The sequence below is a fragment of the Gopherus evgoodei genome, chromosome 22 (genome assembly GCF_007399415.2).
Source record: "Gopherus evgoodei ecotype Sinaloan lineage chromosome 22, rGopEvg1_v1.p, whole genome shotgun sequence".
Classification (NCBI taxonomy): Eukaryota; Metazoa; Chordata; order Testudines; family Testudinidae; genus Gopherus; species Gopherus evgoodei.
The window spans coordinates 3,516,597-3,584,752 of NC_044343.1; the positions used below are offsets into that span (position 1 = coordinate 3,516,597).

The 68,156-nt window shown below is 61.1% G+C and overlaps 3 protein-coding genes across 6 annotated transcripts in view; all 3 read right to left on the minus strand.

Annotated features, from left to right (window-relative positions):
- Window positions 1-763: 763 nt before the first annotated feature.
- B3GNT3 (UDP-GlcNAc:betaGal beta-1,3-N-acetylglucosaminyltransferase 3) lies at window positions 764-16,267 on the minus strand. 4 transcript variants are annotated; one of them, XM_030540697.1, is made up of 2 exons: window positions 16,054-16,267; window positions 764-3,776 (listed from the first exon to the last, which is right to left on the minus strand). In XM_030540697.1, the coding sequence occupies exon 2, from the start codon at window positions 3,768-3,770 to the stop codon at window positions 2,622-2,624; it is 1,149 nt and encodes a 382-aa protein (XP_030396557.1). In that variant the 5' UTR covers window positions 3,771-3,776; window positions 16,054-16,267; the 3' UTR covers window positions 764-2,621. The 4 variants fall into 4 exon arrangements, with proteins under 4 accessions (XP_030396557.1, XP_030396555.1, XP_030396556.1 ...); XM_030540695.1 differs by lacking the exon at window positions 16,054-16,267 and adding an exon at window positions 12,732-13,680; XM_030540696.1 differs by lacking the exon at window positions 16,054-16,267 and adding an exon at window positions 10,598-12,797.
- A 3,373-nt stretch (window positions 16,268-19,640) lies between these two features.
- Window positions 19,641-40,754, minus strand: FCHO1 (FCH and mu domain containing endocytic adaptor 1). The gene is given in 31 exon segments (XM_030540788.1): window positions 19,641-20,145; window positions 20,472-20,636; window positions 21,074-21,138; window positions 21,651-21,850; window positions 22,151-22,283; window positions 22,377-22,532; window positions 23,900-24,011; window positions 24,183-24,288; window positions 25,027-25,139; window positions 26,169-26,753; window positions 27,058-27,151; window positions 27,507-27,553; window positions 27,968-28,028; window positions 29,433-29,644; window positions 30,596-30,653; window positions 30,760-30,763; window positions 31,090-31,111; window positions 31,227-31,301; window positions 31,596-31,640; window positions 31,831-31,908; window positions 31,911-31,926; window positions 32,351-32,449; window positions 32,709-32,813; window positions 33,009-33,161; window positions 33,817-33,958; window positions 34,276-34,288; window positions 34,291-34,349; window positions 34,573-34,667; window positions 38,748-38,832; window positions 40,575-40,641; window positions 40,731-40,754. Coding segments are annotated over 29 exon segments (3,063 nt in total). The 5' UTR covers window positions 38,775-38,832; window positions 40,575-40,641; window positions 40,731-40,754; the 3' UTR covers window positions 19,641-20,122.
- Window positions 40,755-54,798: 14,044 nt separating this feature from the next.
- MAP1S (microtubule associated protein 1S) overlaps window positions 54,799-68,156 on the minus strand; it is a 21,862-nt gene continuing 8,504 nt past the window's right edge. Inside the window, exons 3-7 of the mRNA XM_030540319.1 lie at window positions 63,711-63,793; window positions 63,234-63,374; window positions 58,717-62,098; window positions 57,689-57,906; window positions 54,799-56,652 (exon numbers count right to left, since the gene is read on the minus strand). Of these exons, the coding sequence (XP_030396179.1) occupies window positions 56,497-56,652; window positions 57,689-57,906; window positions 58,717-62,098; window positions 63,234-63,293 (3,816 nt within the window). The 5' untranslated portion in view covers window positions 63,294-63,374; window positions 63,711-63,793 and the 3' untranslated portion in view covers window positions 54,799-56,496. The remainder of the gene's footprint in view (window positions 56,653-57,688; window positions 57,907-58,716; window positions 62,099-63,233; window positions 63,375-63,710; window positions 63,794-68,156) is intronic.

The window sequence follows — 68,156 nt, forward strand, 5'->3', positions numbered from 1 at the left end:
CCTGGGTGCTGGCTGGTGAGTCTTGCCCACATGCTCAGGGTTTAGCTGATCGCCATATTTGAGGTGGGGAAGGAATTTTCCTCCAGGGCAGATTAGCAGAAGCCCTGGAGGTTTTTCACTGTCCTCTGCAAGCCTGGGGCACAGTTCACTCGCTGGAAGATTTTCTGCACCTTGAAGTCTTTAAACCATGATTTGAGGACTTCAATGGCTCAGACACAGGTTTGTTGTGGGAGTGGGTGGGTGAGATTCTGTGGCCTGCATTGTGCAGGAGGTCAGGCATAATGATCATAATGGTCCCTTCTGACCTTAAAGTCTATGATTCTGTGAAACCCCCGCCCCCACCCTCGTCAGGGAGGGTCAGGCCTTTGCACGCCCAGGTTTGTGAGCGGATGGCTTTGCCCCCCACGTCTGGGTTGCAGAGTCCTGAGCAATTCCACAAATGCCAGCTGGGGTGGGGTGGCAAGAACATTCCCCCCCAATCGGGGAGGGGAGATGAGCTCTTGCCAGAACATGTGCTGAAAATAGAACCAGATCTTCAGGTTCCTGCCACTTCTAGTTTTTGTTGGTTTGGGTTTTTTCGAACTGCAGGCTGGGGAGGGGATGGATGTGTTCTCTCAGCAGCAGATCTAACCTGCGCAGTTCCTGACTCCACCTCAGCACTGTGTGTGAAATTGAACGATTGATGTGGCAGGTTCAGGGTGGAGGGGGCGTGCATTTGAATGCAAGGTGGAGCTGGTTTGAAACATAAGACAAAGAGGCCAGGGAGCTTGGAAACTTTGGGCTTGTTATCTCATAAAACAATTAACTGGCAAAGTCTCAGCAGCAGTTTGTCAGATCCAGGGGGATGCAGCAGACAGGTTTAGAGAGGTGCAAGGCTCTGATGCCGCACCCTGATACCTTTCTTGATTGAGCAACAGAAATTGCCAGTGGGTTGAGTTTAACAGCAATTCAGATCTCGGGTTTGCCCTCTTCTTGGGCAGATCCAGGGAGGGTTGTAGTCTGGGCCTCTGCCAAGCCCCCTATGCCCATCTGGCCGTGCCAAGTCCTACATGAACCAAGCCACAGGCCTGAATTCAAAGGCCCCCGTTCAGATCAGCCGTGTCCTGCAAGGGGCTTGGGAACGTGCAGGAGGCCAGATTCTCAGGGACAGGGCAGCACTTTGGAAATCAGCCCTTGGTGCCATACGACTGTGCCCTGGGAGGAGTGGGGGGCGGGTTATTAGTAAAGTCAGGACACAGCTGAGCCGGAGCTGAAGAGAGGCCTCTGTTTGCTCCCTCCCCTGCCAGCAGAGATGCAGTTTTACAGCCCGTCTCTAGCGCTGATTCAGTGCACGATGGTGGGCCCCGAAGCCAGCTGGGTAGGGCCCAGCTCCTGGTGCTTCTCAGTGGGGGTCCTGCTACCGAATGGACGGGTGAGGCAGCGTCCAAGCCCCCAGGCAGATTCCTGTCCTGTCCTTGAGCAAAGTCCACACACGTCACTGGAATATCTGCACAGACAGGCGCTGGGAGAGAAGGGAGGCAGCCGTACACATGCCCTTGAATCCAGTTCCTCTCCCCCTCCATCCCCTGCCAGCTTAGTCCATAGGGCAAACCAACTCCCAAGGAGCAGGGGCGGGTGGGGAGCAGACACTGCTTCTCTCGGCTGTTTTGAGCAGCTGGAAGCACCAGCCCTGCCAGTCAATATATCCACCAACCAGACCGTTAGCAGCAAGGGACAGGGCTGGAGCTGCAGGGGCCAGAGAGCCCCTGCGGGCCCAGCTGAGAACACCCGACTTGTCCCCTTCGTACTGTCTGCTTCTGCATCGTAGCCCCAGAGCCAAATTCACCCAGCGCTCGCTAGGCACGACTCCATTGATTTTACAGGGCCACAGCTGGCTACGCTGGGGAAGATCTGGCCCCCGAGCCCTGGAGCAGGGACGTGCATGACGCCCATCTCCTGCCCTTAGGGCTGGTGGTGAAACAGGGGCTGGGCCTAGAACCCCGAGCCAAGCTCCTCACGCCAGACACCCTACCCACTTCCTGCTGTGTTTGGACCTTCGGCCCCAGAGACGCAGCATCCAGGCCAAGATCTGGACATTGGCCAAGCCAGTGACATCCTGCCCAGGATTTGGGCACCCAGGTGGCAATGTGCCCATTAGTCAAGGAGGCAGAAATTCCCCCCTCCACTCCGGTCTGGTGGCTTTCTGGTAGTTGCCTTCTTGGAAGTAGCCACCCCCAGGGGATCACTGCAAAGGGATCCCTACCCAACTCAAAATGCTTATCACAGCCACGGGGAAGGGAGGAGCTGCGGGAAAAGCTTCTGACATCCCAAGAATGGCAAATGAGCCAAACCAGTTGGAACAGGACCAGAAGCCAGTGAGCCGTTCAGTCTCTCTGTGCACTCCATGCATGTTAGCCAATAGAACCGTAAGTCCTGCTGAGGCTCGTTCCTGGAAGTCCCGCCCCTTGGAGCCGGGACTTCCTGGAATAGGCATCAAGAGCAAGAAAGAGGTGACTGGTCTGGAGCATTCGGGGCACATCAGCGAAGACCTAGATAGGTGGCATCACCCGCCGATGCCCTAGCACCTACAACCTGGCATTACATCCCTCCCCAGTGCCCCCCCCTCGGATTCCAGGGTCCCCTCAAATGCTCTGATAGACCTGCAGTTTCTTCCCGCAACGCAGGTCCGGCTCGTGAATGGCCTGCCACATCACTAGCATCTCGTAGGGCACGAAGCGGTGCACCAGCAGCAGCTCCTTGTAGTAGCAGGGATCAAAGGACTCCAGCTTGGAGGAAGGCACCCTGACACCCACGGTCCGGATGCCCATGTGGGAGGCTGGGGCCAGCCCGGCTTTCTGCAGGCACATACCCAGATAGACATCGTCTATGGGGAAGAGCTCGATGCCCAACGACTCCTTGTAGATGGTGCGGGCGGTGAAGCCGGACATGAGCACCCCGCCACCCGCGCAGTAGGGTGGGTAGGAGCTGGTGGCAGTGACCTGCTCGGGCACATAGTACTTGCTCCACTTCTCTCGGATGGGACCCACGTTGGCGATGAGCTGCCCCACGTAGAGGTGCCCGTCGCCATCATTGGCCCCCCGCAAGCCCAGCAGGTAGTTCACTATGTTGTCCGTGTTGACGAAGACATCGTCGTCCCCGTTGAGGAGGAAGCGGGCACCAGGGCAGTGGGCCTCCAGCCAGCTGTAGAACAGCACCTGCTTGAGGGTCAGGTTGAAGAAGCTGTCCAGGAACGCCCACTGCAGCACGTCCCCATGCTCCGCCGCCTCCAGCCGCAGCAGCTGGTTCAGCTTCCAAACCTCCCGTGCATCCCTCACCTCCCCGACGAGGAACAGCCTGCGGATACGGACCCCTTGGTACGTCCTCTCCTCCCCCCAAGTCTTGCGGATGATCTCCCGCCGCTCATAATTCCCGGGCGACGACTTGATGGCCAGGAGGAGGAAGACCCCCGGGGAGCCCTCAGCCGCCCTGCACTTGTCGGGGGCGTCCAGCAGCTGGGGGAACTCCTTGCAATGCTTGTAGCGCAAGAAGTCCTGGATGTGGCCAGGCAGGTCAGCGAAGCCGGAGATATTAGTGACCGAGGAGCTCTCCTTGCACTCAGGGCCGTGCCACGGGGCTGTGGGGACGCTGGGCGGGGGGCCAGTACTGCTGACTCCCGTGGCAGCCTTCATCACGTGCTCGCCCTTGTTGGTCATGAGCAGGAAGAGGAGGCCGCCGATCCCGACCATGGTCAGGATGAGGACTTCAGGCTTGCAGCCCCGGCGGGACAGCATCTTCCTCTGCAAGAGAGACAGAGATGGGAGCTGAGAACCAACACACAGCTGCACCTCCAACCATTCGCCCCATCCCTGCCCTGCTGGGGGGCGCAAGGGCCTCCTCCTCCGCAGCTCCGGCTGCCTGAGCCGGCTGCCCTGCATCCCCTGGGCTCTTCTCTCCACTCCTCTCCCTTTGGTTAGAACTCTGGCCCCAAAGCTCGACTCCAAAAGCCATTTTTAGGCATCTGAGTTGAAGCAGCCAGATTTTCAGGGGTGCCAAGCAACCACCGTCACTGATGGAAAGGCTGGCTGCTAAAGCCAGCCTGGCATCCCCACCTGCTTCCCAGCAACAGCCACTGACTGGTACTTCTCTGCAGCTTATTCGAGGGGTGGATGGGCAGGTTGAGAAAAGCCAACTGCACGAACACCAGTTCGGGGCTTTTCCCCATTCCCACCGCCCCCGTCAATCAGCTTAGGAGAGTCTCTCACAGTAAGTGCCAGGAATTAGACGTTGCTCCATTGCTGCAAGGATTTGGAAATCAGAATCCCAACACACTTGGGGAAAAATGTACTGCACACCCTGGATGTCATGACTGATACTGTGCTGCCCACCAGGGCACCATGCAGAATGTCTCAGCAACGCCGGGGGCAGAAGGCAGCTCCTCCTCCTACCTAATCTAAGGGAGAAGCTCCATGAAGCAGTATAGGCCCTATGACACACAGTCTAGGCATTCCGGTTCACCCAATAGCAGGCAACAGTGCACACGCACACACCTCAGACTCCACCTTCCATTCATACTGTAAGCACAGACACACACCCGTCAGGCACTGGACATCACAGGGGATGCAAGGTGTCCCCATCAGCCCGGTTACTGCTAGGCATTGGCATGGGAACCTGGCATTCTAGCGCCCTAGGATCCTTTGCTCCCTAGACCGCATGGGGCTCTGGCAGCAGCTTGCCCCTCAGCACCCAACAGACACTTAGGGTCAGCCAGGAAGGCCAATGAGCTCAACGGAGAGACCTGCTTGCATCGGATCAGCCTCCTTGTGTCTCCCCCACTGCAGTCGGGGGGAACCCTGCAGAAGCAAGGTGCCCCACAAGGACCACAGCATGGTCAACGAGCTACCTGGTGGGTTGAGGCAGGCTCAGCTCCACTTAGCTCGGGTCCAGAGGATGCCTGTCTGGGACTCCAGTCACTTTGGGACACTAGCCCCAAAGCCAGGAATTCATTCCCTCTCTCATCCCTGCGGCTGAGAAAACCGGTGACGCTGCTGCTTCTCCCACAGGGACGCCACCCATCACAGTCACCACCAGCATAGGAGGATTTGTGAGCCTACCCAGAGCAAAACTGGCTTTACCTGCCTGTTTCTGACTGAAAATGGGGAGGAGGAAGCAGGATCAAAGAGTTTCATTTCTCCTGCACACAACAGAGGCCTGGTACTGCTTCGAGGGATGACCAGACATTCAGGGGAGAGCCCTCCAGGGATTTAAAAACAAAACACAACTGATCAGTGGCAGCAGACACAGTCCAGGCTCTTCTCAGTTTTGCCAACCGCAGCAAGGCTTTTGGGGAGGGTGCTTTGGTCAAAGCAGCTCCTGGTGTGTCCCTCATCAGCCTGGGCCAGAGACCAGCTTGCGTTGCATTGAAAGATTTTAAATTGGCACTGTCGGCCGCCTTTCATGTGTGTGGCTGTGCGCTTTGTGCATTCTTCCCCAAACACTCCCTGTCACGGAGTCCCCGGGCGATGCTCTGGAACAGCTCCCCACAAAGCCAGGCAGGACTCTGGGGAGCTTCCTCTACCTTGGAGCAGACTTGTTCAGGGCAAGCAGCTCACACGGCTTCACCTCCTGGGTCTCTCCTTGGAGCATTCAGCATCCTCTGCCCCTCCATACGCTTCCCACAGCAAGTCCACCCAGGCAGGGTCCTGGGTAAGCCACAGGGTCCTGCACCCCCACTTCGCAGTCAGACGTGACTCTCAGCCAGCCAGTAAAACAGAGGTTTATTCGATGACAGGAACAGGGTCTAAAACAGAGCCTGTGGGTACAGCAAACCGGACCCCTCGGCCAGATCTATTCTGGGGAGCAGTGAACCAGATCCTCACGTCTGCACTTCACTCCTCGTCCCCACCAGCTCCAGACTAACAACCCCCTCCAGCCCCTCCTCTCTCCTCAGCCCCTTTCCCGGGCCAGGAGGTCACCTGATCCCTTTGTCTCCAACACCTTCAGCTGGCACCTTTGCAGAGGAGGGGCCCAGGCCATCAGTTGCCAGGAGACAAAGTGCCAGGCATTTAGGTGCACTGGCCCTTTGCTCCGCAGCAATTACACACCCTTATTCCACCACCTGGATACTTAAGAACTGCACAGGGGACACTGAGGCACCAACACAGTATTCAGAGCAAACCAAGAACGTTCCCAGTTTATCATACTCCCTGCCCCTCCCCACAGTTGTACATGTAGACCTTTTCCTTTCTGAATCAGCTTCCTCCTTCTCCCACCATCAGACACCCGATCACAGCCACCATGCTCACCACACCCTAATGGTCTCACATGGGAGAAGGGGGGGGAGGGGCAGCTGCAGGTGTCTCACCCCCCCCCCCACCGCCAGCAGCCTCATCCTCCATGGCCCAGTAACCCCTGCACCTACCCCCCTCCTGGGGTCTCACTCCTCGAGAGAGCCCCTCTGCTGTCCCTCCCTCACCTTACCCCTTGGGTGACAGGTCTGCCCACTTCCCAGCCGGCACTGGAACGGAGAGGAGCTGCCCTGGCTTTGGCAGGCGAGGACCCAGCCCGCTGTGCTGGCAGAGCAGGATCTTGGTGCTGGCCCTGCCCGCGATGTGTGCGGCTCCTACTCGCCCGATCTCTGTGCTTGCAGCTGCACGGGCACCCGCCAAAAAACCCTGCCCGCAAATGACATCTCTAGGCTGCCAAGAGAGTACAAACACCAGGCAGGCCAGTCTAAAACCAGCCCCGCCAGTCCAAAACCGGCCGGGTGGCTACCCTATCTCACGGACATGCTAAACACTGGTCAGGCCACAGGCAAAGTGCCCCCGCCCCCCGCTCCATGGCCTATGCGCGCACACAGACACTAGCACGCTAGCCTCAGGCCACCTTCTGTGCACCCAAAGCCTCCTGACAAAGAAGGTGGCCTTTACTAAGAGGCTGAATGAGGTGCCGAGGGGTTCGGCCAGTGGGTAGGTCGCTGTAGCGCTCCAGGGCTTTGCCGTCACTACAGAAAGGTGCATTTTTTAAACCAAGGGATAAATTGACTCACTCGATCACATCGCTGCAAAGCCACAATGGAAACAGAGCATTTGGCGTCAGTGCAAGGGGTGCGAGGGCGCAGGGAGCTGGCCTCATGCTCCCAAGCTGCACGCACCATACGAACCCTGTCTCCAGCAGCATTTCACAGGGACAGAGCTACCCCTGCTTGCTCTCTCCAGAGAACTTTGGGGTCAGCAAAGACAAAGCCTGCGCTTTAGTTCCCCCCCGGGTAAAACCGGGTAATCATCCTTCCTTGGTCTGCCTGGTCTCCTTGGACGGCAGGCTCTGCCTCGAGTCCCCGCACCATGGTGGCAGCATGCACCTATTTATAGAGCAGTCCCTAGCAGAGCCCCAGATAGAGCTCTGGAATGCACACGCCACCTCATAGAAACACCAGAGACAGCACTGCCTAGTGGGGGAAGCAGCAGGCTGGGAGCCTGGCGTTCTAATCCCATTTCACTGCGCAGCCTCAGCAAAAAAAAAAAAACCTACACAAAACCCCACTCGCTCTGGGCCTCAGCCTGCTTGGTAACCCACCTCGGCTGCCCGGGAGTTCGCAAGGTTTAGTCCATGTTTGTAGAGCTTGCCAACACCCAGCAACGTGGCCCTGAATAGCAGATTGTGGACATTGGCAGAGTGTCTAAAGAAAACCAGCAATCAGATCTGCAGCAAACTCCATTGCTGCTGTATCTGCCATCTGTGGATCTCACCGCAGGTTACAGACTTAGCAAATTAACCCTCTCAATGCCACCCCCCGGGAAGGAGCCACTTTTAGCCCCAGGCTACAGCCATGGGAAAAGATTTGCCCACAGGTCCCAGTTAGTAGCGGGAACAGAACCCAGGAGTCCTGGCCGCTGGCCTCCCACCGGACTTCACACTTCCTCCCAGAAGCAGAACCAAGTGAACTGATCTGTCAGTTGGGGGGAAGGGACAAACTGAAAAAGAACGAACTGGTTCAGTTTGAACCCAAACTGAATTTGGCTGTTTTTTCCCCCTCATCAAATATTTGTTTGTTTTAAGTCAAATGAAACATTTTGCTTGCTACAAAATAATTGGGGGGGGAGGGGTGTTTTTTCCCCTTTTTTTTTTGGTTTCGGTTTCAGTTTGCAACTGTTCTAAATGACACACCGTCGCCAAAGAAAAACTTGAAAGATTTCGTTTCAAAATGGATGAAACAGTTTTGACGTCTTTAGGAATTTTTTTAGCTGAAACTATTCGCTGAAGTCAACGCAAATTTGCAAATAGTTCTAGTGCTCGGGCGGAGTGGGGGGCGGAAAAATGTATTTTTGGTGAATTTAATTGTTTGTTGAAAAAAAAAGTTTCTCCCAGCTTGCCCCAGAAGTTCCAGATCGTCTAGGGAAATGGTAAAACTGTTTGGGGGTTTCCTCCCCATATCCCTCAACGTTTTCTCATTCCTCTTCTCTTCCCCCCACCCCCAAAATCTAGAAATTAAAAAAAAATCAGTTTTCAAAAAACACGATTTTGTATATTCTTGGGTTATTTTTTAACACTAAAAGAAAATCCCCAAATTAAAACAGTTTTAGCGACAATTTTCATCTTTTCAAAGCACAAAAGTGAAAGGGAAAATCTCCTCCCCTCAAGGGGGTTTTCTTTCTCATTTTCATGGCCACACCATGGGGGTGTCCCGGCCCAGCTGTTCCCCAGCACACAGACTGCTGCTCGGTCCCAGCTCCCGGGCCTCTGCCTGCCTGTGGGAGCCACTTCTCGCTAACCTCCCAGCATGGCCAGGGGGCTACCCTGGGCCAGGCACTATGCAGACACAGGCGCCACCTGCCCAGGTCGCCCTCAGGGGGAAGCCGAGCTGATCCTGGCATCCTCGGGTGGCTCTCCCAAGTGTTGGCAGCCCCCGCGGCTTCCTGGCAGTGCTCGGTCTTGTCCTCTCTCCCCTCGAGCTCTGGCTAGCGGCAGGGCTGCAGGCCCAGGGGCAGCCCCCAGGAGGCAGCATGGTCAGGTCCCTGGGTGCAGCGCACGTACACACGGCGCCCAAGGACAATGGCTGCTCCTGTTCCAAGGCCTTGCATGCCCCAGCGCTTATCTCTGGGACGCCAATAAGGTGCCTGCGTTGCCAGTCCCCACCGGGCCGAGGAGGCAGGTTCCTTGAGGCGGTTCCCACACAGATGTCACTTTCCCCCCAGTCTGCTCCTAGTGGGACGAAGGGTTTCATTGGGATCTACAGTCTGCTTCGCCCACACTGCAGCTGGGAGCAGGCTGCCCAGCCCAGGGAGACAGGGGAGGCACCTGACCAGGTCCCCTTGGGGCAGGTTTGTGGGCAGCCTGGTCCTCTGCCCACACTACTCTGCCATTGTCAGCAGCCTCTCCAGACATTCCCTGGCTGTACCCATGGGGCACAAGGGTCCCACGTCTCAACGTGCCACGTTTAATAGCAGGTGGGTTAGAGCCACTCCCTGGGCTCTCTGTGGTTTGCAACGGCATCACCTTACCCTAGTGTTCCACACTAGCTCACTTTCCCATCACGCTGCCACGTGCGTCACCCCCATTCGGCCCAGCCCCCCCTTCTGCCTGTAAGAGGATTTCGGGGGCAGTTCTGATCGGGAAAAAGGGGATTCTCTGGCGTCATCCTGAAAGGAGCAGAACGACTCAGGAACATGGACGCCATCTCGTTTGGGGGTCTGCATTCATCCCTGCGGCTGCCACGGGCTGCTTCCTGGGAGCCTAGGTCTGGGTCCCTCAAACCTCCCATTCCTGCCCCCCCCCTCCGCCCCCGCTGGACAACAGCCCCTGGGATAGGGTGTGGCGGCGTTTGGTTTTTCACATGCTGACTGAGAAGAGCGGTGTTCATTTTTAAACTTTTTTTTTAAATCATCAATTGAAGTTTTCACATTTGTGAGAATCTCCCGGCGGCTCGGACAATTATCTAATGTTGAGAATCAATAAGTTCCAGCTTCGTAGCCATTCACACACAAATTGTCGCCGTTACATGTCAAGATAGCCAAAGGGAGCCACCCTAATGCCCCCCTACCTTCTCCAGCAGCACTGCTCTGAAGCAGAACTTCAAGTCATCATCTGTGGAAATGTTTCACTGGATTGTGTGAAATCGACATGGCCTGATCCCCATGGAAGGACTGGCCTCAGGAAGGCACCCTTGTGTTTCTAAAACACAAAACGGTTCTAGCCCGCATGGTTCCCATAGAAGCTCCAAACACAAACACAACCGGTGGAGCAAGGCCTGCAGAGAGTCTGAGACAATCGCTCAGAGCTGGAGCCACCCTGAGAGTAACTGACATGGTGACAGCTGCCTGAATCTGCCGAGAGCCGGAGACAATTGCTCGGGGGGGGGGAACTGCCCCATACATCTCAAAGAGCCATTAACTCCAAAACCAACTGCTCTGAGAGTATTCTCCCCCCCACCCACAGCTAATCCTGGGAGAAGGGTATTGACACGCGCACACACACACCCCTTCGATCACTGTCACTCAAAATGGGGAGCAGGGCTGTGGCACAGGGAGAGGCCGATAGTACAGGAGCAGAGCTGCGGGGGAGCCCTCGGGCTGCAGCATCTCTAGGGGCTTGTCTTTGCCTTTCCACGCACTGCCCCACTTACCATAATAAGCCGCGTTCCTCACCAGGGGGTAGAGACGCATGCCAGCTCAGAGGGTGCCAACTCTGACGGGCTGTCACCCAGCCGCTGAAAGCAGCATCTCAACACGGGAGAGACAGCGCCAGCTGCTTCAGTCAAAAAGCCGCACTTTGGGGGCGTGCTGAGCAGTGGAAAGGGGCCACCTCCTCCCGGTAGCTATGGCGATGCCAGCCTGGCAAATCCCCCTGCGTCGCTCGAGTCTCCGTGACTCGCTGGCAGCAACTGGCGCCCTGCTAGGTGTAGTTATTCTCCAGAGGCACGCTGCACACCTGTTCAATTAGCCGAGCCCACGGCCAGAGCTGCAAGCAAGAATCTCCTAGGATGTTTGCTTAACACCAGTTAAACTTTCCGTCAGCAAGCTGGCCCCGTGACAGGCAGAGCCGGGCTGTTACTTCAAATGGGACCTTCCTGAGGCCAAGGAGTGCCAAGTGCCTCTTGCAAGGCGTCACATGCTCCCTGCCAGCTGCCACATGCCCCCACAGGAGCCTACGTCCCTGGCAGAATCTCAGCCCTTGTGCAGGATTGCACCAACCTAGCTGGTCCCAGCTCACGGCTAACAACTCCCTACACACACCCCCAGCACGAACCACAAAACCCCTCACGCCTGTCCCCTGTCCTGGTCGGAGATGGCTCAGCCTCAGGGATGCCCTGGGCAGATGGAAGCCAGCAGCGAGGCCTGGCGTGAGGGGTCAGGCAGCAGAAGTGGTAAGATCGAGGGAGACTCTGAAGTGGGTGGAAGCAAGGAAAATGCCCTTCGACAAAATCCCCCTTCGCAACCCAGCGCCTTGGCACGCCTGCGTTCCCCCCTCTCAGCAGCCACCGCCGCCCACTGGAGCAGCAAGATGAAGAGCAGAAAACGTGCTCATTTGATGACTAGAGCCACACCGGGCAGAGGTCTCGCCCGGCACGCAATGCAGCCACCTCTTGGGTAGGTCACAGCGAAACAGAGCCCTGCATCCAACCCAGACCGCTGGGGTGTGGAACGGAAGAGCCGAGCGGGCCTCAGCCAGAGGACAGCCCTGCTCTTTGCAGCAAGGAGCTGTGGGGGAGTTAATCCCCGGGTTTTAAACATCAGCCAACAGCCTGCTTACACCTGGACACCACAGAAGGGAGACGGCACCTTCCTGCGAGGGCTCCTGTCCCCACACTTATCCCACCCTCCGCTGCTTAGCGTCGGGGAGCGGCTGGCTCAGCAGATAATCCTTTGCTGACTCCAGAGCCTCATGGGGCATGGGAATTCCCTCTCCTTCCAATCCAAGGCCTGGTTGGCCCGAAAGCCACTGCCCCCCTGCAAGGCAGCACTGGACTGAGAGAGCCCCCATCCCGAACCCAACTCTTTGGCTTAGCCCTTAGCTCCCTGGAACACAGAGAATCTGCCCTGCACCCCCTGGCAGCGCAAAGGACAGGAATTGCCCCACGATGCCCCCACCCCTCCTCCAGCCCAGGCCCCAGGCCGGCACTCCGGGCAGCCAGCTCTGCAGCAGCACCAAGCCGAGCTGGCCTGGCCTGGCAGCCATCAGATCACCGTCCCAGCAGGCGGTGTTGCAGTCACAGAATAGGGGCCGGTGTCCCGCCAGCCTGTTGACACCGGGCCCAGCCCCCAGGATGTGGGCCAGGCATCGGGGACAGCTGGGAGTCTGCCAGCCTCTTGCTTATCCCCATCACTGGTGTGGCTAATTCCTGGGTTCCCACCTGTCTGGGTGAGCTGGGGGTCCAACAGGCCTAGGTCTGCCTAGGAGTCGCTCCTGCTTCCCTGGCTGAGCCCCTAGAACCAAGTCAGGATCTACCCCAGAGGCTGCCCCTGCCTGGGAGGCTGGTTCAGGGCAGCTGGGTTCTGCCCCACTGGATCCCTTAAAGCCCTTAGCTCTTTAACCCTTTAATACCCAGCCTTGGGGTCAATGGGATGTCCCCATCTCCTGTCTCCCAGGCTGTCCAAGGCTCTAGCCCCACTCCTGGGGCCTGTCTACACGACACCTTTACCAGGCTCTGGAGCAGGCCTGAGCGACTTGTCCAAAGCCCATGTTGGCTGCTAGCTCCTGGCCTGGGGCTCAGAGCACACCTCAGCCTCCCGATAGGCCGAGGAAGGGGCCTCTCTCACTGTACAGCCTGGCGGCTCCTGCGCTGGGGGAATCGTGCGACCTCGGCGATGGGAAAGACAAAATAAAAAAAGATAGAGGAGGAACAGCTGTGGGGGGGGGGGGAGGCAGGAGGTATCACCCAGAGACATGTGAGCGGCATGGGATGGGCACCCGCCTGGTCAGTGCACATTGCACTTCACTCCAGGCGCATGAGGGAGCAGAGACAAAACCGAAACTGCTGCTGGCGCTATCTCAGAAACAGCCGGGAGTTCAGGAAGCCCCCGAGGTAGGGCCAGGCCGAGGGCTGTAGCAACCAGCTAATGCCAATTAGCAAAAACTGCAGGAAATATGCACCGGGACTGGGAGGAGAGATTCCAGGGTTGGGGAATTTGGACTCCAGGGAACCAAGGGGATGGATCCCCAGCCGGCCACACTCAGCCGAGCTCCACCAAGTCTGACCCGGCCCCATGGAACAGGTAGATATGGGGTGTGGGCTGTGATGGCTCTGCATTGAAAACAGCGATCGTGGGGCCATTTGTCACAGGGCGAAAATCTGCAGCCCAGAGGAGACTTTCTGAAGCTTCAGCTGGTTTTATTCCAGCCTCCCAGCCAATCATGGTATGCGTTCCTCTCAGCAAGGAGGGAAGGCAGGGAACCAGCCCTGAATAGACTGAAGGCAGGGGGAGTATACTCCCTGCCTCCGAGGTACCTGCTTGCCTCGCCATCTGTGATGTCTTTCTCCTCCCAACGCCCGTCACAGAGGGGGAACCACAGCACAGGGCAGCCTGGAGCAGATTAGATCCCCAGTGCACTGCAGTAACCACTGCACCATCCTGCTTCCCTTGCAGCCTGCACTCAGCTCCCTCGGACTGGGAACAGCTATTTGGGGAAGATGCCTGTGTGACATTATTGATAGAAACTGAGACCATATAGAACATGGGTTGCAACCAAGGTCCTGTAGTGGCACCAAATCTTATGTAAAGGGGTCATATAAGGTGTCTAAGACCAGGTTCTGGGTTGCTGGTTACGATTATGCTGTCTGTATCATTTTGTAGTTGAAGTTATGAGTATTGGCTGTATACTGTCTGTATTTCAAATTGGTGCTGTAGTTCTGGGAAAAAGACGGGTGGGTGTTGGCTCTGCCTAGCCTGCTGGATGGCCCATTAAGGACCATCAGCTACACAATTGACCCATTGAGAGGAGGCAGATACGCCTTGTAACTCAGCTAGGTGTGCAGGGACTTGCCCATGTGACTCCAGACTCCATTTTGCTGTAATTTTCCACAGTAAGAATAAAGAAGTGTTCTTACACCTGGAAAAGCCTATATGAGGCTGATGCCTCATCTCTATCTGGTCTCCAATCCTGCTTCCTACCTCTGGAGGGACTTTGCTACAAGCAGAAGCTCTACACAAGGGACTGGGGATGTTCTCCAGAGACTTGATTTGAACCTGCAGTTTACTCCATCACTGCTACAAGCCTGAACTAAGAACTTTGCCATCACTGTATGGAATTGATTCCATTTAACCAATTCTAGCTCTCATCTCTACCTTTTCCCCCTTTATGAATAAACCTTTAGATTTTAGATTCTAAAGGATTGGCAACAACGTGATTTGTGGGGAAGATCTGATGTGTGTATTGACCTGGGTCTGGGGCTTGGTCCTTTGGGATCGAGAGAATGGTTTTCTTTCATTGGGGTGTTGGTTTTCATAACCATTCTTCCCCAGGACCTGTGGGACTGGTGGGGATACTGGGAGACTGGAGTGTCTAAGGAAATTGCTTGTGTGACTTGTGGTTAGCCAGTGGGGTGAAACCAGGGTCCTCTTTGTCTGGCTGATTTGGTTTACCTTAGAGGTGGAAAAACCCCAGCCTTGGGCTGTGACTGCCCTGTTTGAGCAATTGGTCCTGACCCGGCATTCTCGGTTGGGTCCCGCCAGAACTGCTTTGTCACAGCCTGTGCTGGGGGGCGGGGAGGGGCCTGGCTCCTGTCCCCTAACCCAGCAAATGGGGCCAGATTTCCAAAACACTGCAGCCCCCACTATCCAGCCGGGATTTTCAAAGCTCCCATTCTGGTCCCTTAGCAGCCAGACTCTGGGAATCCCCCATGGTGGGCGCATTGCTCGGCATGATCTCTGGTGCCACCTCAGGCCAGGTCTCTCCAGCCACCAACACAAGTTTCTTCCCAGTACGAAAGAGAGGGTCTCCTCCATCTCCACCACACCAAGGGCATAGTTCACCTGGAGGGGACACTGCTACGTCGCGGGCCTCTTTGGGGCCGGCACAGCCTGGGTCCCTTCTGCCCCAAGACGCTCCCCCAGTCCTGGCTCCGTTCATCAGAAACAGGAGCTGAGTCATTTGTTCCACATAAGGAAGGAGCTTCCCCCGGCTCAGGCAGGAAAACCCAGTGGCCTGTTACTGCCTGGAGCTTGAAGCCAGGAAAGAGGCGTTTATCTGGAAACGGAAGAGGGCAGCTGTCTGGAACAATAGCAAGGAAACCCTCCTAGCCCCTCCAGTGCTCCCCCTGCCCCCCATCTTCCTGTGTAGCCCTCTCTGCTTCTGCAAGGCCCCCCCATCTCCCCCTACAGCAGCTGAGCCCAGGGTAGCTACTCACTGCAGAGTGATGATTTCAGCACTGCCACCTGGCTCAGGATCTGCCTGCTGTGGGCACGGAGCAGCCCCTCTCACCTGCAGGCTGCCTTCAACAGGTGACTGGGACCTGGCCGCTGCAGGTTAATGAGGCAATCAAGGTGCTTGCCCCCTCCCACTCAGGAGGTGTTCAGCTGGCAGCTGTGCAGCAGCTGCTCCAGCCAGCTCCTCAGGAAGGGGCTGGGGCAGAAGCTGCTGGCAAAGTGCCACCAAGGTGTGCCTCACCCATGCGTGCCACCAGGCAGATTCCCGGTCGGAGCTAACCCTAGGGCCTCAGAGCAAAGCGTGGTCAAAAGGGAGCTTCAGCCCTGTGAGGTAGCATGGGCCAGTGGGCAGGGCATGGCACTGGGGTGGTGCTCCGAGCAGGGCTTTCTTCCCACTTCTGCTCCATGACCACTTCTCCTTGCAGTGCCTCAGTTTCCCCTCCCACCCTTTGGCTGACTGGTCTCCTTAGATTGTAAGCTTTTGGGGACAGGGACTCAGCATGTATTTCTGCAGCGCCTGGCACCACCCTGCTTCCTTCTGAGGCCTCTAGGTGCTGAGGAAATTCCTCTACATTAGAAGAATCTGGCTTTTCGCAAACAAACACCTAAGCGAACGCTATAGCTCTAGAGCAAGCTGATGCTGCCAAGGGCGGGAGCGGCCCAGGTGACAGGGGCAAAGAGGTTGCAAAACAGGCTTGATCCTGCTGGCACGTACCTTGCAGAGGGCAGACAACCATACCCAGCTGACACGCAAACCACAGCACTGGGGCAAGAAGCAGGGAACGCTACCGCAGGACCAAGAGGAGCCTCTCCATTAGCTGGCAGCAGTAGTATGACTTTTATCCTTGAGGCTGACACAGAAACACCCCCCTTAGGCTAAGCAGTGGGGCTCGCTTACTATTTTGCTGCTAACACAACCAATAGAAGACACTATGTGACTGTCGCTCCCCCGCACAAATTAACCCCCAGAGGAGCCATTCAGTAGGAGGGCTGGGGCTGCCCCGCCCCCTTGCCCCTCCCCAGTGCTTCCCTGGTTCTTCTGCACCTGCTTCCAATGACAGAGACCTCCCCCTGCCTGGGGAGCTTGTTTGCATGCCCTTGTGCTGTTCCTGCTCCCGGTGATTGGTAATGGCTGAGGGAGGATAACACGCCTCCGCCTCCCTGGAGCAGAAACGCTTGGAGATCCTCCCTGCTTAGTACCATACCCTAGTGCCAGGAGCAGGTGGCGTGTGGGTGAGGAGCAGGCTGGGAAGTCTGTGCCTGGAGGGCCCAGCTCCAGCTGGACCCAGCCCAGGTGGGGCGGGACTGACTGGTGTTGGGCATAAGAGAAGCCCTTTGCCCTGCAATGAAATGGGGCCGGCCTTGGGCCGCATGGGACAAGGCCACCCCACAAGCCCTGGGCTGTGCCAGGGGACACAACCCGAGCCTACTTCCATGGGGGCCAGCTCTGTTGTCCGAGCCCTAGGGCGGGCGGCACCTGCCTTCCTGCTTACTCAGCCTGGGGCAGCCTGGCCCACCCAGGGCAGCTGAGTCAGGGTGGGGCAGTGTGACCTGGGGGGTTGTTTATTGTGAGCCAGGCTGGTTCCCCTTCACTCCACCTGGGGCCCGGCTCAGCCAGCTGGGTGCAAACCCAGCTACTGACCCAGCATCCCCTGCAGGATCCACTTCCCACTGGGAACATCCCCGCTGGGCTGGGGCGGCTCCAGAGCATAACACCAGCCCCGAGCTGGTTCGCACTCGGATCCCAGCACCAGGGCCCCTCGCCACCCTTGGGCGCTTCCCACAGTGACTCCCCGCCCCACCGGCCAGGGATGGGTACCATCATGGAAGGGTCCAGTTGCTCCGCAGCGTTGGTTCCTCTCCCCATGCAGCAGCTGGCAAAGCCAGGGCACTGGGCCACCCCTCTCAGCCCCCCAGGACTCGTCCCACAGCTCCCACCTGCTGCCCTAGCTGCTCAAAGAAAGCCCTAGGAGTTTCTTTTTACAACAACTGAACGTCACTGCTTTGATTCTTGGGCGGGGCAGCCGAGGCTGGAAACCCCCCTTGAGCTACCGAACGCCAGACCCCTCACTGCCCCAATCCCCTCTACCTCCCCCCGCCCCATAGAATTTTCTGTAAATGCCAAGGCAGGACAGGCACATGGGGCATGGGGAGGCTGAGGGATCAGGCCCTGCCCCAGGTCTCCTATGGGAGGAGATGAACACACACACGTTCCCCTTCCCCTGGCTTGGCACGCCTACCTGCACCTCCACTCAGCAGCAGCAGGAAAGGCACTTTCACCAACTCAGGAAATGATGACTAGAGCCCTTGGCCACATCCCCACTGGGGGGGCTGGAGAGGAAGGGGCGGGTGAATCGGTTACATGAGCTTGGGGTGGGGGTAGCAGCTTTCTCTGCAGCTGGAGGAGTAACCCGGCTCTGCCCTTCGACCTGCTCCCCAGCGGAGTTAAGAGGTAGGGCCCTCACCCGTCCATGTAACCCGGGTCAATGCCCACCCAGGGCCGGCAGCTCATTCTGGGGGGCGGAGAAGGTGCCAGTGAGGCTATTGTGGGGATTGACACTGAACGGGCAATGGCCTTTGCCCAGAATAGAGGTGGCCCCAAAGCCACCTGCTAGCGGCACCAACACACTCCACCAGCTGGCCCAAGCAGGACGTGTCCCGATCGCCTTCGACTGCACCCATGTTGCTTAGCCCAAGCCAAGCCCTTGCGGTGTCCTCCAGCCAGCTTGCTCTAACCCCCGGGCAGCCATGGGGTGCCCTGCTCCTGGGTCCACTCCCGTGCCGAACGTGTAACCTGACCCAATGGCAGCCAACGCCCTGGGCCGTTCCGGGCTTGTGCCCCAGCCTTGGAATGGCCTTAGACAGTGGTGCAAGGAGCAGCCCTGGCTGGCCCAGGCCCAGCTCAGGTCCCATGGCCCCTTTGAGCCTGGCACTCAGGGCTGAGCCTGCCAGGTCGTGCCAGCCCCACAACTGGGCAGAGCTCCCCACCCCCCAAACCTCCTCATTTACCCAGGCTCCCAGCCAGCCCGAGGCACAGCAAGGCTGGAGGCTGAGCAGCCCCAAGACGAAAGGTCCCAGGCCCCATCCCCCCCAGCGGGCAGCCTGTGCCTCCGGGATGGCAAAGGCCATGTCCCCTTCCCCACCCCTCCTATTGCCCCCGGGGCCTCAGCCCTTGTCTACCCCTGGCGTTAATCAGGACCAGCTCTTGTGCTTTGAACTCCCCCCACCCCTGACTCCACGTTAAAGGCCAGGTGCAGCCAATGTCCCTGGTATGCAGCTGGCCTGAGGCCGGCAGAGCCATGTGCGGCTCCTCGCTCTCATCCTGCCGGGGGGGGGAGCACCCCCCAAAGCAGACGGGCTCCCCAGAGCAGCAGCAGGGCCCAGCTTCTGCGACTGGCCCGCCCTGGGCTGTAGCCTGCAGGGGCCCTTGCAAGCCTGTTTACAAACTGTGAAACTGGAGCAGCAGCTCAGCCAGCCCCCTCCCTCCTGCAGCAGATCCAGGGGCTTGGGATCTGGGCTGGGGGGTCAGGGCCATTGGTGAGACCCACCTGCCCAGTGCCAGAAAACAGACCAGGGGGCACCTCCCAGCAGGGGGAGGGAGGCTGGGTGCCAGGTGGGGTCCCTCCAGCCAGGGCATGGCCCAGAGCACAGCTGCGGGCAGAGCTGCCTGAAGGTCAGAGGCAAACATGAGCCCTGAGCCGGCAAGGGGAGAGGCCGGGCAGCACCAGGGCTGGGGCGTTGAGGCAAGAGGCAAGAGGGAGGCCTGCCCCCCTGCAGTTCAGAGCCCCTTGGAGAAGCGCTGCCCGAGCACTGCGGGACCTCGGCTAGGGTTGGGCAGGGAGTCATGTAACAGCTGTGTAGCCAAGGCTCCAGGCCACTTCCACCATAACCCATCACTTAGCATGGCCTCAAGTCACTCCCACAGCTCGGGCTTCAGCCATGGGGCAAGCTGCTGCGGGCTGAGAGAGGGGACCGGGTCCCCAGGAGGGAGTCTCTTTGGGTGTATCCTAGAACCAGCCCGGAGGCTCCCTTGCGTTTCCCTGGCATGGGGGGGAAGCAGGTCCCCTTACTTCCCCCAGGCACCGGCTGCACTCATTGTCACTCAAAAGCTGCTCAGGTGAGGTGAATACCCTGCTCGGCCTGGGCTGGGCCAGACTGGCCTCTGCTGCCACTCGCTGCCAGCTAACCGGCAGGCGCTTAATTAGCAGCGACGCCGGCAGCCTCTTGCTACAGGAAGGCCGGCAGCAGGTTCATCCTTGATCAGGGCAGGATGTCAGGGAAATGGAGAAAAGGGGCAGCGGAAGCAGACAGGGCATTTTATTAGAAAATAAAGTGTTTATTAAAAGGGTGACAACCCCCCCTCAAGTCCCCCTCCTCCCCCGCCCAGCAGCTGGGAGAGTGGAATGCCCTGTCCCATCCCATCACCAAGGGATGACCCAGGTACAGCCCAGAGACCCCAGCTTGGCTGGTGGGGGGCAGGGGAGGAGTTAGGCAAATAGGGGGCAGGGTTGTTCTCTGTCCAGTGCAACTCTGAGCCGCTTGTCCCATCCAGGAGCCAGACCCCCAGCCCAGCATGATCCCAGCAGCATCGCTCCTCCCACCCGTGGTGGCCAGGCTCATGGGCCAGGGGCCGGAGCCCTACTCCCCTCCCCCCAGATCTGACTTTGTTCCAGTGTTTAAAAATCCAACAGCAGAGAAACCCACAGGGGCAGCAAGCGGCTGAGCGAGTGAATGGCCACTGGGGCTTTAACAGCAGGAATGAACAGGGGGACGAGCGCAGCCAGTCAGGAGCCAGCCAGATAAATGCCTAGGAGGAAACAACAGTGACAGGTGGAGACAGACACCAGGGACTCCTGGGACAGGCCCCCCCTCCCAGACTCCTCCACTCCCCTGTGCTCAGATCATATCCCCCACGCTGGAATCCATTTGTTATTACAGCTTGTTACCGATCCCACCCCAGACCAGGCCACATCATGCCAGGCACTGTAGAGAGACAGGCCCTGGCTCCAAAAAGCTTCCAATCTAAACAAAGGATGAGAGGGGAAACTGAGGCACGGTGATGGACAGGAGGGGGAGGAGTTCTCCACGTGGAAGTGTTGTTTCCCCAGGGACATGCCCAGCTGCTGCAGTTACCTGTGGCGAATCTCTTCTTCACCAGCGACATCCTGTACCCACTGCCCACCAGCTCCACCTCCACGCCCGACAGGGTGCTGCCCTCACTGGTGAACTGGGCCGCCACGGGGCTGGGCTTGCTGGGGCCATAGAGGGGCTCCCAGCTGGCGGAGAGGTGGCCGCAGCCTGGGGATCGAGGCAGAGACAGACGGGGCTCAGGATCTCACCGAGGGTTCAGACCCTGCCCACCCAAGGGAGAACAGACTCCAGAGCACTGAGCTGGGGGGGACGGGCTGACACACCCTGGGGTGGGGGGGTGGCAAGGAGGACAGCTGCTAAGAGCCACCGGCCACCCTTGCCCTTAGCTTGCCCAGCAAACCCTGTTCAGAACCAGGAGCTGGCGACTGCCCAGCAGGAGGTGCCGTACCCCATTACCAGCCCCCTGCAAGCCCCCCAGGAGCCACTACGGCCTGGGGGCATCAGGGCCAAAGGCCTTGGGTTTGCAGCTCTCACGCAGCCCCTGGCAGCTCCAGCGCTGGAGGGAAGGCGGCTCAGACCGCCCCTCCCGCCCCCCCGACACAGCTGCCCCCCTCAACCCGGCGGGGGACGTCGAGAGCTCTCACCGCCACGATCTGGGGCCCCGGGAACGTCCAGCAGCCTCCACAACAGCCGCTTCTCCTCCAGGTTCCTGTGGGGCGAGAGAGACGAGGGGACGTCACCCCGCCGGGCGAGGGCTGGGGCCACACGCAGCGCTAACCGTTACCTGATCTCCCCTGCCCCCCCCAGGGCTCCAGGCCACCTCCTGCTTCCCCATCCCTCCCCTCCCCATGGGCCCCAGCTGCCTCCTGTCTCCCCTTCCCCATCCCTCCCCCCCATGGGCCCCAGCTGCCTCCTGTCCCCCCTTCCCCATCCCTCTCCCCCAGGGCTCCCAGTCGCCTCCTGCCCCGCATCCCTCCCCCCACCATGGGCCCCAGTCGCCTCCTGTCCCCTCTTCCCCACCCCCTGGGGCTCCCAGCCTCCTGCCTCCCCCTCATCCCTCCTCCACCCCAGGGTCCCCAGGCTCCTCCTACCCTCACCCCGTCCTTCCTCCCCCTGAGGACTCCCAGCTGCCTCCTGCCCAGCCCCTCCCCACCAACATGCCCCCTGAGTTTCCCCCAGGCCTGAGCCCCTGCAGCCTCCTCCCCCACCCCCGGCTCTCACCAGCTGGCAGCAGGCTGCAGCCGCACATTGGCGACCGGCTCCTCCACGGGCAGCAGCACCTGGACGTTTGTGAGGGGCCTCGGCACAGCCATGGCACTGGCGTTGTACCCGTACTCCACGCTGACCTGGGTGGCAGCCGCGGTGCAGTCCCAGCGCACGGCCAGCTGCAGGGGGGCCGCGCTTGGGCCCAGCTTGGAGAACTGCCAGGGGAGCAGAGAGAGGCTAGAGGGGCCAGCAATGGGGGGCTGGGAACAGTTTCTGCTCCCCTCAGAGCCCGGGGGGGAGCACAGGAGTCTGGGCTCGTAGCCCCCCCAGACTCCCCCTCCCCAAGCCACAGAGACAACCCAGAAGTCCTGGCTCCGAGTCTCCCCCATCCCCCATTCTAACCCACTAGACCCCACTCCCCTCCCAGAGCTGGGGAGAGAACCCAGGAGTCCTGACCGCGCTGCTTGGTGATAGGGGGATCCCGAGCGGGTGGGACGTCCCCGCTGGCGCCTCACCTGGTACTTGAGAAGGGCCACGTTGTAGTAGGAGGCGGCTGGGGCCTGCTCCGCTTGCTTCTGCAGGTGTCCGGTCAGCGCCGGCATGTTCAGCCAGAAGTCCTTGGTGCTGGGGTCGCTCTGGGAGGGGTCACTGCAGGTGGGGAAGGGGCGGGTCAGACAGGCTGGGACGCAGCCTCAGAGCCCCAGCAAAGCCCCCGTGGCCGAGCCGGCCCCACCCCGGTACCTGTACAGCAGCTCGGCGCTGGGCAGGAACTGCTCGATGGGCGCCGTGTTGAGCAGGCGGAAACTCAGGACAGGCGGGGCTGGGCTCCCGCTGAAGACGCGGATGATGCCGGCAGGGAAGGACATGGTGAGCTCACCTGTGATCTTCACCAGACAGCTGGGAGGTGGGGAGCCAGGTGTTAACTCGGAGCCCCCCCAACCCCGGCAATGGGCAGGGAGAGCCCAGCACCTCACGGTCTGCGGAGAGTCCAGTTCCCCCCACCCCCCAGGGGGATTGTGGGAATGGAGGGAGGGGATCTCCCAGTTCCCCAGGGCACTGGGGTGGCTGGATCGCCCATCTTTCCCATTCCCACAATTCCCTGGGTCTCGAGGGTGAGGCAGGGGATTGGAGATCCAGCCATCAGGTCCCAGCTCATGCCAAGGCCCCTAGGTCTCCCCGAACCCTGACAGATCCAGGGCTGGACCCGGCCGGGCTCAGCGTGTTCAGGGGGCCAGGAGGGGGATTAGGGTTATAAGTGGCCGGGTCACCCATGTTTGCTTTGTCACTGCAAAGCGCCGGCCAGGAGAGAACCAGTGCCGTGTGCAAGATACCGGCTTCCCACAGGAGGGGGCTGGGCCTGCCCACCCACCCCAGACCAACCAGCGTGGGACATCAGAAGATACAGGGCTTTGCCTGGGCTCCCCCAGCCATGGCAGGAGATGTGCCTCTGTGTCTGTGCAGCTCGAAGCACAAGGCTGGGAAGGAATTGGAAATCCTAATGAGGAGGAACAGGATCTTTTACGCTGCTTGGGCTCTGGGGGGGAAGGACTGCTGGGCAGAAGCAGATCTCTAGGGCTTGGCCTGGGTTGGCCCCCAAGGACACACGGAGCTTGTTTATCATAGAAGCTTCTGTTACTTTTGGAAGCCGAATTGGAACTGGTTTGTATGTATCTCTGTTGCCTGCTTTACCCTTGTCAATATCGCGTCGATTTCCTCTTCCTAGTTAATGAATCTTTAGATAGTCTAGGTTCAGGTTGGCTACAAGGAATCGGTGCCAGATCTCAGGTGCAACTGACCTGGGGCGAGTGACTGGTGCTTTGGGGCTGAGAGGACCCTGCCTATTAGTGGGAGGGACCATCTCACCTGGGTAGCGAGACAGAGCAGGGAACCCCAGGGGACAGGCAGTGACAGGGCGTGAGACATTGGTTGGTGAAATCGAAGCACAGAATCCCAGCCCGTGCGGGGCAAGCCCTGCTTCCCAATGTTCTGCCCTGAGCTTGGCACCACAGGGGAGCACGGGCGGGGAGGGGCGAGAGATGGAGATCCGCCCCCCAGCGCCCAGCGGGGTTGTGGGAAGGGGCAGGGCGTGAGATCCAGTCCCTGTCCCCCCTCCCTGGTGCCCCATGAGATCTGGGGGCAGATATCTAGCCCTGGCACTCCTCCGAGCTGGCTCTTTCCCCAGCTCCATAACCAGGGCACCCCTAGGCCGGGCGCACCAGCCCTGGGTCCGGGGAGCCCAGGCTGGGCCTCATCCCCCACCTTACCTGTCGGGGTCCTGCCCCTTGAAGTAGGCATGGAGGTACTCAGTGAAGGCGGTTGCCACAGGAAGTGCATCCTGGGATCCCAGCACCACGGGGCTGGGGCCTCGGGAGAGCCCTGGGGAATGGGAGGGGAGGTGGGGTCAGGTCCAGAGCCTCTGATTAAACCCAGCCCAAAGCTCCCCTTCTCCTCCCCTGGCTTGGACCCCCTCCCTTCTATCCGCAGGTTCACCCCCTGCCCCCACCCCAATGCTCAGGGCAAGCCCCCCGCGATCCCCAGGGTACGTACCGAGCACCGGCTGCGAGACCATGAAGAAGCTGCGCTCGCCCAGGCTGGCCGGAGCGGAGTGGGAAGGGCCAGAATTCCACAGGGGAGAGGGGCTCAGGGAGCGGGACTGCAAAGTGAAGGGCAATACTTCACCTTCCAGCCCAGGGCTGGGCTTACCCACCAGCAGGGCAAGGAGGGGACCGGAGAACCCAAGGGCCTGGGGTCCCAAACGGGATCGGTAGCCCTATTGTACAGGTGGGGAAACTGAGACACGGGACGAGACTGGGACTTGCCCAGGCCCATCCAGTGGGTCAGGACTGAACTGCAAATAGAACCCAGGAGTCCTGGGTCCCAGTCTCCTGCTACCGCCGAAACCTCACTTCCCTCCCACCGCCAACGGTTAGACTCCCCAGGAAAGCATACGCCTCCCGCCAGGCAGGAGAAACCAGCCACCCCAGGGGATCTGTGCAGAGAGCTCCCCCCCGCCACCTACCATCTGCCCTGGGGTCTCAGTGAGACCCAAGGTTGGTCATGGCTGGTTTTTCCCTTGAGACGCAGCAGGGCCGGGAGGCGCCTTTAGCCTGAATCCACCTCTTTACAAAGTTGAAAAATTCCTCAGTCTCCCGCCTGGGTCACTCCAGCTCCAGCTCAGGGTCGAGTTGCAGCTCTGCTCCCCAGCCCCACTAAGGGTCAGCAACACCAGTTCCTTGCAGAGCACTGCGCTGGGACCCAGGTGATTGGGGTTCAAACCCCAGCTCTGCCAGACTCCCTGGATGACAAGTGACTTACTTGCTCTGTGCCTCAGTTTCCCTATCCCTCCACACACACCCTGGCTCCCTGCCAACAGAGAGCGGGCGTCACCCACCGGGTCACTGTGGCTGCAGGCAGCCTGCCCCATCAAGGGCCTCTTCGTCCTGGATCGCCGTGGGGGGGCCACCTTGGGGGCGGTGCTGGGTGGGGCAGGCGCAGGGGGAGGATCTGCGGAAGTACAAGACAGGGGTGAGAGATGGGGGGCAAGGTCCGTCCCACAAACACGGGGTGGGGGTGAGGCACACAGGAGGTGGCTGTGTGGTGGGGGACACAGGGGCAGGAATATGAGCCCCAGCAAAGTGCCGGGGCCGGGCACTCAGAGGGGCCAGTCCAGGAGCTCAGGAACCAGAGCCGGATCACATGGGCAAGCGACTCAGCCTGGCACCTAAACAGACACGTTTCCTCCTCACTAGGAGGGTAGGATCGGCCAGGGCCTGAGAGACCTGGAGTGAGAACAGCGGGGCTGGCGCTAGCCAGGACTGAAGGGCATCAGCAGAGCTGGGGGGAGCCCAGAGCTGGGATATCGGGGGGCTGCAGGGTGGGATCGAGGGGCACCAGCAGAGCAGTTGTGGGGAACCCAGAGCTGGTATATCGGGGGGCTGCAAGGCTGGATTGAAGGCCACTGGCAGAGCTGGGGGAAGCCCAGAGCTGGGATATCGGGGGGGGGGGGGGGGCTGCAGAGTGGAATCGAGGGGCACTGGAAGAGCTGGGGGTAGCCCAGAGCTGAGATAGCAGAGGCTACGGTTTGGGACTATGGGGCACTGGCAGAACTGTGGGGGCAGACAGTCCAGGCCTGGGATAGCAGGGGGCTGCAGGGCTATATCAAGGGGCACCGGCAGAGCTGTTGTGGGAAGCCCAGAGCTGGGATATTGGGGAGCTGCTGAGTGGGATGCAGCGGCAGAGCTGTGGGGAGCCCAGGCCTGCGATAGCAGGGGGATATCGGGGGGCTGCAGAGTGGGATCGAGGGGCACAGGCAGAGCTGCGGGGAGCCCAGAGCTGGATTGAGCAGCACTGGCAGAGCTGTGGGGAGCCCAGGCCTGCGATAGCAGGGGGATATCGAGGAGCTGCAGAGGGGGAATTGAGCAGCACCGTCAGAGCTGGGGGAAGGTCACTGCTCCACTCGTGCTCTGGGAAGCAGGGAGCCGAGCAACAGGTCCTTACACAGCCCCCCCACCCCACCCCCAGGGCTGTTCTCACCGGGCTCAGTCTGGAGTTCAAGAACCGCCGGAGAGCTGCTGTCTGACAACCTGGGGCCGGAGGGCTCCCTGCAGCTGGGGGGCACCGGAGAGGACGAGGAGCTGGAGGGGGGGCAAGCCCCATGCTTGCAGGGCTGCAAGGCCTCCTCCGCGATGGGACTCGGAGGCCTGGCCACCCAGGCCTGGGGGTCCCCGGAGGGGTCAGGCGAAGGGGCCGTGGCGCTGGGGCAGCAGGAGTCGTGCTGAGACCCCGCCCCCGAGTCCTCCCCGTTGGGCTCGGAGCCGAAGGCGGCAAAGCAGGGGGTGTCCTGGGGCCGCCCCGTGGGGCTGGCGGGCGGGGGCAGCCAGGCACTCTGCTCCTCCGAGGTGGCCGTCGTGGAGGGCAGGGCGCTCCGCTCCTCCTGGAGCCGCGGGGACCCCTTGGCGGCCCATCTGGTAAGGGGGCTCTGGGGCGTCCAGGGCCTGGAGTCCGGCGAGGGACCCGTGGGGGGGTGCGAAGGGGAGTCCAGCCCCGAGTCTTCCACGTTCTCAGGAGACGAGGAGGAGAAGGGAGATGGGCTGGAGGCCAGGTCGCAGGCTCGCGAGGCTGTGGAGACAGGGCGACGTTCCTGTCACGGAGCCGTGCCACCGGGGGGAGCCAGTGAGGGCTGGGCCGCTGTCCCCCAAACAGGGGGCAGGGGCAAAGGGCAATGTTGCAGAGCTCAGCACAGGGGCTGCGCTGCACAGAAAGGCCAGCGGGGGGAACCCTAGCTCCGAGCTGAAGCCAGAACACAGAACCCAGAGGTTCTGGTGCTTTTCCAGCTCTCTCTCTCTCATGCTATGGGACGTACCCGCCCTGCTGTGCCTCAGTTTCCCCTTCTGTGAGGTGGGCACCGGCAGCCCACGCGTACCTGGGAAATCCTCCGCTTCGAAGGCCGACTCCAGCGGGGGCCCAAAACAGGGCCTGCGGAAGGGGCTGTGTCCAGCCGGGGCTTCCCTGCGCAGCTGGGGACGGACCAAAGCAGGGAGATCAGCGGGGCCCCATGCACACAGTTACTCCTGGCCCCATCCTGTGCCCCACGGTGCCTGCTCCAGATGTCTGGGGCGCTGGCTGTGGGGAACTCCAGGCTGGGTGGGCCCTGCAGTGAAGGGGGCCCGTTGCGGCCCTGTGGGGCTCCAGCACAGGAGGGCCTGGGAAGGGCTGGGAGCCCCCCGCAAGCTGACCACGCTCCGTGGGATCCCAAAGTCGCCCCAGCAGCCCTGGCACTGGTGCTCTGGAGAGCAGGCGTGTCATACAAGGACTCCGATGTCCCATCCCTCCCCTGAGCCCTCCCTGCCCAGGCCAAGGGCTCCCCGGTACCTGGGAGTCCACGCTGCAAGGTGGGGGGACTGTGGCTTCCCAGGCTCCTCACCTGCAGGGAAGGAGACGGATTTGAGCCAGGTCCCAGCCCCCAGGCAGGGCACAGAGCCCCCACACTCCTCCCTCCTGGCCACAGCCATGACACAGCCGGCCCCATCAACTCCCCTTGGGCTGATGAAAGCTTCTGGGGCTGCCTGCTTGAGTCTGCAGAGAGGCTGAACCAACGGGGGGGCGAGGGGGAAGGGTGCTGCCCCAAGGCCTCTTACACAGGCGTTAACTCTGACCCCTACTGATGATCACCTTGATCTCTTTATTAACCATGTCACTGCCGAGCCTTTGGGAAGAACCATCCAGCTACTCCAGCACGCTAGGGCGGGGCATGTGGCCACAGGGGAGGGGCTTGCAAATCACCATGTTTCCCTCCATGCCCCCCGCCCACTCTCTCCAGGCCATGGCCTCACCTGTACCCAGGGCCACATCAGAGCCCATGTCCACCGTGACGGTCGTCGCTACGGTAAGTTCCTGGAGAATAACCACATGGAGGCATCACAGGGGCCCCGGGACTGGAACCTGGACAGCTCCCGACACAGCAAAGTGAGAAATGACCCCTCCTCTTCAGAAGGGTGCCGGGGGGAGGGGGGGGTGTCACAGTGCCCCGCCAGCGCCTCCTGCAGCGGGGCCTGTGCTCTTGCACCCAGATGGGAGAGTCACTCCACTAGGGGTGAGCAGTGCTGGGGTCATGGAGAAGGGGTGACCCCCAGTTATCCAGGGCACCCGGAAGCTAAGAGGGAGGGGGAAGATCTTCTGGGTCTCACAAAATTAAGACTGTCCGTCAGAAACTGCTCTGAGCAAAGGAGAGCTCAGAACTGCCCGAGGGCCAGGGGGTAGAGCCAGCCTCCGGGGGGCACTGCCAGGACAGGATTGGCACCCATCTCCCAGACAGGTGGCGGGGGGCACAGGCGCCCTGCATGGAGCTCCCCACATCCAGAGGAGACCCTGCGCCCCAGTGAGCGCCCCCTTCTGGGCAGGTCCCTGCCGCTGGCCCATTGTACACAACAATCTCCCCCCACCCCACCCAGGTTTGGCATCTCCACCCCTCTGCTTCAGAGCTGAGGGAGAGCTGGGGGGGGGGAATGACTTACTGCAGGTCTGTCTATTCACTGTGCTCTGCGAGAGGAACAAGGGGAAGGGAGAGGGGGATCATCAGGGTGACAGCAGCACAGCCCTGCAGTCCCCAGCCCCACAGCCACCCCTCCAACTTCCCCATGGCCACCCCCTACTCCCCCCTCAGCCCCAGCCTTGACCCCACAGCCACCTTCCGCTCCCCTCCCAGCCCCACGGCCACCCCTCCACTTCCCCATGGCCACCCCCTACTCCCCCCCTCAGCCCCAGCCTTGACCTCCACAGCCACCTTCCGCTCCCCTCCCAGCCCCACGGCCACCCCTCCACTTCCCCATGGCCACCCCCTACTCCCCCCTCAGCCCCAGCCTTGACCCCACAGCCACCTTCGCTCCCCTCCCAGCCCCACGGCCACCCCTCCACTTCCCCATGGCCACCCCCTACTCCCCCTCAGCCCCAGCCCTTGACCCCACAGCCACCTTCCGCTCCCCTCCTAGCCCCATGGCCACCCCTCCACTTCCCCCCAGCCCCAACCCCACAGCCACCCCCCACTCTCCCCTCAGCCCCAGCCCCGGCCCCATGGCCAGCCCCTCCACTCCCCCTCAGCCCCACGGCCACCCCTCCACTTCCCCCAGCCCCAACCCCACAGCCACCTCCCACTCTCCCCTCAGGCCCCAGCCCCCATGGCCAGCCCCTCCACTCCCCCTCAGCCCCATGGCCACCCCTCCCCTCCCCGCCCACAGCCGCCGCCTCTACTCCACTCCCAGCCCCAGCCCCGGCCACCAGCCTGGTCCCATGGCACTGCACCCCAGAGGCTCCCCGCTTCCCCCAGTCACCCCGGTGCTGGGGGGCAGGGGGAGGGTTCCCCACCGTCGCCTTGAGCTGCTCCACAGTGGCCTGGCCCACCGCCCACGGTGTCACAGGGCTGCAGGGCTTGATGCGGACGTAGAACTTGCGGGGCTCGTCCTCGTCCTCGTAGTCCGAGTCGCTGGACGAGCAGCCGTGGGTCCCACCCGAGCCTGAGCTGGGTCAAGGGAAAAAGCCCCCGGCCAGGAGCAGCGCTGGGTCCCTGCCTGCCATTCCCCTGGCCGCCCACTAGGTGTCGCCCTCCACCCCAGCTCACTGCATGGAACCCAGGAGTCCGGCCCAGCCTGACTGGTTCCCCGTCCCATCAGCCAGGCTGGGCTGTGTCCCCCAGAGGCCCAGGTTCTGCTCCTGGCTCCACCCCCAACCCCCCGGGGTCCCTGGGCAGGTCCCTGCAGCGCTGGGCTGCAGCTTCCCCCTGTGAAGCAGGGTCTGGAGCTGGTCGAGGCAGCGCCCGGCCCAATGGGCCCTGCTCCCAGCTGGGGTCCCTAGTGCCCGTAAGGACCCCCCCACGCCGCATGCCCCTAGCTCACAGGGCCCGTGGCGGGCACGGATCTGTAGGGCACAGGCCTCCCAGGCCGGGCTCCCTGCCACAAAACCAGGGGAGCCCTCCCCTGATCCGAGCCTCCATCTCTGGGGCTCAGCCCAGGCCCTGCTGCGCTCCAGGGCCAGCGGGTCTGAGTCCAGCCTGCTTCCCCCGGCGCAGGGGGTTTGGAGACAAGATCCTCCTCTGGCGCATTAGTGCAGCCAAGCAGGGGAGCTGGATGCCAGCACCCCTGCCCCTCACCTGCCGGGCAGGAGAGGAACTGGCTGGGCAGGAGACCATGAGCCTGTATCTCCCCCCACCACCCCACATGAGGCTGGGGCAGGACATGCACCGCAGACGAGATTAACCCCTGGCTGGCCCTGATCCCCGGTTCCAGCACGATCCTGACCCCAGCCCTCCCCCCGCTCTGACCACTGGGCCCCATACGGGCATTCGCCCCACCAGCCGGCCCTGACCCCAGCCCCTCACTCCCTTCCCCCCACCCCCCCAGCAGCTCCTCCCACCCCCATCTGGGCCCCATCCCGGGCAACTTGCCCTGTCAGCCCGACCCAAGGATTACTGCTCTGGTTGATGTCAGGCCGTACAGTGAATCCCTCCTCATCCACATCTGGGCAGGTCTGCGGGAGGAGAATGCAGCGGGGAGGTGAGTCAGAGGCCACACGCCCCACCCTGCCCAGGAGAGACCCTCCCCTCCATCACCCATTCAGTCCCAGGAGCATCTACCGGCCTGCCAGGGAGAGGGACAGCAGGGGCTGTGGGTTGGGCCTGAGGGGCACCAGCAAAGCTAGGGGGAGCCCAGAGCTGGGACAGCAGGGACTGCGGGTCGAGAACGTGTGATTTCAGCACTGCAGAACCCCTGGAGCAGGGGTCTCCTCCCTGCCCCCCACTCCCAAACTTGCCACAGGCGGACGCCCGCCCAGCCCCCCACTACCAAGAGCTGGCTGGGCCCCAGTTAGTCTGGCGCAGCAGCATGGGCAGGTGCCAGCGAAGGAAGGAACCAGGCCGGATCCCCTCCCCACTTCCCCTCAGCTGGCCACCAGGGCAGCTACTCACCAAGTCAGTGTCTGGGGACTCCCTGGGGGAAGAGAGAGAGAGAGAGAATCAAACGTCCTGGAACTGCCTGGAGCAGCCCAGCAAGGACCGGGGAGGGCGGAGGGGGAGGACAGATAGGGGGACGGGGAGGGGCTCACATAGCATCTCGCTCTCGGTCCTCTCCGGCTCAGGCCCGGGGATGCGGAAGGCTTTGCTGAGGCTCCTCTTGGGCACTGCAGGGGAAGACAGAGCCGATGAGCAGCTCCTGGCGCAGATCCAGTCCCTCTTCCCAGGGATGGCTCACCCCCAGAGCCCCCCAACCCTACCCTAACCCTAACCCCTGGGCCAGAACAGCCAGGCCCTGGGTACTCCCAGCTCCTCCCCACGGACATACCTCTGCCCGCCAGCCCGCCTAGAGCCCTTCCCCAGGGACGATCCCAACGTCCTGGCTCCTCTGGCCCCATGGCTGCCTCCCTCCAGGCCATGCCCCAGCACCCATGGGGCTGCCAGCTACAGAGACGTACTGCCTTCCTGCACTGGGGCTGTTCTGCACTCGTCGAAATCCAGCACACCTGCCAACAGAGAGCAGAGCAGGGGTCAGCCCGGCAGAGACATGGGCCACCTCCCTTGTGCCCATGGGGAGCACGCCCTGCCCAGGCCCCATGCAAAGCGTGCAAGAGAAGTCCCACCCCTCCCATGTGCAACAGTGCAAGCCCCACCCCTCAGCCCTGAGCAGAGTGATCTCCCCCGTACATCCCTCACCCGGCCTCTCGTGCCCAGTGCCCCTGCTCTCGGCGAATCTCTGCAGCAGCGTCTCGATGCCAATGTTCTCCACGTTTGCTTGAATTCCTCGTGCACATGGGGGGCGGGGGGGAGAGCTGAGGCTGCTGTGCTCTCTCCCTGGTGACTGCCCAGGCCCCCTCTCCCATTCGCTCCCACCCCCAGCAGTGCCTCCGTGGGGCAGGATGAGATTCTATGGGGGTTACAGCAGCCCTCTCCTGCACCCCCCCTTCCCACTGCCCCGTAACACTCCCCTAGTGCACCCCCCTCCTCACAGCTCACTACCACCACAAGTGCACGGCACACTGCCCCCTCCCCACGGGCTCCCCCCCACCCCAGTGCACAACACCGCCCTCTCCCAACAAGCTCACTTGCCCCATTTGCATGCACACCGCTGCCCCACAGCTCACCCTCCCCTGCCCCCGTGCATGCACCTGCCCCCCCCTCCATGGCTCACCCCCCCCGACCCCCGACACACCCCCCCCACCCCAGCGGCGATCACCTGTCCGATCTGAACGTGCGTGTCCTCCACAGAGTGCGAGTAGGAGCTGATCAGCCCCTTCATGTGGCACAGGTGGATCTCCTCCAGCTGCTGGAACCGCTGCGGGGGGGGGCAGGGGGGGAAAACCAGTTAGATGTGGGGGTTGTGCAGAGGCTGGACCTCCCAGCGATCCCAGGGGCGTCTCTCTCAGGCTCCCCCAGCCCAGCTGGACCCCTGCAGGATGGTGCCCCCTCCCAGCCCAGAATGCCCCACACGAGACTTGAGACAGATACCCTTTGCCCCCACATCCTCTGATGGCTGCCCCTGCCCCCCCGAACCCCCCCACGTGTCCTGCCCCCGCACCCACCCCCCCACTTACCACAGCCGAGTCCAGCATCCTCTGCTCAAAGTCGGCCCGGGCGACATTGTACTTCTCCACTGTGCGACGCAGGGCCTCAGCCGCCTTCTTCGACTTCCGCTCGGCCTGGTGGGGGCATGACAGAATGGGGATGGGAGCTGGGAGCGATTGCCCTCCCATGGGAAGCAGGCATTGGGGCAATTCCCCCTTGTCAATGGGGCACTGCCTGCCACAATCACACCCCAGCCCCTCCCTAAGACAGTCAGACCCCTGGGTGATGGGCCACAGCCCCCTTCTGCCCCCTGCCCCCACCCCCAGTACCTTGTCGATCTCCTTCTGGTTGGTTCCTCCCCGGCGCAGGCGTTCGGCCTCCAGGCACTTGCTGATTAATTTTTCCTTGCACTTGGGTACCAGCTGGGCGACGCTCTGCAGCAGCTGGATGGCCTCCAAGGTCCCCGACACCTCCTCCTTGGACTAGGGGGGCAAGACAGGGGCTAGAGACGTGCGGGGGGGCAGGGGAGCTCCCCCCCAAATGCCCGTCCTAGGATGCCCCAGTTGGTAGCGAGGAAGTCGGCTTTCCAGGCCCTTTCAGTGGCATCTCAGCCTTGCTAGGCAAGGGGCGACTGGCCAAGGAGAGCCGGGTGCAGCCACCCCCCGCAGGCATGTGCCGGGGCAGGGCTCCCCACTCCGTGAGTGTGTGGCACCCAGGCAGCCATGCTGACAGCAGCCCGACGGGTGTAAGGGGCAGGATTGTACCTGTGCAGGGCTCCCTGCTCCGTGAACGCGTGGCACCCAGGGAGCCACGCTGACAGCAGCCCGACGGGTGTAAGGGGCAGGACTGTACCCGGGCAGGGCTCCCTGCTCCATGAACGCGTGGCACCCAGGCAGCCATGCTGATGGCAGCCCAACGGGCGTAAGGGGCAGGACTGTACCCGGGCAGGGCTCCCTGCTCCATGAACGCGTGGCACCCAGGCAGCCATGCTGATGGCAGCCCAACGGGCGTAAGGGGCAGGACTGTACCCGGGCAGGGCTCCCTGCTCCATGCACATGTGGCACCCAGGCAGCCATGCTGATGGCAGCCCAACGGGCGTAAGGGGCAGGACTGTACCCGGGACAGGGCGGCGGGTACCTTCTTGTGTGCTTTGCCCTGCTCCTCCCCGTAGCGGGCGATCTCCTTGAGCAGGTCCTGCAGTTTCTTCACCAGCTCCAGGTGGCAGAGCGCCAGCTTGTCGGAGGAGACCCGGAATACCTCCCAGAGCGGTGCGAAAGTCCTGCCAGGGCGGAGACGCAGGCGCTGAGAGCAGGCCCTGCCCGCCCCGGAGACCTGACACCACCCTGGGATGAGCCACTGGGCCTGTGGGCGGTGGGAAGGGCCTCTGGACCCACCGGAACTCCCCGGTGGCCAGCGCTGAGTGGGGAGCGAATGGGGGCATTGAAAGATACAAGGGAGGGGCCCCCCCCATCTCCACAAGGCCCATGTGGCTGTGGGGGAGGTGGGGTATTCCAGCAGTGGGGGGGTCACACAGCGACGGGGCTCAGACACGCACCCCCCTCCCTACCCCACCCCAGCTCACTGCCCCCCGCTCACCCGAGCTGCGTGCATTGGTGGCCATCTTGGCCATCTTGGCCATGGACTTGCCATAGGTCTCCTCCATGGTGGCCCTGGAAGCAGAGAGAGGGCCGGGAGCATGAGGGGAGCGAACGGGCAGTGTCCGGGGTCAGCGCGGTGGGGGCGGTGGGAACGGCAGAGACAGCCCCAGGGCCCTGGCTCCACTCCCAGGGCACTGGACTGCATCGCCCCGAGCCCTCAGCTCCCCGCTGGCCCAGAGCCAGGTGCCCACCTCGGGGTGGGATGCGCTGTGCGGCTGGGGCCCAGGTGCCCTACCTCTCGCGGATGAAGTCGGCAGCAGCTCCTTGGTGGAGACCTGCCCCCTGCTTCATGTTGTGGTACAGCACGTCGAAGCCCTGGTGCTTCTCTCCCTGCAGCGGGCGGCAGAGAGCAGAGGGTGAAGGGGGCAGACCCGGCCCCCTGGGCGCTCTCCCGGTGGCCTTCGGGGGCAGGGGCGGCACAGGGAGTCCCCCTGCCCCGCAGTCACTGCCCATTGCCTTCCCTCTCCCCAATCCACAGCCCCAGCTCCCCTGCCCCACGGTGACAGGGAAACCCAGCCAAGCCCAAACTCTGCCCATCCCCTGGCTACACGCGTTTGCCAGGGAGCCCTCGTGGACCACTAGCGCAGGAGCAGGCGGCCGTGGGGGGCAAGGTGGCCGGCATGGCATTCTTTGCCAGCCCTCCCCAGCACTCGCTCCAGGGAGAAGGGGCGCCATGGGGCTGCCCTCCCCCAGCTCTAGGATCCCCTGGAATATTTTCACCCCTCCCACCATGTCAGCTGCTCTGCCCCCACCTTCTTGTAAACAACCCGCAACACGGCTGCCCCTTCAAAGAGGGGGGGGCCACCGGTGCCGGCCACAGAGCGCTGTGCAAGAAAAGCAGGAGGTCCGGGCAGAGTCACATGCAGGAGAGGGGCCGGGTGGGCCACATGCTCAGTGCCAAGCTCCAAGAGGCACGTGATGCCAGCCCCACGCGGGAAGCTGGGAGGGCTCCCACTCACGCTCTGGGGTGGGGGTAGTACGGATGCACCTTCCTGCTACCTCAGCTCCTCCTGGCCAAGCGCAGGCACCAGAGCCAGGGCTGGGCAGGGAGGCAACAGGCCAGGGTGGCGGCGCTCCCCGGCTCTGTGCTGGAGCTGGGCATGAAATGCCCATGGGTCAGGGGGGCCCCTGTACCAGTTACCAAGGGGAGCTGTGGACGGGTGAGCTCACAAGCGCCCGTGGACAGCTTGTTCCCGCCCCATGCAGCAGCAGCCACAGCTGCTGGGGAGACAGGCTGGAAGTGCAGGACATGTGGGAAATCTGACCCCACCCCGTGCTAAGAAGTGGGGTGTGCCCGCCAGGACAAAGGTGGGGGGCAGGAGGGTAAGGAGATGCAGCAGTTAATGAAGGCTCACAACGCCACTCCCTCCCAAGTCAACATCACTAGCCCCGTGTTACAGTGATGGGGAAACTGAGGCATGGGACAGGGAAGTGACTGGTGCAAGGCTGGAGGGACAGCCTTTGACCCCAGGCCCATGAGCAAGGAGAGCTCCAGGCCCCAGCAAGCCAAGCGCATGCTTGGGGCTGCATGCGGCGATGGGCGCTCTGCGGTCGCCGGGAAGGTGGCAGGCAGTGTGCCTTCGGCGGCATGCCTGCGGAGGGTCCGCTGGCCCTATGGCTCCGGTGGACCTCACGCAGGCATGCCTGCGGAGGGGCCACTGGTCCGCGGCTAGACCGAAGCCGCGGGACCAGCGGACCCCTCCGTAGGCACGCCTGCGTGAGGTCCACCGGAGCTGCGGGGACCGGTGAGCGGCAGAGCACCCCCTCACGGCATGACGCTGTGCTTGGGGTGGCGAAATGGCTAGAGCCGCCCCTGGCAGGGAGCAGCCGGCTCTGTCATCGGTGGCTGGGACTGAACCCAGTAGGGAATGATGGGACGGGGGGGGGTCAGTTCACTCTGGCAGCCCCCCTGGCAATTCACCTGCACCACCAGCACCCACGTGTGCCCCAGCCCAGAGCACTGAGCATGGGAGGCAGGACTCCTGGGTTCTAGGCCCAGCTCAGACAGATACCATCCAACCCGCGGCCTTTCCGAGCTGAGCTGCGGTCGGCACGTCCTTGGCAACCCCCTGCCCCACACCCGTGTCTCTGGAGGGCCTGGGGAAGGGGGGAAGGGGGCGCTGTCACTTTAAGAACGCTGCCTGGCAGACCATTGGGGCAGCAAGGAGAGAGCAGCGCACGGGGCTGGCACCAGCCACCCGGGTCCTGTTGCTACGGGCGATGCGGTTGCCTAGCTACAACTTTGCCCTCCTGCTTATCAAACTGGATCTGGGTTGAGGAACGCGAGGGAGGGTGCACCATCTGGGGGGGGAGAATGAAGACACCCCCCTACACACTTCCCGGGCGCTGCGTGAGGCCCAGCTGCAGGCAGGCGGCACCAGGCTGGGCGCACTTGGACCAGGCAGCAGGCTGCTGTCGGCTCACATCTGAGCCAGCCCCACCCAGCCCAGCCCCGAGAGATGGAAGCGACCCATAGTGGCTCACCTCCAATTGCACAGGCCAGGGGGTGCCCCCCTCCCATCCCAGTGGGGCTGGGCAGCAGCGGGCATGTGCTCTGCGGCCATACCAGGCACGCCATTCTCTGGGCAGGCGAGTGCCCCCCAGCTAGCCCCACCGGAAACAACCCACGTGGGGGAGGACCAGAGCCGTGTCATAGCCTGGCCCGACTCCCAGATCTGTGCTCTCTCCACATTCTACCCCTGCCCAGAGTTTAACGGGTTCCTTGCCCCTGTACCTGGGGCAGATCTCCCCCTTAACAGCTCCAGCCAGTTAGAAATCTCCCCAGCGCAGCCATGCCTCCAGAGCCAGCCTGTGCCTGCCTGCAGGGCAGCCACAGGGCCCAGCTCTCCCCACACAACGTGCATCCATCACCAAGGTATCTCAGCAGCTCCACAGCCCACCCAAGGCTGTCTCCCTTCCCAGCAGCAAGCCGCAGAGGTGGAGAGCCCCTAACTTCCCATGGCCGGAGGAAAGAAACCCCCCCCCAACACACACACACAAACACACACACCCATCCCCAGAGCAGAGAGCACAGAGCCTGGGAATTCCCCTTTTTGGCAGTGGGCGTGGACTGGGCAAGGGGAACCCCAGATCGGGTGTTACAATGCACCAGATGGTCAGAGCCACCCAAGACTGGGAACTCAGGGCCAGCAGACCCGTGGCCATCACAGCCCCCAGCCTGTGGGCTGCACCACAACCCAATTGTTCGGGGAGCCCCTCCCCCAGCTCCGCACCAGGTACAGCCTACGTCCCCTGGCTCCCAGATCTGTGCTCAGTCCCCTGGGCCACATCCGCCCGGCCACCCCACAGGGACGGTCCCAGTTCAAAGCCAGTGTGCAGCAGGGACAGTAAGCCCCACATTTCCAACTGGCACAGGGGCAGCGCGGCCTAGGAGACAGGAATGCGATTAGAGTCTGCTGCAAGGGGAATCAGGACTCTGGGGTTCTCTTCCCAGCATTGCCACCAGTCTGCTGCAGGACCTCAGGCAATGCTGGGAAGAGAACTGCCTCGGTTTCCCAGCTGTGTAATGGGATAGACTCCAGTAGCTTTCCTGAGGAGAGGCTTTAGGATCAGTTATTGGGCTAGCGAAAGCTCTGGCCACGTGCCCTGCAGGATTCTCTGCCAGCCAGAGTCCAGGCCTGGCTCTGCACCCCTGTCTCTTCTGTCTCCAGCCTGGCCAATAACACAACACTCCTTCCTCTGAATTCATCCTCTGGTTCATCTGACCCCTCCAACCCAGCATGCATCCTTCCCCTGGCCCCACTGGGCAGGAGCTCATCTGAAAAGGGATTTAAACACAGGGCACCCAGCTTCCGGCAATTAACAAGGTCCTTGTGTCTTGCCTCGGAAAGTCTAATCAATTAGCAGCGGCAATGCCCCCAGCTGGGCATCTCCCAGGGCTGGTGGCCAGAGCTATGTCCAGCAGCCTCCCAAGCCAGCTCCACCCCAGTCAGAGGGGGGTTTTACACTGTCCGGGCTAGGCGTACACCCAGCGCAGACCCACATGCCGCATCCAGAGCCCAGCTCTGCTTTGGAACCAAGGAAGCAGCAAGTTGCCGGCTGGAGCCAGAGAGGAACCTAGCCCCCCGTCCTCCACGCAAATCTGATTCCGGACCAGGGCCACAGCGCTCCGCGGCGGGAAGGGCCCTGTCTGGTGGGAACAGATCCATCCCCATGCCAGCGCCAGGGGCCGCAAACCTGGAGGGGGAGCAATGCACGCTGGGATATGTACTCTTGCTCGGCTCTCCCTCCATCTGGGCTGCCCCCACCTTCCCCAGCAATTGCTCCCCCGGTCAGCTCTGGGGTTCATAGACAGGACCCATCTCTCCAAGGACACTAAGGAACAACCTGGCTCCATTCGAACTGCACAGCTCAAAGTCCCATCCCCCACCTCCCCACAGAGACACTTACCCAGAAATGCTCCCCAAAACAGGACATCTTGGAGCTGGGCGGGACAACGCTCCCTCCCGGATCCCACAGCTCAGCTCTCCGGCCTCTGGAGCAAACACAGATCAGGTGGTGCCAAGGCAGGCTTCTTCCCATCACCCCCCACAGGGAGCATGGCGGGACGGAGAGATCTCTGCTCCAGCGGGGGGGGGGAAGCTGCTTAACGAGATGACTAGGGGACAGGCTCATGAGGACACCGGGGAATGGGTGTGATAACCTCGAGAGGTAAAGCAAGGCAACCAGGGCGTCAGGACTCCTGGGTTCTATTCCCAACTCCAGGAGGAAATGGGATTATGAGGTTAGAGCTGGAGGGAACTGGGATTCCAGACTCAAGTTCTATTCCCAGCTCTACCAGGCTTGTAATAGTAATTGGTCCAGTGCCTCAGTTTCCCCACCCCCCAGGCACAGAGCCTCTCACAAGGGCAGCCGGCAGACAAGGACTCAGGAGACCTGGGTTCCAACTCGGATTCTGCCACCGACTCCCTGCATGAGTCAGTGGCAGCCCTGTGCCTCAGTTTCCCATTCGAAGCGGGCCGGCCAGCCTCCCGCAGGCTAGCAGGGATCAGCCGCACCCGCATGATGCTGGGGCAGAGCTACTGTCTAACGGGGGCGAAGCAATTTGGAACAGGGTGCACGTTACGTTTCAAAACTAATCAGCTCCCAGACCCCGCGCTGCCATCGCTATGGAAACAGGCCGTTCTTTGTATCCCACACTCGCTGGAGCCCAGAGAGCGGCTGTACCTGCGCGTGCCGCCCTGTCCTCACACCCCTCAACAGGGCCAGCCCTGCCACCCAGACACTCGCTTCCGGTCCCTGGGGCGCGAGGTGGTGTGTGCGGGGGTGGCTCTCTCCAAACCCGAGGAGGTTTTGGACCCTGGCCTGAGTCCCCGCATGCAGGGAGCCTAGCTCGGGGCTGGCAAAAGCCAACAAGGAGGGCTGATCAGTGCCGGGCAGCGAGCAGGTGCTAAATGCCACGCAAGGACCCAGGGGTTGGACACTTAAGGAAGCGGCCCGGGCTGACACTGGATACGCGACTGAATAATGAATGAGGCTCCACCATGCTCCCAGCAGCACTTCCGCCCGCCGTGTCACAGTGCTCCACAGGCAGCCACTCACCAAACTGCCTCACGCCTGGGGCACCTTCCCCATGGGGAAACTGAGGCATGGGGCCAGGCGTTGCAGAGCGAGTCAGAAAAGGGAACAGAACCCAGGAGTCCTGACTCCTAATCCTCCCTTCCCCATCCTAGCCACTAAATCCCACTCCCTTCTCAGCGCTGGGGAGAGAAACCCAGGAGTCCTGGCTCCCAGCTGCACCCGCCAGATTGCTGGAGCCCCCAGTTCAGAGGGGATCCCTTGGCCATATGACAAGGCGAGGCACAGGCACAATTTTGCAGAGACCCTCACAGCCCACCGAGTCCCTAGTTCTCTAGCCCCGGGTGGGGCGCACCTGGCTGGCCTGTAACCGCCCCCCTACATCACCTGCTCCCGCAGCGTCGTGAGGTGGCCTGGGTCTCTAGTTCCCAGCACGGCACTGTGGTCCGTGGGGGCAGCCCCATCCCTGGGATCGTTCACAGTCCCCCCAGCTCTCCTCCCAGCCTACCCCTCCCCCTCCGCGCAGGAGAGAAAAAACAGGAAACTAGAAAATCTTTGCGTGCTCAGTTTTTTCCTTCTCTCTTTCGGGCCTTGGGGTTGGGCGGGGGGCAAGCTGCTTGGTTCTTGCCCCGGTGCTGATCTCTGGCCCTATCTGCAGCAGGGCCAGCCCCCTGGGCCCCTCAGGGCCCCTAAACTCACCCAGCGCTGACGGGCGCACGGTCCCGGCTGGTTCATCCTCAGCTCTGTCCTCCTGGGGGACCCAGCACTGCTGAGAGAAACCAGAAGTTAGCACAGCACCACTTCCGCTGCAGGGGCCCGGGGGGGGCACACAGGCCAGTTAAGCAGAACCAACACCTGTGGTGCCTGCTGCCCTCAGCCACATCCCTGGCCCAGCCTGGCGCCCCAGGTCCTCTTCTCGTCTGGCTGGCGCATGCGTGACACGAATGGGCAGGTCTCAACCCGGGGCTTTTCCTAACCAGTCCCCTCCCCCTCCAAGCCACGTCTGCCCCTCCCACACACGTGAGGCTGCTCTGCACTTACCACTTCCCATCCCCGGGGCTCAGGACACTTTCTAAAGAAAAAGAACGGTTGGGGAAACTGAGGCACAAAGAGGGAACACAGCTTGCCTGAGGTCACACAGCAGAGCAGGGAATAGAACTCAGAGCTCCCGAGTCCCCGGCCAATGCTCTACCCACCACGCCTCACTGCCTCCAGCCTAGTCACACTCACCCCCAGGCACTGAAGGTTCGTGCCCCCCGCCACCACACACTGTCTGCTCTACCAGAGACACGCAGTGAGATGGTGCTTCCCGTCCCTGCTAGCCCTGCCTCTCCACAGCAGCCTCACATGCGCAGATGTGGTTCCGGGCAAAGGAGCAAGGAGGGGGACCCAGACAGGAGCAGAGCAGAATCCACTCCGGGAGCAATGACCCAGTGTAGAAATCGATCAAGCCCGTTGCCCTGCCTGGCCTGTGGGCTCAGGAATCAATGGGGGGCACCTGCCTGGCAGGGGAAGGAAGCCGGAGGCCCCTCCGCCAATGCTGGGAAGCAATCGAGGCAGGCTGGGACGCCAGCCAGGCACACCCTTACACCGAACGGGGACGGGTTTTGCAGCCAGACTATCCTAGATGGGCCAGAGATTCCACGATGCATCCATGGCGGCACGAGGATGGCACCCAAGAGCTGGCAGCCTGGCATCCCCTGCACAGCCCCTTGCCAGGCAGAAGGGACAGTCCCACCAGCCCTCTTCTCTGATAGGCTTTGACACAGTGCCCTCTAGGCTGGGAATGGGAGCAGGCTCCGAGGTCCCCCTCTCCCCCCAACACTTGCAGTGGATTCTTGCCGCCCTTGGCTGCAGAAGGGACGGAATCTCCCCAGGGCAGACTCTCACCAGGTCAAAGCAGGCTGCACCCTGGAGCTCTGCGTCTGAGCCATAAGACCCCCAGATCAGGTCTCACAATCCCCCCATCCCTCCGCCTTGCCAGGCAAGCTGGGATCTTCTATGCACACCTCCCACAGAGGCTGGCAAAGTGTGGCTCAGGCCACGGCATAGGCAGCTGTCAGCGCTGGTACCGTCTCCACCAGCACAGGCCCAGCAGACGCTGGTCACCTGGCAGCACGGAGGGGAGTCAGAGGGATCGATAGGCCCTAGCTGCCTTGTGACTCCCCTGGGGTGCCCCAGGGCTGGTGCCAGACTGACACTGCCAGGATCTGACCCGCAGGGGGCGCAAACACAGCCTGGAGTGGGGCTGGGGGTCACATCCGCTGGAGCCAGCCCGGCACTTAGGGACAGGTACAGCGCCAGGCCACGGAGGGAGCTGGGCTGGGATGGCAGGGGGCTGTGGGTCAGGACTGAGGGGCGTCAGCCGAGCTCTGCCAGGGGCTGGGAGAGGAGGGGGGTACATTTGAACTGCCGCAGAGGGAAGCCTGCACAACACCTACCCTCGCTGCCAATCTCTATTTTACAAGCACTAAAATTAACTCAGAGAAGATGGAAAAGGCCCAGAGTGCAAGGAACAAAGCAAACCGGGGGAGGGGGAGGAGGAGTAGCCTGATCAGGTCCAGCAGCGCCAGCCCCCAGGGCAGGAAGGCCTGCGGCCAGGAGTCACCAGACCCAGATGGGTCTGTCCCGGCCAGGAGATATCAGGGGCTGGGGTTTAAACATTAACCTCAGCCCAAGCAGAGCAGGGCAGGGAGCACAGAGCCTGCCTTCAACATGGGTATACCCCCCACCCTTCTTAGTACCAGGCCTCCACCCCGAACGCTGCCCCTGCCGCATGCCACCAGCAACTTCTAGGGCAGAGTACTTGGTTCGAGGTACTTGTATCTCCTTGAGGGTACTTGGCCCAGTTGCAAGGGGCAGAGTGGGTGCAGGTCCCTGAGTTACTCCTCCCATAGGCAACAGAAGCTCGCAGGGAGGGGCTTGCGCCATCAGGCCCATTGTGTGCACCTGGCAGGGGAGTTGGAGGCCTGGATCCTTTCTCCCCAGCTGGGGCTGCTCAAACCAGTCTTCCCTCCCTGAGCATCCAAGAGGCCCAGGACAGTCCCACACCCTACGGGGGGCCACGAGGGGATGGTGGGGCAGGGTGCTGGCTGGAGGGCTCCCCGGTCCCCATGCCCCAGCAGTGGAGGGGTGCACAGAGACGGGGGGAGCAGGGCACGCTGCTTGCCTGCCCATCCTGGAGCCATAACCCAGGATGCGACGCCTCCCGCTGGCTCCTTTCATGCCTTCACCATGGCAGTTGTAGGCACCGAGACAAACCCCAGCACCCCCCACCCAGCAGCTCCTCGGCCCTGGGTCACTCCAGCCCCAGTCCCTGGCGCTCAGCGGAACTGACAAGGGTCAGGAGTCGGACGAGAAAGGGGCCCCAGCGAGCAGGGGCCTCGCCCAAAGCCGATAGCCTGGTCCTGGGGAAGCTAGCCAGGTGTCGCTAGGCCAGGACCATCCCTGGGGCTCCTTGGGGATACAAACCTGACCCCCTAACCCCGCTGGCTTCTCTCCACCACGACCCCGGGACCTGCCAGCCTAGCAAAACTTTGCCTTTAAGCCTCATCTCCACCAGGGTGTTCTTAGCTCCCTCCCGGCCTTCGCCGCGACCTGCTCACTCAGGCCAAAGCTACAAACTGCCGTGTCCACCCACAGCTTTGAACTCCTGCTGGCCACCTTGCGTTCAGAGCATCCCTTTTCACTCCCTTGGCGAAGACCAGGCCAGACACACCTGCCACCCACTCCCAGAGGCATCGCTCCTCCTAGAGCCAGTCAGAGTCCTGCCAGCTTATGCCAGGGCCGAGTTTGGCCCAGCCAGGTGAAGTGACTTGCCTGAAATCACTCCAGTCCATGGCAGGGCCTGGAACAGTATCCAGGAATCCTCCTCCACACGTGCATGCCCTGATCTCTAGGGCACAGGCATTCCAACCCCCAGCTTCCCCAATCCCGAGGCCCCTGCGCTAGGCACACGAACGCTCGCCTGCCTTTGATTTTCCATCTGCCCCGTCAAACTGACCAAACATCTTCAGATACTGCAGCCACGGGGAGACGTCTCCAGAACCCAGCGCCCAGCTGTGCAGCTCCCAGCTCTGCCCCGGGAGGGGCGGAGGGGGGGGACCGAGCTGGGGAAGGAATTCAGCTCTCTCAGCTAGCAACAGAAGCTGCACTGCTTCACAGGGCCATTCCAGGCCAAGCTGCCACTCTGGGAAAGGCCTGAATAAGACACAAGAGGAAGATGAGCAGAGCTGGGCCTGCAGGGCACCAGGCTTGGCAGGAACCAGGCAGTGCGCTGGAGCAGATTAACACAGAAACAAACAACAAGCGTTCGTCTCAGCAGCCTGGCACTGCCAGTGCCTCCCGCTTGGATGCAGGAAATGAGGACACCAGGCCCCGATCTCACCCCCTTCCCAGAGCAGCTGCCAAACCTCCCCGGGCAACTGGTATCACAGCAAAATTGCATCAGGAAGCTCTCCACACCCCCGGTCAGTGCTTGGCCCTGCCTCCTCCCAAATGCCAGGGCACAAAGCCTGCCAGGGCTCTAGCTCTGGTACTGCCAGTCAGCTTCCTTCAGTCGCTGGCATAGCAGGTTTTCCCTGGCTCAGATCCAGGCGCGGGGAGAAGCTGCAATAGGAGAACATGCCCCATTGCTGAGCCAAGCTCTCAGCCACAGAGTGAGCCCTTTCCCACTACCCTCGCCCACCCTCTGGGGCAGGGGAACCCTGGGGGGGCTGGAACAAAGCGGCCCACAAGGCTTTCAACCTTCCAATCGATGGTCCCAAACTAGAAGCTTTACGGCTCAAGATGCCGGGCTTCAGAACTGGCCTGAAAGCTCTGCCGAGGGCAGGCAGAGCTCTGGAGCTCTCAGCAGAGCTAGCACCTATGTCTGAGGAGGCAAACAGGCCCTCCCTTAGCTACAGCCATGGGAGCCACAGAGTGCCAACCCTGTACTACTCTACCAGCCTCGGCCTAGAGCAAGATGTGGCAGCACTTCCCCACTCAGCACCTGCCATGCTTGCAAAGTGGGCAATACGCTGCCCTCTAATGCCCGATGCATGGAGGATAACACTCTACTACTGCTACCAGCTAATGGCATTACCCCTTTGGCTCACCCAGGGCTGGGCTGAAGGTTGCCGGTTCAAACCCTACTCGGATTGGCACCAGAGCAGGAGGGAGCTGGAATGGGAGATGAAGCGCAACGGTATTGGAGCTCGTCAGAGAGGGACAGGGAGCAAAGCCAGTCCCACCAGCCTGAAGCACCAGCCCCAGCAATGGTGCTTCCAAGGATCCAGTCACAGCGCGGACTCTCAAAGGATCCTCATCAACCGAGATGACAAAGGGCACAAGGCCCAGACAACCTGAGCATTCCAGGGAATGAAATATGCAAGAAGGTCACTGCGGACGCATCCCAGGAGGGGCAGGGAGGCACGACGCACCTCAAAGTCCCCACCGCTCACTCGCTCCAGGGGCAATGGGGCAAGGAAACCGTGGGTCATCCCAGGCCAGATGCCAACAAACGCAGCTGCTCTCCTCCGTCCCGAAATGTTTCCATCCACCTGAGAGTCAGACCTTCATTCAAAGGAGAGGATCCGTGCATGTGCAAGGATAGCTCCGGCCGCCCACAAGCGCCTTCACTCCGGAGGGTGTGCAGCACACAACCCACCCCAGTGAGCGCTCCCGGCAGCCGCCCACAAGCCACATCCAGCAAGCGCTCCCTGTCGCCCCACGTCAGAGGTATCAAACGGCGCGTGCCTCCATGTGCGTGGCAGATGAAAGAGAAACAGAACGTTTAAACAGCGCCTCTGAAGAACGCTTAGCGAGCTGGCGCGCTGTCGGCTCTGCTTCTCCCCCACGCAAACCATGGCGCAGAGACAACCTGACAGCCTCGCCGTCGTTCAGGCTTCAACAGAGACAACTGCCTGGGAAAGCATTCTCCCCACCCACCTTCCCCAACAGGCAGAAACCTGCTGGCATCTTGCACCTGCCTGAAGCCAGCCGAGGGGCAACTGCTCACCCCACATGGGGATCACGTCCTGACCGCATGCCAAGTAAGGTTGGGGTTAAAGAACCCCCCACACACACTAAAATCCTTCCACACCCCCATGGCACAGGATGAGAAATCCAAATCCGCTGCAAGGATTAGACAATGGGGGAGCTCAGCTCTGAGTCCCCGTATCCAACAGCCTTCATCTGAGAGCACAAACACCCGCCCCGAACCTGCAGGGCTGGAAGATTTCAGGCAGGTGGCTTGGCTAAGGCAGCTCGGGAGTGAATTCCCCAGCAGCAGGGCCACCACGGAAGACTCTGCAAAAATTATTAAAAGCACCTTCCCAGCGAAGCTATGCACCTGCCAGACCCCCTCTCCCCCCGCCCCCACGATCCCCCCCAGTCTCACCTTCCTAGCACCTGGCTCCGCTCATACCCTCCCCCAACTCTTGCCTGCTACTGACAGACACTGGATTTTTCCAGGCCAGATCCTCAGCTGTGTGATTCTTGCCTTCAGTGGGGATGCATGGGGCCCACATCCACCAAACGGGTGGTAGAGGGGGAATCTGGCCCCCACTGGAGCTGGGGACCACAGCAAAAGGGAGAGGGGGGAATCCGGCCCACCACAGACAGGGGAGGGGGGAATCTGGCCCCCACTGGGGCGGGGACCCGCTGACACCAGCCGGAGAAGGGAGGGGAAAGTGGCCCCACACAGAATTCATTTGATCCTCCTTCTCCCATGACAGACAGGCACCTGACCCCTAGCCTGGGGGGGGGGGGGCTTGCGGGGCGCCCAGTCCCTGCCAGGGGTCTCAGAGCAGCAGGACACCCCCGTGCAACCCCAGGCCCGACAGAGGGGACCCCACGCGGGATCGGCCGCGGGGAGGGAAGCGCAGCGGGCTCGCACAAGGGAGGGGCGGCCCCCTTTATGGGGGGATCAGTGGGGCGCACAGAGGAGCGGCAGCTCCCCATGGCGAGGGCGGGTCACGGCCTCCGGGGGGGCCCGGAGCAGCAGCCCGGCCCCTGGGCTGGGCGCACTCACCTCTCCGAGCCTCGGCGCCGAGCGCAGCCGGACGCTCCCGCCCCAGTGCCCCGGCTCGGGCTGCAGCCGCCAGCCAGCCCGCCCCGCAGCCGGCCGGGCTGCAGCGGGGGCGGGACCCGCGCGGGGGCCCCTTCGGGATTGGCGGGTGGGCAGGTGGTGGTTACAAAAGGAAACAGGAGCGGCCCCTGATTGGCCCAGCCGGCGGGGATGTTGCTCTTGGCTGGATATTTGCATCTTTAAAGGAACAGCGCCCCCTTTTCCCTCACCCCCTCCTTGCTTTGCACGTTGCCGGGGGGAGCCGCCGCGGCACCTTCTTGCAGCCCCCCCAGAGCTGGGCTGTTCGTCTGCTGGGCGCTGCTGGGGCAGGGACCTGGGGCCTTTGCCAGTGGCTGAAGGAGCTGGGCACTGGGCCAGGCCCAAGGGAAAAACAATGAATAAATAATAAACCCTGAAACCTGGATCTGGGCACCTGCCGGGGAGGGGCGTGAAGTAGGTGCCTTGGGCAGCAGTGCTGCAATCGTGGATTGAGTGTCCCTAAACCTATCGTGCACCCTGATTGGCCTCTAATCCCTCTAAGCCACCGAGCTCTGGCTCTAAAGCCCCTGGAGTTAATATACCTAAACCCAGCTGGATCCAACGACCCTACAAGCCAATACCCTTAAAACTGCGTCTCCGGCTCCTAACGCTAAAATGCGCCTCAGCCTGAATCCAGCATCGATTGTAACACACGTGCCCTAGGGTCTAATGCCCCGACTCCATCATGTCCCATTTCAGCCTGGGTCTGCTGCCCTCACCCTGCTGACAGGCCCAGAGGCCCTGCGAGGCTACTCAGGATCAGGGTGGCCCCAGCTGGATTGGCCTGCGTCTGCACTGCCAGCACTCATGCTGGCTGGTACGTTCCATTCCTCCGACTGCAGCCTGAAGTGAGCTCATGGCCCTGCTCCGGCTGACACCAGGACAGGTTTGTTTTCAGGCTGGAGCCCGTCACTGACTGTTCAGCAGCTGCGGGGGGGGGGGAGGGGGCGCAGAGGATGTGCTCACTAACTGTCAGATGTGCCATCAGTCTCTGTGTCCTGCTAATGGCTGGGCAACCCTCCTAATTCTCCTGCCCTAAGTGGTGCCTCTCAACGGGCTTCACATAAACACCTTCATTAACCAAGGCTTGAGGCCTGACTTGTCCCCAGGCTCAGAGGGGCAAAGTGAAGCACAAAGAAGGACAGGGACTCGCCTGAGAACATGCAGCCAGGAAGCATCAGAGCCAGGACTAGTACTCAGGATCCTGACTCCCAGCTCCCTGTTCTAACCACTACACAACCACTCCTCGCCGGCTGAGTTGTAGATACTTCCCTACAGGGAACCAGCCAGGAAAAAAAACAACAACAACAACAACACCATCATGAAAGGGGAAGCATAGGAGAGCTGAAGGAAGGCTGCATGAGCTGGCCTGATGTAAGTATTTACAGTGTAAGGTTTTGGAGGCAGGGGCTGGTGCTTTGTTCTGTGTCTGTGCAGAGCGGGACTCTGGTCCATGACTGGAGCTCCTAGGCTGTATAACCTAAATGACAGCGACAGTAAACCCAGTCAGACTCCTTGAGTGGCTGGATTGCTTCAAGTTTTCCTGTTAGGCAAGTCACTGAAAGACATTTCTGCACCAATCTTCTTCCACAGTGGAGCTCTGTATGGCCGGGCCTGAGCATGCAAAACTCTGGGTCAGACACCCCCAAAATCATGACAGTGACTTTAAAATCATCAGAGTTTATCAAAACATGACACATTCGAGTTCTCTTCTTTGCCTTCTGATTTCTGAGCCTTCAGGGCCGCACTCAGGGTCAAGTTTTTCTCTGCAAGCAGAAGGGTTAGAAACTTACTTATTTTTTAATGCAAGAGATAAGGTGGATGAGGTAATATCTTTTATTGCACCAACTTCTGTAGGTGAAAGAGAGAAGATTTCAAGCTCCACAGAGCTCTCAGACCTGAAGAAGAGCTCTGTGCAAGCTTGAAAGCTTCTCTTTCACCAGCAGAAGTGAGTCAGTAAAAGATATTCCCTCACCCACCTTGTCGCTTTCATATCCTGGAACAACAGGTCTACAACAACATGGCAAATTTCCTTCTCAATGAAAGCTGAGTTAATCCTATATTCACCTGACTCCAGGAGCTGGGGCTTTAAGAAAATCACCCAATATTACATCAAATTGTGAGAGTTGGCAACACTGAGGAGCTGGCCCATGGAATGAGCTTATGGAAAACATTATTTCAAACAAGGTCTCAAAGCTGGATTCTTTGGTACTTTGAGGTACATGGGGTTTGTTTATTATTTTAGAGTCTGATGCAGGGAAAAAAAACAGCTCCTTTTAAATGGACCCCTTTTCCCTCCCAAATTGTGAGCCCATTTTCACCCACAGAAGCAAGCCGGTTCTGGTTCTCTTGCACATTCCGGACCAGCAGTTCTCAAAGTGTGGTTCACAACCCCATGTTAATGGGTCGCCAGAGTTGGTGTTAGACTTTCTGGGTCCGAAGCTGAAGTCTGAGCCCCAGCACCCAGGGCTGACGCTGCAGCATGAGGGTTAGAGGCTTTGCCCCCCACCCCCAGTGTGGGGCAGTGGGTTTCAGGCTTTGGGACACCCTGCCCTGGGCAGCAGGGCCCCTCACCTGGGGTATCAGGGCTCAGGCAGGCTCAGGCTTCTGTCCCCGCTTCTGGGGTTGTTTAGTAATTTCTCTTGTCAGAAGGGGGTCATGGTGCAATGCAGTTTGAGAACCCCTGTTCCACACAATCCCCGTGCTAAGGAGCAAAGGGGAAGGAGTTGGGGTTTCTTTGTAAAGATTTGGTTCATTTTGGAGGGGTCACAGGGAGGTCAGCGTTCACCCAAATGTTGCTGCCACTCCTTCTTTAACATCCATGTGGTGCAACTACCAGCAAGACTCTGGCTTCATCTCTGCTTTCTGCAGGGTTACAAGGTGCAGCGGTGAGCAGCAGCTGAGCCCTGGAGTCAGGGAATCAGTGGGGGAGGCATGGCCTTTGGAAAGCCATTTTCACAGCTCCCAGCACCTCATGTTGTCAATCCCACAAGGAAGTGAATCTCCCTCTCTGCCCAGGCACTTTGCAGCAGACCCGTGGGTTTAAAGAGGTATCGTTCCAACCGATGGTTACAACAGGTCTGGTCAGCTCAGCTGGCACCCATCTAACTGAGAACTTTTCACTTCCCTCCCAGCTGAATCCTGGGTTAAAATCCTGCCTCCTGCACATGGTGGAGAGAGGGTTTGAGGAAGGGTTGTGGGGGAGAAGAGAGACAGCAAGGACAGAGAAGAGGTGCAAAGAGGAGAAGCTCTCAGGTCAGGATGGGAGGTTGGGAGCAGGGATGGTCCTGCTGGGGATGGACCACATGGCCTCAAGCTGGGACCCAAGACCTTAGTGAGCTGGGGGGAACCCACTGACCTGCTGGGAGGCTGCTCCCTCCCTTAGCCCTGACCTCAGTGGTTTGGGCCAAACTGAGCCAGGCTCAGCTGGGAGCTGCTCTGTGCAAGGCGTAACCCAATCCAACCAGCTGGGGAGTGGCTGTCTCCCACCCAGGGCTGGGGTAGTAACAGCAGGTGGCTGGAGATAAAGGCAAGGAGGTGCCTTGCTGAATCTCAGGGACACACCTACCAAGCCCAGCTCTTACAGCATGCCCGTGCCAGAAGCTGGCATGGAGCCCTGGCCTCCTAAGGAAGCACAGTTCCCACGCCTGCCTCCTCAAGACTAGATTAGCAGCCTTGCCCACTGCTGCAGCGGGCAAAGGGCCCAGCCTGAAGCCCAGAGCCAGACAGTGGGAACAGCTTGGGGAATTGCATTGTAGATCCTGGCCTGCTCTTACCAATGCACCATGAGAGTTGTAGGCGCTTTGGGCTGCCCCTGCCCATGGTGGGAGCACTCTGGTGCCTGGGAAGCTGCCTGGCTGGCTCTTGCTGCTCTGGACAAGCCTTGGTTCCAGCGAGCAGCACAGAGGGGTCGACTCATCTCCCAGCTGCCCACCTACCACAGCTAGTGCAAGCAAGGGGCTTCTAGCCCCCCAAGAGCAGCCAGACTGAATTGTAGCTCAGGTGGGCACCAGCTGGTCTCTATGCAGCACAGAGGCAACTTACAGGGGGTTAGCACAGCACATCCCACGCTCAGGATTTGCTAGGAGGCAGCCAAAACCCAGACCCAACCTCTTGCCTTGTGCTAGTGGCTGGAGCAGAGGCCTAAGAGCCAGGTCCCTGGTGCTGCATGCCACTTAAAACACCCACAGCTGGAGCACCACCTTTGGACCCGATTCGCACCCACAGCTCCCGCTCGGGGCCTTGAGGCTTACCTGGGGCTCAGCCTCTGCAAGAACCGGCTCTGAGGTTGGCACCGGAAACGTGGCTGCTTCTGAAACTGGGCCTGAGCGCAGGAGCTCGGAGGTGCAGGGCTGGGACAGGTCCACTTGAAGGCAGGATTCAAACCCTCTCCCCTTCCACAGAGCTGGGTGAAGGCGGCACGGTTGGGCGTCCCTCTGCTTCACCCCCAGCTCACTGGCTGCAGGTTGTACGCCGACTGAACGGACACAGGAGAACCCAGGCCCAGAGCCAGCATGCTAGGACAGTGCCTGGCTGGCAGCCCCTCTCTGCTCCACCTAGCTTAGCTGGCTGGGTTAATGGGGCTGAGCATAGGGCCGGCTTTAGGCCTATTCCACCAATTCCCCTGAATCGGGCCCTGCGCCTAAGAGGGCCCTGCACCCAGTGAGAATCCCTTCCCTGGCTAGAGGCGCCTTTTTAATTTTTACTCACCTGGCAGCGTTTTGGGTCTTTAGCAGCACTTCGGCGGTGGGTCCTTTGCTTACTCTGGGTCTTTAGTGACACTTTGGCAGCAGATCCTTGCGCTACTCATAGGAACCCTAACCCTAGCTCCAAGTGCCCTACCCTTAGGAACCCTAACCCTAGGGAAGGGTGCCCTACCCTTAGGAACCCTAACCCTAGGGAAGGGTGCCCTACCCTTAGGAACCCTAACCCTAGGGAAGGGTGCCCTACCCTTAGGAACCCTAACTCTAGGGCGGGAAGCCCTACTCATAGGAACCCTAACCCTAGCTCCAAGTGCCCTACTGTTAGCAATGCCCAACCAGTCTGCTCTGAGCCTACAGCCCCTGCCGGGCACTCACCCTTCCAAGCACAGCCAGGGCCCTGCAGGACTCCTCAGCATCCATGGAGTGGCTCCGTAGCCAGGGGTGCAGGAACGGCATGGCCAGGCAGGCCGATACCGTGTAAGGCCTTATAAATGTGCCAGTCCCTGAACATCACACTCCATTCCTTCCTTGCTCCCCCCAGGCCAACTCCCCGTCCCTGTTGTTCCTGCCCCCACCCTGCTCCCCACCCCAGAAATCCCCCCGAACCCTGAAGCAGGAGGTCTGTAGTGTGCATGCCCTGCTCTGCATATTGGGCCTTAAAGCCCCCACCCTCACCCCACATTACTGGGGAGGGTCGTGGCTACAGCTGCAGGCCAGCCCCCCCGCTTTCCATGCAGGGATCTCTGCTTCAGAAGTTTCCCAGCCAGTTGCCATGGCAACTCCTCCCCCCCATCCCTGGCCACATTGCCAATGGCAACGCACCCCAACTGGCCCAGGCCTCATGTTTCCCAGGGCCTGATTTTGCTCGGCTTTAAAACTAGTCAGTGATTTCCCTCCCCCTCCACCCCAAAGTCATGGAAGGGCCTGTGCTCCCTCCAGCCTGCCCAGTGCTAGGGCCTTGGGGCAGCCACCTCAGCAGGCAGCACTCATGGCACATGCAAGGCAGAGCCCCGTGTACAGTACTCAGGGAGGGCAGCTTGACATTGCAGCCCTGCTTGGCTCCTGGTAGCCACCCTAGGATTGGGGAGTGGGGGAAGAGACAACCCACAGCTGGGACAGGGCCATGGGAGAGCTAGGCCTCCTGTGCCAGGGCCTGTCTTCATGATCAGCTCAGCAGGCCTGGCCCTCATTTTGTCAATGCCCCTTGCTGCTGGAGATTCACCCCACAGGCATCTCCCAGCAGGAAAGTGAGGGGAGTTCGTTTGAGCTGAAAGAGGAGTAGGGGTCTGGCTGCAACTCCAGCACGCTGCTGCTGGGCCACACGGGTCCCAGCAAAGACCCCCACCCACCCAGCCCCTGATCTCTGAGAGCTAGGGGTGCAGGCACTGCCCGGCCAAGGAATACAGAGGCAGCCCCTCCTCCTGGAGCCACAATTGCATGGCCTGGTTGTAATCTGACCCTGCCCAGTGATGGAGAAACTGGTCATGCCAGCGAGGAAATGCTGAATACAGGCTGCTCCTCCCCCCCCTCCCATCCAAGATCTACTAGTCTCCTAGGATCAGTGAGCAGCTACCTTCCCCACCAAGGGCTGCCCTGCCAAAGGGAGCTCCAGGTGTAGCTGCTAAGATACATCTCCCCGTGCACAGGAGGTGCAAGTTCCAGCCATGTCAGCACTAGCCCCCTGAAAACAGCCAAGCCGCTGCAGCACAAACAGCTGGGCAGGAGTAGCCCCCAGTGTGAATGGCTGAACCCTAGGCACAGATGGGGTGGCTGGCCCCTCCCAGCACAGGCCCCAACTGTATGACACTGCAGGGTTTAGCATGCAGTCACAACCCAGCCAGCAGTTACACTTGTGTGCTGGTGGAGACACAACCTCAACGCTGCAGCACAGGTATGCCCCTGAGGTGTGTGGGGGGAAAATCTACCATGCCCTGGTGTAGACAGTGCTCCACTGATGGAAGAATCCTTCCAGCATCCTAGGTGCTGCCCCTTGGGGAAGTGGAAGGGCCTTGCAGTGAGCAGATACACTGAGTGGGACAGCAGTGCAGTGGTAGCATTTTCACTGTAGATATACCCAGGGTGAGTCTAGCACCAATGACCACAGCTATCCCTGTCAAGTGCATGGTACAGGCTGCTCCTAGCAGTGCTTACCCAGCCCTGCCCCTATCTGGGCTCATTGCCTTGGGGCTTGGAAGAGTTAGATCAGAGGGCAGTCACCAAGGTAATTCAATCCATCGTCCCCCTCTGCCGAGGCTGCGAAGCACAGGCCAATTCCACCCGGGTCTGGCCTGAAGGCCCCAGCTTGATGCCTGCACTTCCCTGGCTTTGCCTAGTGAGGGAGGCTTGGTGATGTGAGAGCTGCACCCCTATAGCCTGAGGCAGGAATTTACATCGATGAAAACTGGTCCAAGAGTCTGTGAACAGCCATGGCCTATTACACCAGTTTGGGTTCTGGGGCAGATCAGCCCTTGAATTTTCACTGGCCACCCCTAGGTCTTGCTCCAAGAACCCCCGCAAACCCCACTGCCGCCCTCTCGTGGTGCGTTTGGAACCAAGGCCGCCTGGCCCCACTAGGAAGCCACAGAGCACACAGTGATTTGTTGGGCTAGTGTCTCTTTAATGCTTGTCAATACATTTACCAAACCAATCACATCGTGTGTGCAACATCGTGGCATGTGTGTGTGTGTGTTGGTGCCTAAACCTCCAGCAAACCCACCCACCGCCCTGGGGGAGAAGAGTCACAAAGGGGGGAAGGAGGAACAGGTGGCCACCCCCCAACCCCCAGCTTTTGAGCCATGAGGTGGGTCGAGCTCTGAGCTCCCTCCCTTACCCCCACTTTAAACCCTACTTTAAAACATCTTCTAGCTAAGAAAAATATATAAAGCACTAAAAGGTGAAACATTCAATTCCCTTTTCCCCACCCACCCCCCAAACATCTCCTAGACACGTAGTACAATACAATCAAATGTAAAAAGGCCTCCAAGCCCAGCCAGGCGAGTACTGAGAAACAGGATTAAACCCTTCTGCCATGGATACCAGAGGGGAGGCTGGGGAGCCCCCCTATTCCCAGCAGCTCGCCTGGAGGGCGTACTGGTGCCTCACAGTGGCAATCAGATAAATAAGAACCTGCGTGTAACAGTTTTGGTTTTTGTTCTTCATTTAAAAAAATTACAAAAAAAAGGTAAGTTGCAAACTTACAAAACAGGTTAGTGTCACATTCTCCCCCCAAACTTGTTCTTCAAGATGAGTTAGAGAAAAAGAAAGATGCGAAAGCCGTGGAAAAGCTGGAACGTGGCTGGGGATTCAGGGCCCCGGCACGTTTCATGCCCAGCAGTGCCCCTGGAGATCTGCTTGGCTTGTGCAGAGGGCTGGGGTCAGCAGCAGGGACGCAGGGCATGGGAGACAGGAGCAGCAGAGTTTGCAGAAGGGGGAGGTTAGCGGAAGTCGGGAGCCCCCCCAGGTCAGTTTTGACATAGGGATTGGAGAAAGGGGGAGGGGGTCATGAGACACGACTATAATTCCCCTTCTCCCTGGGAGACACTCACACCCCCACACCCAGTGCTTCCAGCGATCGCCCTTCACATGAACTTTTAAACAGCCCAAGAAATTTGGCTAACACATTTAGAGCAACATTAGTGCTTCCGAGGTCCGACATGGGGTGGGGCGGGGCTGAGCTGGGGTTGCCAGCCCAACCACCCCATCAGGCAAGGGAGGCTGGGCTGGCATGGGAAAGCTCTAGCGCGAGGGGGGGGGGTCACAGTTCTGCACCCCACCTAGGGAGAACCCACTCCAGGCTCCACTGCTTGGGAAGGCAGGAAGCCATCAGCCCAGTCCAGCTTCCCTCATCCCCCCCACCAAGTTTCAGCCCCCTCCACTCCACCCTCCCTTAATCTAGGGCAGAGAGATCATGTCTATCTGGAAATTTAGCATCTCTGCAGGAGCAACAGGACAGTTTAGGATTTGAATCTCCTTTTTATGCCTCCCAAAACTAATAGCAGCTGGGGGAAGGGTAGTCAACTGGGATACAGGGCCCCCCCCGCACCCCAACTCTACCCCGCCAGTATAGCAGCCCCCCTCCCTGGCACATGGGCAAGCTGGCAGTGGCATCAAACTCGCAAACTCGTTTCACTTGTGCCCTCAGCCAGAGGCTGGGACTCCAACAGGCAGCCCCACAGCAGGGAAGCAACTGGATGCCACCAGCAATCGGAGCCCCAGCTCAGGCTGCCTGTAGGAGCCCCGGGGCGATGCTGCAGTGAGGTGGCCCTTGCTGCATCACCTGCTAGACATCAGGGAGGGCGGAGTGGTCCCCTGCTCCCATCACTCGGGCAAAGAGAAAAGGGCCGTGTGCCTGTCCTTAGGCAGAGGCTGGGGCGGGGGGTAGCAGCTGGGCTGGGGAGGGCAGCGAGGAACAGCTATCCTGTAGCAGGCCTCGGCCCCCAGCTGCAGAACCTGCTCCACGCCTCTGCCAGCAATGGGGATTACAGACCCCCACGATCCAGCCCCCCTCCCCCTGTGGGAATGCAGCGCAAGAGGCTGGGGCCGGTGTGCATGCAATAACCAGACGGTGAGTGACTATGGCGCACAGGACGGGAGAGGCGAGCACTCAGTATAACCCTTTCCAGTCCAAGGGAGATTCCTTCCCACTCCTCCCCTCCTGCAAGCTCATTCCAGTCTTACAGTGCCTCTTCCCAATCACCCGTGGCCAACGGGGCCTCAGCAAGTCCTACGGGGGAATCCCTCCCCTCAGCTTCCTGTGGGTTGCAATCTCCCTTCTGCAAGGTCCAAAGCACCTCCTCCACATCTGGCTGGAAAGGGTTAATGCAGGCCGCCTTCAGAACTCCACTTTGCATGCTGGGAAGGTCTCGTCCTGCATGGCCACCGTACTGTTGCTGCCCAGCACCGTGATGCCCAGCTCCTGCTGGCGCTCGTGGGTTTCCTGGTACCATTCATGCATCACCAGCGAATCAAAGGTTGGGATCAGGGTCACCTGAGGAGACCAATTTGATACAGTCACTCAGAGGCAGCAGGGTCTAGTGGGTCTGGCTTCTATTTCCAGGCTCTGCCACTGCCCTGCTGAGGGCATGTCATGTCTCTGCCCGTTTCCCCTCCCACCCTTTGTCCAGTCTATTTCAGACCCCAGCTCTTTGCAGTGTGTCTGGGCCCCACAGGGCTCTGATCTCAACTGGGGAGGGGGTGCTGCTGTGTTACAAACACGCTGGTGGGGCAGCCAGAGGCCGGAGCGAGGGGGAGGCTCTGCCTTCCTCGAGATACAGACAGAGAGCCTCAGCCTGTCTCCAGTGGCTTCTGTGCCAGCTCAGAGCTGCCATCACTTGTGCCAAACGGACACTGAGGGACACCAGTGACCATCCCACAGGTGAGGTCACAGTTTGCAATTCAAAGGTCAGGGCCCCTCCTGCCTCAGGAAAACCCAGCCACCCCTGCTCCAAGCCACGGCTATGCAGCCGAGCCCCCTATGTCGACACCTCCTGCACCAAGCCTAGCTGGGCCCACAGACATAGCTGTACCCCGAGGGCCTCTGCGCTGCAGGGTTGTCAGGGTAGCTGCTCTCGCAAAGGGCGATTCCCCCCCACACACTCCTTGCCGACACAGCTACACCGGCATAACTCTGCTGTTCACACCAGGCCAGAGTCCAGTTCCTTGGAGGCCTCTGCTGATTTCCCCCCTCCCCCCGCAACCCCCTATAGCAACACCCCCGGCTGAGCCAGACGCCCCGAACGATACATACTGGGGATTTGTTGGATCCAGCCAGTAGGGGGAGCAGGTTCTCCCCACGGAGACCAGCAGCATCCACAGCCAGCTGGATGGTGCAGCCCACGCCCGCAGAGATGGGCTGGGTGGAGCAGCACTCCTGGCTCCTGCTCAGGGCAGGAGGCAGAAAACCCCCACCACAGTGGAGGGCTTGGGGCTGGAGCATGGGGCAGGAATATGGTTACCAACAAGGCCCCCCCAGCCTGCCTGGCCATGCTCAATGCTGCCCCCTGCTGTCATCCCGCCAGCCTCACCTGGACATCGCTCCTCCAGTGATGTTTGCCCGACAGCAGTGCATCCAGGATGGGTCGCATGACGCCCTCTTTGACGTGGTCGTCTCCGCTGATGACGTAGCAGAGGGAGCGGATCCGCCGGAAGAACTCCTCATCCACCGTCCTGGCGCTCCAGGAGCCCGGGATGTAGGCCAGGTCCAAGTAGATTGGCAGCTCGGGAGGAGAAAGGGCTTTAGAGCCTGAAATTGCAAGACAGGGTGGACCTTTTAGACACAGGGGGCAGGGCCCGGGCTCCAGCAGGGAATGCCAGGCAGCCTGGTACACGAGGATCTCACTACCGGAGCACAATCAGTGATTTCAGGAGCCTGGATTTCGGACACCGCAGAAGGGCTCAATCTGTGCCCAGTGCTGAGTCTGGCCCCTCCAGGCATCTCCCCTTGGGACACCCAACAATGGCCAGTCACTGGACACTCTGATCCAGGATCCCAGGTTCTCTCTCGCACACCTGTTCAGCTGCTGGGGCATTCCCAGGCCTGTCTCTTTACTGGAGCTTTAACTCCATTTTAAATCCAGGATCTCGTTCCCTTTGTGATTAGGGACGGTCACTGCATCTGCGTGAGCCTGGCTGCGCCCGGGAGGGTCACTAGCTCCCTGGGCTAGGAGGTTGCGCTGCAAGATCTCCCAGGGTCCAGACAGCCTAGGCAACAGCTGGCCAAGGCTCCCCTCACTGCCAGGCTCACATGCCTCAACTCAGCCCTGAAGGAGCCTGCATCTGGGGCAGGGCCAGCCCATTCTCCGTGGTGCACTCCCCCGCAGCCAGAGCAGCTCACACTGGCACATGGGAACTCTGTTGGTGCCCATGGTGCCACCAGCAACCCAACTCCTTCCACAGGCCAAAGAGCACCCCGGGCTGCAAGGACCCATATATCCTCCAGCTCCTGAGCCAGCCAATCCCCCCCTGGCCTGGGTCAGCATGGGAGTTGACAGGCCCTGTTCCTGGCTGGGGATCAGCTGGACTCTATGCCCCATCCCCACTCCGTGACCGTTACCTGCGGGAGATGATCTGCCAGCTCCCGAGAGTGGCCTGGCTCCAATGCTGCGGCTCGTGAGGGAAGCTCTGGTGTCCCCACCAGCCCCGAGGCGCGGGCCCTTCTCCATCGGGGTGCCCTTGGCTGGGGGAAGCGTCCTGACCTTGTCTGCTGAGCCCATGGGGCCTCTGGCCTTGCTGCCCAGGGTTGGGTGTTTGGGGGTTTCAGCCTTCTGGGACACAGGGGCTGAGCCCAGGCGGGAGGGAGTCCTCTTCACTTTGCTGGCAGGCTCCTTCTTCCCCCCACGGGCCTGCTCCACGGGCAGGGCCTCCGGATCCACCATGCAGATGCCAGGTTGGGCAGGGAGGGGGCAGGGGTCTTTCAGGGGGCCTGGAGGAGGGTCTCTGGCCCGGGAAGGGCCCCTGGCCAGGTGCTCCAACTCTTCGTCGGAGTCCAGCCCGCCATCGGCCGTGATGGAGGGGCAGTCCTCAGTGGCAGGAGGGATGTCCGAGTCAGAGAGCGTGGGGAGGGACTCGCTCCCAGAGGTGGGAGGGGTCTCGGCACCCTGCAGTGGCTGCAGCCGGCGGCCCTGGCTCCTCTGGCCTCTCCTCTGGGCCAAGGGCTTGGCTAGCTCCTGGGAGAGATCGCTGTCATTGGACAGGTCCCGAGGGCTCACTGTGAGGGAGGGGGGGCGCTCAGACTTGGGGTGCTCAAACTCACAGGGCGACACCAGGCACAGGTCCACGTCGTGGGGTGAGTTGGAGCGACGCCCGTGCCGGCGCAGCCCATCTGCCCCGTCACTGTCCAGCCGCTGGGCGTGGTGGCAGGGCCGGATGGGCAGGGACAGCCCACTTTTGCCCACCGAGGCATCTGACTCTGGGGTCAGCCCGCCCCCCTGCGGCCGGTTCAACTCCTCTTGGGGCGACTCAGTCACCGGAGGCAGCACCTGCTCGAAGGAAACCGACAGCGACTCGTCCACCTCGGTGGAGTGGGGAGAACCCACCTCGGCCGGCAGGGAGGGGGTGGTGATGGTGGGCGAGACATCGGGGAGCTCGTCCTTGAAGGGGCTGAGGGACAGGCAGCCCGCCTGCTTCTCGTGGGAGGAGCTGGAGCTGTCGTGGGAGGAACGACAGGAGTTGAACTGTTTGTTGTCGTTGGGGCCCAAAGCCGGCTCCTCTACCATGACTGCATCCTCCACCGGGGACTGGTGGAACGGGGTGTGCCCAGCACTGGCTGGCCCCGAGCTGGAGGGGGACATCATCTCCAGGGTCTTCTCCTCAGAGCTGCCGCATGGGTCCTCAGTGCCCTCCTGGCAGTGGTTGAGAAGCCCTGTGGGCGTCAGGTCAAAGTCCACGCTGCGGTCGCTCTTGGGGGTCTTGGCGAGGGGAGAAGGGGGCCAGATGGCTTTGAGTGGGCTGGTCTCTAGGTACCGGAACCGCTGGGGGCTGTCCAGCTCCTCTGGGTCGACGCCGTTCTCCTGGCAGTCCGTGGGCCCCAGCCCGGTGCAGCCAGCTGGGCCCTCGGTGCCGGCACACTGCCCAGCCTCCCCATTCTCCAGCGGGGACAGTTCCAGCTCGCTCTCCGCCGTGGTGATCCCCTCGTCTGTCAACTCCTCCTTCCGCCCGGCCTCAGCGCCCGCCAGCGCCACCTCTCGCGTCAGGGCCTCCAGGGACAGTGACTCGGAGCCGCCCGACACACCAACCTCAGGGCTCGGGGGCTTTTTGCCGGCCACACCTGCCTCCTTGGCCGCTTTGGCCTTGGGCTTCTCTGGCTCCTTCTTGAGATTGGATTTTTTAAGGCTCCCTGTTCTGAGTGCGAGCTTGCGGGGCTCCAGCCCGGGTGGTTTGCGGGCAGGGGGCTTTGCGGTCTTCCCCTCAGCCTTGCTCTCCTTGGCATCCTTCCGCAGCAACTCAGCTTTCCCCTCCCTCTTCAAGGCCTTCACCTCCTTCCTGCCATCCGCCTTCCCCTCGGTGCAATCTTCCTTCTTCAGAGGCCTCTTCTCCTCCTTCCTCGCCTCCTGGGGCAGGAGCTCTTTCTTGGGCGGGGCCTTCTCCTTGCTCAGCTTCAGCCTCACGTCTGGCTTGAGCTTCTCAGCTGAAGAGTCAAGCTTGGCTCTGGGGTCCTTGGCTCTCTCCTCCTCTGGCCCTGCCTTGGCCACCTCACTCGGCCCCCTGGCCTTCTCCTTGGGCGCTGGCTTCACCTCCTTCTTCTCTGCCTTGAGGGCTTTCTCCTTGGGAGCCGGGGGCCCAGCCTCCACAAGGCTCAGTTTGGAAGCAGACCGGAGGCTCTCCTTGGACGCCAACTTGAGGCTCTCCTTGCTCTCCGCCCTCTTCTGTGTGAGCTGCTTCTCAGGACGGGGAATGGCCAGCGACTTCAAGTCCTTCTCAGTGACCGCTGGGTGCTTCAAGAACTCCAGGTGCTTCACCTTCTCCAGCCCCTCCAGGATCCTGCCCTGTGGGGTGCAGCCTGGGAACAGGACCCGGATGATCTTCTCCAAAGGGCTGGCAGGATGCCAGACCAGCAGGGCGCAGACAGAGGTCAGGCACTGCAAGGGCAGCTCCTGCTCGCTGGTGTGGCCGTCGCCCGGCCAGTGCTGCAGCAGGAACTCCAGCTCCTTGCTGCCCCGCACCGGGTTCAGCACGTACATGTCCAGTCTGCCAACACCCATTTTTTGGAACAGCACCGTGGGCTCCACCTTGGGGCCGCTGTCCCTGCAGAGCAGGTTGGGCCTGATTCCCAGCTTCTCCAGATAGCGTAGGGTCAGGCTGGCTTCATCACAGCTCTTCAGCACCCTGGAGTTCCCCTCAATGCCCTTCAGCTTCTCCGACGCGTTGAGGAACACGACTCCCAGCTCGGGGGAGATGAGGTTGTTCACCCAGTCCCCATTGCTCTGGGAACCCTGCGAGGAGGGGTCCTCCTCCAGCTCAGCGACCTTCCTCTGCAGCAGGCTGTTGACCCCCGGCAGGCTGTCCGTGCCGACGTGCGTCACCAGGATGGAGTCGATCCGGTCCAGGTGGCGCACCAGCTTCCAGAAGGAGGATTTGGGGTTGGATCCCCCGTTTACCAGGACATTGAACCCATTGACAGCGAAGAAGGCTGTGTCCCCCCTCCCGCCAGGGAAGACGTAGCAGCAGGGCTTGGAGAGCTTCAGGAAGCCCACCATAGTCGGGGGCTCCAGGAGGTCGAAGGGGGACTGTGGCTCCAGGGACTCAGAGAGGTATTCCACGAACTCCTGCAGCCCCTCCATCTCCGGCAGCACGCAGCCCGGGTTGATCCGCAGCTCGATGAAGTCCTGGAGGTTGTGCTGCTCCAGGCTGGAGTCCTGCCACTCCCCGAAGTCAGGGCAGCTGACCGTCAGGCTAGCCTTGGCCGAAGGGTCTGCAGAGCTCAGCATCTCCCCGACCTAGAGACACAAGCCAGAGTCAACGGCAGCACATGGCGGAGTTCAGTGTAAAGCAACAGGCTGCTGAATCATCCCTTGTCAGCAGATCCAGAGCTCCAACCAGCTCATCTTAGGAGCTAGACAGATACTCCACCTCCGACCTGGACTTAAACATGAGTTCCTAGAGGGGTAAGGCCAGTCGACAGCCAACGGACAGTCCCTCCCACCCTCCTTCACCAGTATAGGGAAGGCCCTGGGAGGGCTGCCATCCCACAGCAGCATCACTCAGCTCAGCATCGGGCCCCCTGTGGTCTGTGCTACCGGATGACCATGCACTGGGGCGCGCATCACTGCGAGCCCAGACTCTTCTCTTTGCATCCTGGGAACGTGCCCCACGAACTCCGAGAGCAGCAGCCCACCCACCCCGCACCTGATCCTCCAATTCCCTCCCCACCCGCCCCCCACTTCCTAGCTGAGCAGCGCTGGCTGCTGGTGTGATTCAGAGCTCGCTACCTCTGAGCAAGGCCGCATTCATGGAGAAGCGTGGGCGCAGTCCCAGGGCTGCTGGGGAAGGAAAGCCTTCGCCATGCACGGCAAGGGGACCCGAGCTTGCCAGACTTCCGGCAAGACTGAAACTGCTGCGACACCTGCTAGACGGTGGGGGAGAAGAGGCCCCATACGGGCAGTTCTGGGTGCAGCACGGAACAACAACCCAGCTCCATGGAAAACTGCTCCATCAGCACTAGAGAGACGGACTCTGCCAGCCCCACAGGGCTTGGCTGCTGGTGCCTGGAGCTGCACATTCAGGCAGCTTATGGCCAGCCCAGCTGGGGCTCAGGATCCAAAGGGCTAGTGAGAAAAAAGTGACCCGGGTCCAGAGGGGCCCAACACTGGAGTCACCTTCACTGCCAGCTGCCATGTCAAGGTTCTGCAACGCTTCCTCCAGCAGTCAGAGATGAAAACGCACACGAGCCCCGAGCTGGGAGAGACACACGCATCTGTCTCCGAATCAGACAGTAGCGGGATCACCGAGGCCTCTCCCCCAGCCCTGCTGAGAGCCAGAGCTGCCTGACGGAAGGCGTTTCCTGGCCCAGGGCTGACGGCCCCGAGGGTCAGCCGCCAAGGGGTGGATCACAGGCACTGTGCCAGGACACACCTCTTTGTCCGTGAAGATCTGGATGAAGTCCCGCAGAGAGAAGCAGCCCGTCTGCAGCATCAGCTCCCCGGTCTCCTCCACGCAGGGCCCGGCAAACACCAGCAGCTTGTGCTGGGACACGTCCGTGATCAGGTTCCGCAGCTGGGGACAGAGAATGGTTGAGTTCAGCTGTCCCCACCACACAGGCACACCGGCCTACACCAGCTCGATGGGGATCTCTGCTGCCACACAATGGAGCCGAGACCAAGCACTGGGGGCTGGGGACCGGGCCTGCAGGCTGCTCCGAGCGGGACCCTTGGGCTGGGGAGACAGCAGGGCGCTGGGTCTGATGGAGGGGGAGGACAGAACATGAAGGGAATACAACCCCCCCTACTCCATCCCCACAGGGTGGTCTTGCAGCCAGTGGCCTGGCACCTTCTTGCCCCCCAACATGGTAAGGGCCCCATTGGACCCTGGTTCCCCCCCATACCTGCTCACCTCATCGCATAGGGACTTATCCGAAGGGTTGAGCAGCACCAGTGTCTCCAGGACATCGCCTCGGTGGTGGAGGGTCCGCTGACCTGCTCGGGAACAAGAGGCCTTGGTGTTAAGAGACCAGCTCCCCCAGTCATACCCAGGCTTTGGCCCCCACCTCCTCCAGGGAAGGGCCAGGCTGGCCTGAGAGCTGCACAGAGTGGGGCTGCCCAAGACACATGCCAGGCAGCGAGGAGCCTCCAGAGGGGAGCTCAGCAGGTTGGGAGACGGCAGCATGCCATGCAGCACTCAACTGGCACAGTCTGCCCCAATGTATGCAACCTGGCCCAGAGCAGGGAACCCCAGGCAGCTCCCGGCTGGCCCAAGAGGTCGTTCAGAGCATGCATGGTTTGCACCACTGTTCCCCCCTGCAATGACACAGCACTGCCCCCCAGAACCTCTGGGACCCCAGGCATGGAAAGCACAGCCGGGTGGTGTTTCAGGGAGATGCCTGTGCCGGACGGAAGCCAAGGCTGACTAAGGAGACACCTGTCAGGCAGTGTAATGCAGAGACGGCTGCCAGGCAGGAGGCAGGGACGGGCAGACGAAGGCTGGTTTTGGGGCTGAGTCCCTGGCTCTGCCACAGGCTCCTAGTACCCTGCAGCAAGGTGCTGAGTCTGTTCCTCAGTTTCTCCACCCGGGAAGCGGGGCGACCCAGGTCAGCCTCTGGAAGGGCGATGGGCGAACACGAGAGAATGGGGTACCCATAACTCCTGATGGAACATGTCACAATCCCAGCTAAAGCTAGAGGTGCCGGACGGGCTCCGTGCACTGGCAGCTCCCGCAGAATCCAGGTCCAATGGGGAGTTTGCCCAGCACAAGCTCCAGCCATCCCCAGGCAAGACCAGTCATTCCAGCAGCAGGCAAGGGACACAGGCCCATACACAGATCCCGCTGCTGCATGCCCCCTTCCCAGCCTCCCCTACCACTTTCAGCCAGGCGGAAGCAGGAGTTCCAGGCCGGGGTCATGGCTGCTGCAGGCCCCCGCTGGCTGGGAAGCGGAGTTGTGAGCCCGGATACTGCAACAGAGGCCAGCATATCTGCTGAGTTGAAGGACGAGACACCCCACCCGCCTTCCTTCCCACTGCGGAAGAAGGAAGGAAGCAGAGGGGCTGACTCAGCCCATGAGGGGACCCGCCCCCCGCCCCCGTGTTCTGCATCAGATATGGAAATGGCACAGGAGCTGGACAGGGATTGTTTTTAAGCTACAAACACAATGCTCTCGACCCCACTGGACAACAGGCCAGGCCCAGAACAGTTGGACGACTGGGCCCAGCCAGTCTGCTGCAAGGTTGGGAACAGACCCTGAGAGCCCTCACCCTAGGCACGCTGGAGCTGCTCTCCCCTCTGCAAGGACGGTCACAGGCCAGCAGAAACCCAGGCCCACTCAGGGCTGGTCCCGTGCAGCCCTAGCTGGAGGGCAGCGTCAGGGCTGCTGGCGTTTCCTGCTCTGCGCCCAGATGATGCGGCCCCAGCTCAGGAAGGTCAAGGGGACCAAAGCTGCCTTCCTGAGGCCGTCAGCTCACCACCACCTCCTCCCTGCAGGTGTGTGCGCAGAGGTGGGGAGCAGCCCAAACTGCTCCCCCCAGCCCCATTTTCCTTCCCAGGGGCAGGACTGGGGTGCAGCCCAATGAGTGTCTAGGGATACCACTGAGCCCCTCCCGGCCAGCAGCTGCAGGGGTCTCAGCTCACTCCACCTCCCACCCGGAGCATGTGCCGCAGCGTTCCCAGGCGGGGAACTCTCTGGCAGGGCCCATCTACCCTGCCTAAACGCCCCCCATCATGGCCACTGCTGGACAACTGCTCGGACATGCTGCATCCAGGGGCCCTGTCTGCTCACAGCCCCAGACCACGCCGCAGCGCCGGAACTCAGACCATGTGTCCCTGGGGAGCCGGTGCCTTTCACTGGAGCAGGCAAGCTCCCAAGAGCAGTCACACAAGCCCAATCCTGCCCCTTCCTAGATTTTTGCGGCGACTCCCAGAAGCCAGAGACCCAAGCTCTGTGCCCCCGGGCACGCAGTCAGGCAGTGTGCAGATGGCATCTAATGCAGACAGCGGTGCTGCCCATTGCTGGAGGGTAGCAAAGGGGCAGAGAAACGAGGCTGAGTGTGAAGCAAAGGAACAGAGACTTTCCCACTACTCTACGAGCAGGCAGCCCAGGACCCTAGGGAACCGGGGTTGGGGGGAGGCTCAACCAGGGGCCCCAGGCACGTCTCCTATGTTAGCACCCCAGGAAGGGAACTGCGTTGGCTTTAACTCCAGGTGCGCAGCCAGCTCCCTGGGGAACATGTGCAGCGTTCACCCAGAGCACAGAGGAAAGCGGCTCCATTGAGCTGCTAACAATCTGCTCTGCATGCCCCAGCTCACAGGGCTCCAGGCTCAGAAAAGCCAATTTTCGGTTTGAGGGGAAGGAAGATCAGAGGGACAATTAGGCCACAGGGCACCTCAGGGTGTTGACGCTGGGGAGCCCAGCTGTTTACTGCAGTTCAGACCCAGGAACGAAGAGAATTTGTGAGCCTGCCAAGCCTGAGCCCATTGGTGGTTGAAGTCCCTCTCCATGAGCTAGCTGGCTGCTGGGCTGAGTGCCTTGGGGGCTGGAGGCCTGTACCCCACAGAGTCACTACGGGCTAGCCTGGGACTCGGAAACCCATATTCAGTTCCCTGCTCTGCCAGAGACTGATCTTGGGCAAGTCACTGCCTCACTTTCCCCATCTGCAGAATGGGTGTGCGTGATTTCCATGCCTCCCAAGGGTAGAGGATGGATCGCGGGGCTCAGACACTAGGAAGCTGGACTGACTGAAGCCAGCCCAAGCTCCCAGCGCCGACGCAGCAGTACCACTTGGAGGCATTTCACACCCTGGTAGCTATTCCCATACAGCTCCCTGCACCTACCTGCTGTGAGAGCCAACGGCACTGCACATAGCCAGCCTGTTCCCTGGCGGGGGAATTTACAGGACTGGGCATCAGATACCTGCCCAGCCCCAGGGGCCATGGGGACAATAGTGCTGATGGACTGCACATAAGCAGCTGAAATCTGAGCAACGCTGGTCTTCTGAGCTCTCCCTGGGCTCCACGCGGGGCACACGGCAGGGCACTCTCTCTGGTGCCCCATTGGTATCCGAGGCTGGGGGAGGGTTTTACCCATAGCAGCAGCACTCTGGTGCCCCATTGGTATCCGAGGCTGGGGGAGGGTTTTACCCATAGCAGCAGCACTAGCTGGTGCCGATAGCATTTGAACCCAGCCCAACTGGTGCCTCTGCTCTACCCATGTCAGAGGAGAGGGATGCTACCAGCACAGGAGCCTCTCTAAGCTCTTTGGGGAAGAGGCTCTGCTCTGTCTGTACAGCACCTAGCACCCCCAGACAGCCAAGCTTCTCCCAACTCTGGAGCACAAGGCCTGGCTTCCCCTTGGCCAGCCTCCAGGGGTTACGCTAGGAAATCACAAGCCTGTCCTGCTCCACCCTCGGGGTCCCCGAGCTCTTCAGCATCCCTGGAAAGGGGATGGTCTGCAGGAGCCAGCTACGCCTGGCATGCAACCGGGAGCTCAGACCCTCATGCAAGGAGCCCCCTGCTCTGGATGCCTTAGAGAAGGGGGTAGGGGAGGCCGTACCCAAGTGGGTTAACCCTACACAGTGGAGCAGCAGGCACCCCCCCGGCCCTCCCAACCCTTGTGTCTAGGCACAGATGTGGTGAACCAGCAGTTTCCCCACCGACAAGTATCTGGCTACAGCATGGTTTTGACTTGGAGTCAAGACGTCCCACTCTGAGCGAGTTGGACAGAACAAGCCCATCCCTCGGTCTGGGAGGGCCGACCCGAGTCTAGACACAGCAGCTGGAGGTGGGGGCGGGGGGGGGGGGAAACGCAGCCAGGAGCCAGCCTGGGCATGACAAGGCCTCACTGGACAGGACATGGAGAGGGCTGCCGGTCCGTCCTCCCAGCACGGGAACTTCTCTGTGAGCTGCTCCGCAGGAAGAATCAGCACGTTTGTCTGCTTGGAGGGGCCAGGACAGGGGCATCAGCTGAGGGAGAGCGCATGCAACTCGGCACAAAAGCAGCTTTGTAGCCCTGGCTAAATGTTTGTCCAACCCAGCAAAACACCATCAGGAGAGGGCAAGGTCCGGGTCTGCAGCTGACCAGCAGCCCCCAGAGTGACCCCTCCCCACACAGCAGGAAGGACAGAGCAGCCTCCCTGTCTATTTCCAGCTCACTGGGCGGCTTGGCTTCCCCCTGCAGTCTGGGCTGAGATACGGATTAAACACTGCTAAGATCCAGGCCGGGTGTGCATGGAGGGGGTCACGCAAGGTTTCTGCCGATGCAGAGCAGAACACGAGCTCCCAGATGCTGGTTCTGCTGCTGGATGTGTCAAGGTGCACGTTGCCGTCTGCTCCTGGTGGGTGTAGCCAGCACTT

Coding starts and splice junctions, on each gene's coding strand:
- B3GNT3 (XM_030540695.1), bottom strand. CDS start 12,860: ATGTCTCTGGGTGATACCTCCTGCCTCCCCCCCCCCCCACAGCTGTTC. Junction 3,777..12,731: donor AGGAGCCGCCAGGCTGTACA/GTGAGAGAGGCC, acceptor TCTCTCTTGCAG/AGGAAGATGCTGTCCCGCCG.